The sequence below is a fragment of a genome, unplaced genomic scaffold, assembly GCF_019419815.1.
Source record: "Pyrus x bretschneideri cultivar Hongxiangsu unplaced genomic scaffold, Pyrus_bretschneideri_v1 Contig16, whole genome shotgun sequence".
Classification (NCBI taxonomy): domain Eukaryota; kingdom Viridiplantae; phylum Streptophyta; class Magnoliopsida; order Rosales; family Rosaceae; genus Pyrus; species Pyrus x bretschneideri.
This window is the reverse complement of record NW_025999457.1, coordinates 7,690,626-7,762,714: the sequence shown is the minus strand read 5'-3', so window position 1 is coordinate 7,762,714 and position 72,089 is coordinate 7,690,626. Positions and strand designations below refer to the sequence as shown.

The window sequence follows — 72,089 nt, the reverse complement described above, 5'->3', positions numbered from 1 at the left end:
ATGATACATGTGATCAAGATGCATCTCCTAAGAAGAAATTAACTGAACTAATGAGGATGATGCATTGAAATGAAATTAGCGTTTCGAGTTAAGGATTTTGAAAAGGAATTAGGGTTTTGATTTGGGGATTCTGAAATGGAATTAGGGTTTTGCTTTGTAGATTTTGAATTGTAATTAGTGTTTCGATTTGGGAATTTTGAAATTAGTTTTCAATTTGGGGATTTTGAAATTAAATTCTGGTCTGATATAGTTTTACTAATTCTAAAACTTTAATCATCTAGGCTAATTATTTTTAAAGGAGAAGCTTTCTTGGAGCAGTTGAGGCGAACCTTATCCATTGAGTCCTCCTCGCACAATAGAGGTATTTTCGCCCATTTTAGAATGCTAGTATGAGATGAATTATGGTTTTAATTTGTAATTGTGAATTATTGGGGTTGGTGATGTGTTTCATAATTTTAGAATTTGTGATTGTGAATTAATAGGGTTTTAACTTGCTTATAATTTGAATCTCTAATTGAAATTGTGTGAGATATATAAATGGGAATGGTTGCTGCTATTTATTTTGGGTTTTAACGTCCAATTTATTTTAGGGTTTTTTTTGCTACTATTTATTTTGGGTGTGATAAATTATTTTAACATCTTATATATTGAAAGTTGAAATCTTTGATATTGATATGTTGAATTGATCGTTGTGATATATTATTGTGCATTGTTAGGATGGAAGGGCCTAGCAGTAAACTAGTACGCCTACTGTTTTCGGTATTTGAAAACATAAAAGCCAAATTCCACGTACAATCTCTCAAATAGAAACTCCCTCAAACAGCTTTTCCCAATCAAGTGAACAATATTTCCATGATGATTTTGGTGAAGATGGCTATCACGATGATCCTGGTGTGGATGGCGATAAGGGGCTAAGTTTAGTGTGACAAAATGCAACTAAGCTAGAAGTAACTGATGCTAATAGGGTGAAAGTATGGTTAGCGGAATGCACTATTTGAAAAGCGAGAGGACCAACGGATTTCGCAACATGGGACAACAAGAATTATGAATCACTGGAAGAAATGCCTAGGTTCTATTATCTAGGAGGCTCCCAAATCGAAGTAACCACTGTTCACATAAGCGAAGATGAGGAGTTCAATTGACCCCCAGACTTTCAATAACAAAGACTTTATTTGAAGTGTGTGAATTATAATATAAAGGTGGATCTACCTTCCAAGGTAATTGATCAAGCGGACTTTATAGATTGGACTTATGACTTGAATCCAGAGTACAAATTTTCTAATAGGCACAAGGTGGCGGCGGCGATTCAGACTTGTTTTTTATTTTTATTTCTATTTTTTAAGGAGAATGAAAAATCATGAGTCTGATTGGTGGATTGAGAGTGAGAATCATTACCGATACTTGCACATCAATCTAAAATATTAATTATGACTGGCTTTTTTTGGACAATCATTGATAATTCCACAAGGCAATCTCCAAATGAGGTGGGAAAAAAAAAAACAAAAAAGAAAAAAAAAGAAACCCAAAGTTTGGGCCCATAACCTCTCCAATAGGTGTATTTTAGGGGTGGGAATTTTGGGATTTTCGGTTGAAGAGGGAATTTAGGGTTGTTCTGACACACGCCGACCTGAAATGTCTACTAGGACTCCGAATCGAGCTGTGCTGGCCGACACTCGGAAGGTGACGAAGCCATAAAGTGTAGTGATGTGGAAAATGCGAATAAATTTAAACTAAAAGTGCTTAAAGACAAAAGTGCGCTGTGAGTGGGGATGAACCCATTTCACATGCGACGTCAGAGCATAAGTAAAGTACAGTAGTGTGGGTAAGGATCATACCCTCGGAGATAGCCATATATACTGAGATTTGCCAAGAATCCTAGTCGATACGGACTTTTAGCAGCTAAAACTTGGACGGGTGCAAAAACAAGGGTGAGTGGGCCTGAAAATAAAGTTTTTAATAAAAACCTTTTGAAAACATTATAACCCATTGTCGTAAAATCCGTATAATTTTCCAGAAAATAATAATACATATGTATATAGAAATCATGCTCGAGAATGGTGAAAACCAAGTATATGCCATGTCAAGTATCTCAGCAATAAAATAAGTAAGCCAGGTGAAATAAATCAATGTAAAATGATATGCCAGCCGGAGTCACCTAACGTGACCTGTACGGCTGAACCTATAGCTCATTAACCAATTCATGCACACGAGTCGGAACCACCTAATGTGGTCTGTATGACAGGCTGGGTGTAAATAAATACGCTCAAGTGATACAATCACGTAAAGGCTATGCGAAGTATCGTAAGTCACCTGCGAGTCGGAACCACCTAATGTGGTCTGTACGACAGGCTGGCACCTGCCTTGGATCCAAGGTGAGCATACGATGCACGAGGTGAACGATCACGTGAAGGCTGGCTTTGGCCTCAGGCAGAGCACTAACACCGGGGTGTAGGATAACGAGCACTAAATGCATCTAAACATAACCATACACACTGCAATCACTAACATCAATATGTATTCACCTGAAGCTTATCTGGACGTTTGCAACATCATGTAGTAAAATGCATATACTAAAATGTAATGCAATTAACATGGCATTTAAAAATGTAAATCCATTTAAAACAATTTATGGGAAACATATATATATGTATCTATAGAAAACCAAAAGCCTACTCACCTGGAGTCTGTATACAACTCTCTAGTACAAACATCAAGGCATCACGAATGATCAGCACCTAGAACAATTATCAAATCATGTCTTAGAATTCTTATTAATAGAACATGTAACTTACATATCCTATTTGAGAAGATCCGAACGTCGGATTCTTGATTCGTAAATTTCTAATATCCTCAAATATTACGTATTATAATGTATCAAAGTTTGGTGACGATCCAACATTTGGATCGTTTGGATCGTCGATTGTTATAATAATCAAGCGGTGGACCTTAATGGAACTACGTTCAAATGATGAAAATTCGTTAATCGGACTTCACCAATGGAACCAGGGTATTCAAATTTAGCCTAGGAAGGTTAGAGGACGTCTCGGCCCACACGCCGCCACATGTGCCGCCGCAGGTGGCTGTCGACCGCCCTGACTCGTCGGAAAATTTAACTATTTCTAAAAATTCTCAAACTTCACAGAAATGAAGATCTCAGTGAATAGAGCAACTTTCATACCTGTAACTAAGGCCAATTTGGCTGGAAAACACTTGAAATCCACCTCGATCCGTCGAAAACCCTTGAAATGGGTGTTCTTGATGATTTAACTCTAAACAAGCTCCGACGCCTCCAAGGTTGATTGGGCTTTGTTTCTGAGTTCAAGGAGAGTTTAATGGTGGTAGAGATCGAAGGACTTTGCTTAAAAATTTGGCAAATTGCAACTAAGAACACCACGGTGCCGTTGGTGCCATTCTCACAAAACCAAGACCAAATCTTGTGTAATTTATGTGGAAAATCAAAGAAGGTGATAACTCGGCGTAAATCGTCGGAAATTGGTCGGAAAACCATCAAAACCCATCGGGTTTCACAGTTTCGGCGGGTCGGGTCGTAGAAAACCGGTAAGGGATCTATGATCCCGTGCTTCTCACCCTTCTCCTTTCCCCTCCTTTCTTCTTTCTCCATTGGTCACTCATCATCTCTCTCTTCTCCCAGTTGGCTTCACATCCCCCTCCTTTCTCTCCTTTATAGCCTATCTCCACCGCCCATCTTTTCTTCTTTAAACCTGGGCCACACACGTGGCTCCACCAGATTTTACTCCAAAAATCTGGAGCTTTCTAGAAAATAACCAATTTACTAAAATGCCCCCAACTTTAAACATTAATATCTCCTGCATTATAACTCCAAATCATGATCCGTTTGCGCCCACACGTTCGTAGCGACGAGTACTATGAGGATATGCCAAGAAAATGAACCTCACATGACATGACACGACAATCAACAAAAGTCAACACTTTACCTCGAAGGGCATTTTCGTAAATTCACTTTTTAAAATTATAAAAATCATAATAATTGGGGACGGGTTGTTACATGTTCCCACCCCAGGTGGATAAGGCATGTAAGTGGAACATGAGCCCACGCGAGGCTAGCAGCAGAGGCAAACCCACGCGAAGACCAGCCCACACAGGCCTCTCATCAGTCAACAACTTGGGGGAGAGATTGGTTGTGGACAAGCAGACCAATAACACGCTTTCTATGACCTAGATTGGCAGGCCATTGCATCCAATGGTTGTCACGCCTACTGAGTTTTAATCTAGTGTGGCGCGCTCATCTACATCCTTTTTAAATCCAATGACTCAAATTCAATTTAATCAATTTTATCGATAATAAAAAAAAAAATCCAATGGCCCAATTTTAAATCTAACGACCAAAATAATATTATTTATTAATAAAAATCAGATCCGACACCAAAACTCATTCAAAACTCTATCAGTGCACCTAATTTGTTCACTAATCCATAAAAAAACAATTTTCTCAACAGTTTTTTTTTTTTCTATGGAATTCGAATTCCTTTACATCAAAATGTCCGTAAAAATAAAATAAGGTAGATTATACAAAATTAATCTCAAATTATTAGCAAAAACTCAACAAAATACAAAAATTTAACAAATTATAAAGTTGGGGGGATTAGAAATATAGGTCCCTTCCCGTTGGAGAAAAAATTGGCTTACCTCATACGTATAGGTGAATGTTGAAAATATAGGGCTAAATTTTGGGATTTTAGCTCTTAGGTTGGAGATAGCCTAAGAGGATCCTGAACTTTGTCCAAATTACGTCTCATAAAGGTGATGACGCTGGGTGGTGTCTGGATATGTGTGTAAATGAATGGGACACATACAAGGTATTTAACATTATTGTTGACAATGCTAGTGCAAATAACACCCCCATTGCATATATAAAGAGAAGGCTATAGTCGAATGAAACTCTTTTACTTGATGGGGCTCACTTTCACATGAGGTGTGCTTGTCACATTCCTAATTTGATAGTTAAGTATGTAATGGCAGATCCTTGTCACGAGATTGAGGGGATAATAAATTGTGTCAAGTTCATTCACTCATCGTCCGCGAGGTTGGATGGTTTTAGGGAGTATTGTGTCTTGATGAGAGTTGATAAGATGTCAAATATCACTTTTGAGCCACCTATGAAATGCTTAATAATGCTTTGAAATTTAAGGAAGTGTTTTCTAGGATGGCTTTTGAGTATGACACATTTGTCTCTTACTTTGAAGAAGAAGTCTCTGGAGAGGTTAATGAGGAGATGACCAAAACCAAGTAGGTGGGTGCTCTGAGGGTGGATGATTGGATTGCAAGTCGAGATAGGAGAAAAGGTTTTATGATGCATTTGTCTCTTACTTTGAAGAAGAAGTCTCTGGAGAGGTTAATGAAGAGATGACCAAAACCAAGCAGGTGGGTGCTTTGAGGGCGGATGATTGGATTGCAAGTCGAGATAGAAGAAAAGGTTTTATGATGCCACCATGACACTTAGTACAGCCCTAACTACAACATCAAATTTAGTACTCGGCGCGGTGATAGCATTGCAAGTGGAGATAGAAGAAAAATTCTTAATTCTTCTAATAATACTTTTGGAAATGTGGTTGCTTCCATGAAGCTCAAATTTGAAACATATTGGGGTGACATTTACAAGGTTACTATAATCTTTATAGCTCGAGTACTCGACCCGAGTACAAATTTAAAAGGGTAAATTACACTTTACCACCTCAAATTTGGGGTTGATTTTAATTTCTTACAACATCTTTAAAACATTTCAATTTTATATCTCAAATACTATTTTATTTCAATATAATACATCCACTACGTTTTCCATCCATTAATCCGTTCAGAGCTGATGTGGCTGTCAAATGTGTGCCATGTTTTTTATTTTTTTTAAATCTTCTCAAAAAGTAAAAAAAAATAAAAAAAATGCAGAACCCACCCCGACCTACCCCGCAACCCCTCTCCTCCACCCTCTTCACCTCTCCCCCAATCCAAAAACCCACCCCATCCCCACCTTCCTGAGCCCTTTCTCCTCTTCACCCCCACCCCTTTTCTCCCCTTCTCTCACCTGCAACCCCACCCACACATGCCAACCCAGAAAACAAAAACCATCAAATCACCAAACCATACACAAAGAATAACAAAAAGCACCAAACTTTAATTCGAAAAGATAAAAAAAAATATGAAAAGAAAATTTAAGTACCTAGCCGCAAAAATTGCCCCCTCCCTCAGTCATCATCCACCACATTCTGTATCTTCTCCCTTTCAATACCTCCACGACCCACCGGAGTTCCGAATACGGCAGATCGATCGGGCTTCCAGAAACCCGATGGCAAAATCGGAACTTTTCCCAGATTTGTTTGCTTCCCCCGATCCTTTTATCGCTAATCAGGCAAGCTGAAGCTTCCATATCACGGGGAGAAGAGAATCAACAGAACAGAGATGCCTAAGAATTTCCAAAAATATGAGCTTTTTGTTGGGTATTGGAGGAAAAAAAAAAAAAAAAAAAAAAAAAAAAGAAAGAAGGAAAAAGACGGTTGGGAAAGGAAAGCTAGTTTTCCATTTTTTTTTTTTTTTTTGCCATGTGGCATAAATTTTGTAGCCTAGTCAACTCTTAACGGATTAATAGATGGAAAATGTAACCGATGTATTATATTGAAATAAAATAGTACTTGAGGTATGAAATTAAAATATTTTAAAAATATTGTAAGAAATTGAAATCGACCTCAAACTTAAGGTGGTAAAGTGTAATTTACCCAATTTAAAATGTTGGAGACAAACTTAGAGGAACTCAAGTATTCATTATAAAATAGTTGACTTGAAGGCAAACATCAAAAAAAATTTGACCGATTTGTATAGGGCGTATAGGGAGGGAGAAGATTGTAGTACAAATATGGAGAAAAAATTAAAAAAAATTTGACCGATTTGTTTTAGTTGCATGTAATGTAAGTAGTTTGCTAGTGATACGTTGGTGGTAAATGATAACTGTGTCAATATTTTGAAGCAAAGTAGAAAAGTCCATAAAAATTGCCCAAAATTAAGGTTCTTGAATTTTGTATGTGAATCGGCCGAAAGAAATTGAAAAGATTAAAAAATGGGCTTTAAAAAAGGATCATAAATTCAGAAGCCCAACAAAGTTGGGTTAAAAAAAAATTGGGTCTTTACCTAACCGACCTGAAATCTTAAAAATATTTTGGTTTTATCAAATTCGATAAATTCAAATAATTGTTTTGTTTTCAGTTTTCTCCCTTTTTCGGTTTTGATTATCGATCCGAAACTACCTCTAGCTTAGAGAAGAAGGGAGAATGTACATATAAATCAAAAGAAAAAAATTAGTTTCCCAAAATAATTACTAGGGACTCTTTCTTCCAACTGCCATGTATTAGGGGGGACTGTTTCTGCTTTTAATAAAATTACTAGCGGCAAATGGCTGAGAGCCCTCACAGCCCAGGCACAACAACGCAATTATCAGAACTGCGATCATTATTCTGCCTCTAATATATATTATTAGAGACGTCTCTATTTTTCTGCCCCTAATTGTCATTATCTTGGTAGTGAAAGAACTCAGTTTTGGGGCTGTCCTTCACAAATTTCTTCCATGATCTCATACTTTTTCACTCCCACTAACTTTAGTCAGCTTCTGGAGGGAACGGGAAGATTTGCTTTGATCATAGAGACTACTTTTAGTACTTTGATGAAGTCCAAACGTGGGAAAATGCTTTCCACATATCACATGTTCAGACTTTAGTTCATAGATTGCTTTCCACAGTACTTCTGGAGGGAACTGGAAGATTTTCTTTGATCATATAGACTACTTTTAGTACTTTGATGAAGTCCAAACGTGGGAAAATGCTTTCCACATATCACATGTTCAGACTTTAGTTCATAGATTGCTTTCCACAGTACCATAACAAATCCACTCATTTGATCGATTGATTCCATCCACTTAATTAGTCCACTGAAAAATCGTTGCAAATTTGCTCTTTAGAAGGTAGATAGAGAAGGAACGATATTCTCCTATCATTCTTACGATCTCTACAGACAGACGCTTTGAAGCATATATGCTTTTAATAGATATTTGTATGAATGAAACTAAAAATGTTTTTCTCCAAGTGAAATACAAATGAGATAAAATAGGCAGTTGCTTGCTCATAACTACTATCTGACACAAAATAAACTTACTAAAATTATAGGATAATAAGGCTTTATGACTATTTTCATTTCGTTTTCTTTCATTTCTCTTGCGTTTTATGCGTGTGAATTTCTAGATAATCCCATTGATAATTTGGTCTAATGGTAGCTAGTCTTCACCTTGTTAGAATTCTAAAGTCAAGTTGCATTTGAGATTGTCGTTATTCAATTAAAAATACTTTGCTATATAAAATCTCAACAGTTACGTAATTTTTGCTTTAGAAAAAGAATATCTAGTTAAACCCTACATGTCCTAGTTCAATGTACGAACACTCAACAACTTCACCTATAATTAAATAGCTACTTTCTCTCAGTTTCGAACACCAACTATTTTCTAAATCTACTGTAGAGATGAGAACGTGAAATCACCAAAGTGCATGAAAGAATTAGGCGGTTCAGTTCACACTGAACTTTGACCAAAATAAAATTCACTCAACAAATCTTATACGCATTAATAAACAACAAAATATACGCCAATACGCATTGAAAGCTCGTTTGGAAGTATTTTTTTAAAATGATTAAAACTGTTTATGGTAAAAGTGCTTGTAGGTTCCAAAAAACACTTGAAGTGCTTCCTGCAACACTCCAAGTATGTTTTTCCAGTATTCACTTGTATTTTTACCGATAATTGATTTTAAAAACACTCTCATTAAAAGTGTTTTCAGTTATTTTAAAAAGCTTTAAAAGTCTCTCGCAACTGTACAAAGTCATTATCCACAGAGCCACAGTATTCACATCAAATTTGTCATCATAGCAAAAATGAACCTTTCAAATTCAATGGCTTAGAATTTTCCTGAGAAAGTGATAAACATTGGCATCGTATGGTCAGACCATTCCGGCGAATTGTAAGATTACATTCATATGTGGCTCTCTGACTAAATACGCCACCCTTTTACCAAAAGTTGAACGTGGAAAACAATATAGCCAATAGGCAATGACGTTCCAAAAGACCTATTTTACTTTATTGATCACATTACTAATTTATTTTTGTTTTTGCCTTATAACTTAATGTTATAATGCAAGTTGATATCATTGTTGTGATGTGTGCCACTTAATTAATTGTCTTATTAATTGATTGCTTTTTAGTCAAAATGGTCCATGAGATTTGCATAACTTCTCACTTTGGTCCCTGAGATTTCAAATCAATAAAAGTGGTCATTGAGATTGTCCACCATCTATCATTTTGGTCATTCCGTTAAAAACTCCGTTAAGTGTCCCGAAGCTTTTGGCCAGAAGTTTGGGTAATTTTCAGAGCTTCATAACTCAATCGTTTCTTAACCAAATTCGACCCATAATATATTAAAATGAAGATAGGAAAGTGTAGAATAAGATTATACCTATTTGGAAGCCTAATGGTTGCTGGAGATTGTTGGAAAATAGCCTCAAAGTTGGCTGGTCCGAGGGAAAACTAGAAAACTTGCCGGAAACTGGACAAACTTTAAACGTTCATAACTTCTTCAATACTCAACAAAATCAAGTGATTCAAAAACGAAAATCATACTTCTCGACGAGATGAAGAGAATGGAAATTTTCGTTTTTGAATCACTTGATTTCGTTGAGTATTGAAGAAGTTAGGAACGTTTAAAGTTTGCCCAGTTTCCGATGAGTTTTCCAGTTTTCCCTCGGACCAGTCAACTTTGAGGCTATTTTCCGACCATCTCTGGTGACCATTGGGCTTCCAAATAGGTATAATCTTATTCTACACTTTCCTATCTTCATTTTGATATATTATGGATCGAATTTGGTTAAGAAACGATTGAGTTACAAAGCTTTGAAAATTGCCCAAACTTCTGGCCAAGAGCTCCAAGACACTTAATGGAGTTTTTAACGGAAGGACCAAAATGATGGATGGTGGATAATCTCAGGGACCAAAGTGAGGGGTTATGCAAATCTCAGGGACTATTTTGGCTAAAAAGCCTTAATTGATTTCCCTTTCGAAATTGTCATTTTGTCTCATTTTTTTACCTTCTTAAATTAGTTTTATCTCACTTTGTCCCCATAAAGCTGACATTTTCCATCTCATTCAATCTCAATTCACCATATTTTCGTCCATCCGTTGGATAAGCGTTAATTAGAGGGTAGAATAGATAGTTTATTATTGACACAACTCTTTGCCACCAACTTGCTTGCTAAAGAAATCCCAATTCCATTTTGGATAACTCTAATTCAAACCCCAGTCTGTCTCTCTTACGGATTGATGCGTAGTTATAGTTGCAGCCGTTAGATTCAATCAGTGGCTTGAATTAAATTTTGAAATACAACCCATTACTTGCTTTTCCCAACAGCTGCAGCTACAACTCCACGCAATCCGCAAGATAGACAAATAGGGATTTGGATTAGAGGTGTTATCAAAAAAGAAATTGGGATTTTTTATCAGGCAAGTTGGAGGCAAAAAGGTGTTAAAATAAAATATCCACACTACTCTTTAATTTAACGTTTATTTGACAAAATTGGATGAACTGAGACAAAATGAGACAAAAGTGGCAATTTTAGCGGTAAAGCGAGACAAAATCAATTCTATGGAGTAAAAAGTGACAAAATGATAGTTTCAAAGGACAAATCATTTAATAAGTCTAATTAATCAGTTGTTGAAATTGAATTTCAACGATAATGTGTTCGTCTTTTTGCAATGTGTATTCAGCAAAATATAATGTGATATCTAATTTAATAAAGTAACCTATATTATATAGAAAGAAAACCACGAAGTACTACTACAAACTTCTTTATAAAACAAAACTAAAGTTGACTTTTGTATACTAACATTGTACATTACTACATTATTAACTCGGATTATTGATTATGAGATTTATTATTTGAATATGTAAAGAGTATTCACCAATTTTTGGTTTTATTAGTAGTCTCACATGTAAATATGGATGGTTGTTAGTTGTTAATATATGGATATTTTTACACAACGACAAGGGTTGGCCAAATTTTTACTTATCAAACTAAACTGCAGCTCACCCAAATGAAACTCAATAACTCTAAAACCACAGATATTCAGATTACTTAGAGAGATCAAGCTCGATTCTACTAACAAGACATACCATCCTTTATAAATTCTTGACCATGAACGCTGTTTATTTCTATGAAATGCATGCAAGTATATATATAAAGATCCATATCGATATAAATCAACAATGAACAATCGTCTATTTTCTTTTCAATTCACTTTTATATTGACGGTTTACCATAGTAGAACAATAATTGTAACTGAAATAGAATGGTATACTCCGGATGAATACAAAATGAAAGCCCACAGATATATATATTCTTCTTCTTTTTTATAAAGGAAACAAAGAAAAAGAAGAACTATGTGCTCCATTCCATGGACCAAAAGAAACAAAAAGTAATCGAGAGAACAGGTACAAATTTATATTGTGGTGCACATTACAAGTTGACTTTACAGAAAGAAGCCAGCCAACCTTGGATTTTGGTGGGCATGCACTCAAAATCTAATCGAACCGCCCTTGAGCTTGTCCCCTTCCTCTTCGGGGTGTCTTTTTCTTTCTCAATTTCCAATAGTCAGCTGATAATCAACATGGGAATCCTGCATGGAATACAACAATAGATCCAATCTGTGATGATTACGAATATTTGGCAGAACCTTGATCAGGACTGTGCTAAATATATCTAATAAACGAAATGGTGCGCGTAGATAAGTTGACATGTATTGTTAGTGGAGATATATGTATTTCGTTATTATGATACAAAAAATATTCAAAGAAACACATCATTTTTTAGATAATATCGGATTAAAGGTCAACTTCTTATTCGAAAGTTGAATGTTTGAGTCTCTTTGGTGGAGATGTCAGGATGACTCCATCTTTCATCACATGGCAGTAGGGTAGAGAAAGTCGAACTAGTTCCAACTAGTTACCAGTTACTCCATATTACGTAATACTTACCTGAAAAAAAAAATAAAAATAAAAATAAAAAAAAAATCCCCAACGTCAGATGGGTTAAAGAATAAATATAAACTAACTTATGAGAATATTGATAGTAATGTAATTTGTATTTCAAAAGAAGACTCAAATTCCTCATCCTGGATCAATTTTCAAATCCACCACTAATATTACATAACTTTTTTGTGATAAAATTCAACACTTGATAATAAGAATAATTTAAGATTATAATGGTGATGTTATTAATAGACCAAGCTGAACCTAAAATGTTTACTTTAAAACACATGAGAAATATTAAAAAAAAAAACAAATAAACATCGTAACAGAGCTTAATTTTGAAAACTCTTTTGGCATATGAATAAGCAAATTGAAATTTAAGACGGACATTAACCAATATGGCTGTAGACTACTAGTTAATTTCTTTAGTTAATCGCTTACATGGCATCTTCTTTCTAGTTAGCCAAATAGATTCTTGTTTGTTTTGACGCTCCTAGCTGCACCTGCATGATCAATTCATCACATAAAACACAAAGGAAGAGTGATAATAAGGGAAAAATGCATGTGACATATATACATATATATATATTTATATAGATAAAACCTATTATGTAACTCCTTAGTGTGTTCACATTTTAAATATTAATTTAAGGTCTCTGATATAGGAACGTTACCATATGGGTTTTCTTATTAAGTTACTCGGAATATTTTAGGTGTTATTGGCTTAGTTTTTGTTTTTGGGTTTAATTCTTCTAGAACATGTTTAACAAAATATATTATATGCACTATTGCAATGTAAACAAGTCACCTGGTTAGTATATTTTAACAAATTAATAACGGTGCTGATAATTTATCTTTAATCTTTGTTTATCATTTGTGCATGTGCAATTTTGCATCCAGAAGTTTTAATCTATTTTTCAAACAACTTTTAATTTCTAAAAGAAAAAAACGTGGAAATCGAATTTTAAACGTATTATATTTTTTTGTACATCAAATATTAGTATCATGTGCATGTGTCTAATATTGTAGTAAATAAGATGTTAGGTTCCCATCTTAATCATTGTTATAGTTTCGAAACTTCCCTCACTTAATAACCATAAATTCAAAAAATAAATATAAGTCTCTCAACTTTAGTCAATACCAATTACGAAAGAATTATAATTAATAAGCCTTCGAGTATTTGACCACAAAAACAAAAAAAAACAAAAAAAAACAAAAAGTTAAAAAAATAAAATAAAATAAAATGCCTTCAGAGTATCATTTGTGTAAAACACTTGTGTTGTATATTTATATATAGCAAAGCAAATTAGGATTCATGACCACATAGATTATAAGCTACCCGCGAGGGTGCCACTGGAGATAAACAAATGGGTGGTGCAAACCCTAGTTAATGGTGTTTTATTTCATATTTTATACAACATGTGAGGACATTTGACATAAGACTTTTAGCTACCAACACCCTGTCATTCAAAATCTAGAACCTGTTATGTCACCCAATTAACAACCCACAATTTTAAATAATATTTGCAGTAATCTTGGAAGGTATTTCGTGCTCTGATTTTGAATGGAACTTAATTTGACATAATGACTCAATAAGATAATCGAAATGAGTGCTTTCACTGTTAATTATTACGTACACCTCCAAGTATAACATATCAACCCACCTGGATTTTGTTTCCCACGTCATACGTGTCGGTAAGTCCTCAACCTATGCTAAGTTGCCTTTTTGTTCTTTAAAGACAAAATGATATCAGTTTTATTATAATTTTAACAAAAACGTAAAAGACCAATTTGGATAAATTGGTCGTCACCGTACTGGTTGATTTGAGGGTGAGTTAGGCTTGAGATTAAATAAGGGAACGCTTCCAAGTCTTTGAAATTAACCACACCTAATCTTAGAGTACTGATATCACACTCTAAAGCAAAATAACTTCATAATGAAAAGGTTAAAAAAACTTCCCGATTCGGCATCTGAGAACTTGTAGGCACAAAACCTAAAGTACATAACGAATAGGAGGACACTTTTTGACAACGAGAGAAGCGCAATCTGAAGAGGAATTGACAACGAAACAACTTATGTCCATATCAACATGAATATTAGATGCAACACTTTCAAAGAAGATACCGATTACAACAAAGTAGATCTGTAATAAGCTGATAACGCACCAACCCAAAATTAAAGTACTCAATAAGAGAGACTCACAAATAACCTCATCAAGAAGGCACTTACTGACGGAAAAATTAAGGCAAAAATTAGATATGCAACAATTCATTGAAAGATGAAGGAGGAAGGCTGGAAAAATGGGAAGAAGCTTCCACCTGCCCCAAACTGAAATAAGAGGCTGGTGAGTATGGGGTTTGTAGATTTAGGATTTGGTAAAAGTTGTCACTTTTATTGATCAAAAGTGTTTAATCTTTACTATTAAACAACGACAATATTCTATCACCAATTGTAAATAAACAATAATGTAGGTTAATAGAATTCCGTTTTCATTTGTGTCATGAAAAATAGACTAAAATGCATATCAAGCTTATATTCTGAACTTCACAAATTAATTGAGCTAACAAATGCATGTAACTTGGCTCCACATGGATATCGAAGATTTTAGGAGAAGATTATTTCAATTTGGTGAAACTGCTATTTCGTATGTCCCTAGAAACTATAATCAAGTGGTTGATTGCTAATAAATGCATGTAAATTCTTGTGTTGTATGGGTTTTTCTTTTTTTCTTTTTTAAACTGAAATAGCATTACTAAGAGGATCCTCAACGGATCCTAAAACCGTACAAATCACACAGTATGTAACAATATTACATGTGGAAAATTTTAAACCATATACAAGTGATCGTAGTTATGAACTAAAGAAGCAAACACATCTGTCGCCATATTAGCTTCTCGATAAGGGTATGTGATACGGAATATGCCGAATAAGTCGTCAAATATCTTGTAAAATAGTAGCTTCTCGATAAGGGTATGTGATACAGAACTTTTGAGTCTCCTTCAATATTAACGTTTGCAAAACACATTCCTACCGCCCAATTTAAACCCCTCATGGTTGATGTTTTACCTGTGTGTTGGTAACGATGTATCTCTTACTTCCTTGAATGAATTCTCTTTGTTCGCCAAAAAAAGAATGTATGTAGGTTCTTTTTAGTTGTTGATGTATGTAAAATACTGTATTTTATAAGGGGAATTGTTATTAACACTCTAATAATCTCATTTGACACTCCAAACTTTCTATAATTAGAAAGAAAAATACACTTGTGAGGAGTGTAGAATGAGATTTTTGAAGTGTTAATAATAGTTCCCTTTCATATATAATCTTAAGGTGAGAATTCAATTGAATTTTTGAAGGTTTTTAAAGGGTTGTATTCAATTAGGGGTTTAAATGGTTTTAAAAGAGTTTACAAATACAAATGTATTCAATCAAGATTTTAAATGAATGTATTCAATTAATAATTTTAAAAGAGTTTATAAATTCTATAGAAGTCCGAGTATATTCATTCTAGATTTCAAAGTATTTCATAAAACTCCATGTGTCTAATAGAGATGGGCCTTATATGTGTTGGTGAACCCTACTTTTATTAGAGAGATGGTACAAATGATGGTACAAATAAATGATACACTACTCTCCCTTGCCACTTAGTACTATGGTCTAGTGGTATTCCTCTTCACTTGTAAGTGAGAGGTATTAGGTCTGGTTCTCACCAAAGGAGAATTTGAACCACATTATTGCTGGCTCATTGTGAGGCTTAGCTCACTCCCCCACCTGGACTTAGCAATTTCTTACACGACCTGTTAACACGACACGTAAACGACATGAAAATAACGGATTTCGGGTCAACACGTTAACTAATCGAGTCATTATAAGATCACATGATAAAAACCCGTTAATAACAGATACTTAAAAGGTTTATACAAGGGTGACATGCGGATAAACTGTTACGACATAATAAGAAAAAAGTTATTTTGATGATTTTAATTATTTTAAACCACTAAAAAAAACTTACTATAAAATACAATAGCTATAGTGGATATGTATATTTGTTATAAACATTGTATTAAAGTGTGATTGTGTAAATCTTAGATTAGATTTGATACTAGATATTCTTCCTTATTAGAACTTATATTCCTTGGAGGAAAATGATTCTACCCTCCCTTATTACTATAAATAAAGGCACTGCGTAGGGGGAATAACACATCTTCTACACAACCCTACAAACACATCTCTCTCTACTGCCACGCCTCCCTCTCTCATTTGCAAATAATATAAGCCACAACACGTTATCAGCACGCTCCTACTGTTGCGCTTAGGAATCTGACGTAGAAGTTTTCTGCATCAAACCAATTCATCAATATCATCATACAATCAGGTTCTTCTAAAACAATAGTTTTTATCTCGATATTTTTGTAGCCTTGATAGCATGAACATTCACCATAATGCATGATCTAACTTTACGTTTTTCGAATTTTAGATTCCACATAAATTGTGTATGCATTATATTAATAATTGTTGAATTATGTCAATTGAGATTGCCATGAGCAGTATGTGCTGCTAAAGCCGAGCCTACATGCGAGCCTTTGAATCGCGATGCACTAGAGCCCAACCCCTGTGCTTTATCTGAGAATACGACGCCGTTTTTGGCATCGAACCTAAGAACCCAGCACCGTCTGCAGTTAGCCACAGCTTCACCGCCATCTTTCTTGGGAAACCACGACTTGCAACACCCAAACATCGTTGGTGACGATGGGTTTCTCAAAAAATCCGATAAATATAGTTGAATTTTTGAAGGATTCTTCAAATCCTTATGGTTTCTCAGACCCTCGAAGTCAAAATTTTGTTTTGCATCCAAAATTGGGGTTCCAGTTAAACCCTCGTGCATCGCCGTGCCATAACCGACCAAGGGAAACCGTATGCGGTGGCGCCGGAGATTTTCCTGGTTTTTACCCAACGCCGTTGGGGTGTTATGGTTTCTCGACCCAAGCCTTAGTAGGCCTCGGACCCTCTGGTCTGCAATGAACAACACCCTTTTTGGGCTTGCTAGTTGCCTTTGCTGCCTCGGTCCAATTCAGCAGCCTATTGTGTTAAACTGAACCCCCAACCCACGAATGACACCAGTCCAGGAGGGCTTTGGTGTCTCCATGCACTGCATTGCAGCGAATCCCAGCCCCTGTGGTTGTGGTGCTATCCCTGCCCTATGTCGCACCAGATTCTAGCCCTTGTGCTAGTGCATCCATGTCCGTGTAACACCAGATCAACGCCTTTTTTTAGGCCTCTATCCTTAGGCCTGCAGCCCCTGGCCTGCTACCCGTGCCTATCCTAGCCCATTTTGGGGCTTGGACCTCACGACACTAATTCACTAAGTCCACCCGTGGGCTTTGGCCCACTATTTTGGGCTCCGAATTTTAATCGCCTATATTTTTTAGGTACTTTGGGTTTATAATTTTTCTCCCAACCTTTAATTTTGGCCCAAAGATTAAATAATTAATTCAATTATAATCATATGCCCTGAAAACCTATTTGCTTATTTTTGTTACATATTTATGTATATATATTTGTGTTTGTCTACAAGAACATATGAACCTGAAGTTCATAATTCTTTTGAAGCCTGAAGTTGTTCGAAACATACCTTGTTTTAAAACCTGAAGTTTTTCTTAAAACATCACCTATGAAACCCCCGAAGTTTTTTCATGTACTTTAAACCAATAAATGTCCATTAGAACCTGAATGTTCTATTCCTATGTGAATAGATTGATTTGTCTCCATTACACTAACTGCATTCTTGTCCATTTATTTTGTGACAGGGATATGTCGAATTTGAATAAACTCGACTTCACCGGTTTAGAGGTCTCTAGAAGAAACTACCTCAAGTGGGTCCAATATTTGAAGCTCCACCTCACCGTAAAGAATTTACGTACAATTATTAAAGTTGAGATGGATAACCCGGTTGGCGAAGTTGAGAAAGCTCCTTCTATGATCTTCATCCAAAGACATATTCATGATGCACTGCAAGCCGAGTACTCTGCTGAGGAAGATCCACTAGCACTTTGGGTCTCTTTGGCTAATCGTTTTGATCACCAAAATGACATCTTCTTGCCTGAAGTAAGACATGACTGGTAGCATCTGCGCTTCCAAGACTTTAAGTCAGTGAATGAATATAATTCTGAAGTTTGTTGAATCTGATCACTTCTCAAGTTCTGTAACGAGGACTTGACCAAAGAGGATCTCCTGGAGAAGACTTATTCGACATTCTCTGCTACCAATATTGTCCTATAACAACAATATAGGGCTTAAAAGTTCACTAAGTTATCAGATTCGATTATCAAGCGAGAACTGATGACTAAAACGCCAACATAGGCATGGTAGGGGCGGCCATAGGTCACCCCGTCAAGGTCAATAAAGCCAAGGCCCACCTAAAGGAGGAAACCGAGCCCATAAGCGTTTTAACCTTGCTCCCAAAGCCTTGAACTTCAAGAATAAGGGCAACACACTTGATACCATAGATTCGGATACGTGCTACTGTTGTGGTTCAAAAGACCATTGGTCTCGTGTTTGTCGTGCTCCCCTGAAGGTTGTAGCTGAATATCATTCTCATTGCAAGAAGTTTGAATCAATATTTATGCAAGTGGATGAATTGGAGCGTATGAAGATGGAGGTTTTTGATTTTCAAGAGGTTGTTATACTATGGAAGATTAGAATCTTAGATATAGACCATTTTTTTAGTTAAATTTTATACCTCTGAGGCTGAATTCCACAAAGTGGGCGAACCCCCTTTGTTTTTTGGTTTAAGTTTGAACAATTTTCCTTTATGTTTGGATTAATTGTTGGTGATTTGTCTTAATTTTTGGATATAAAGTTTATTAATTACCATCCTTGAATACTTAAATAATTTTGAATGGATATTTGTTTTTAGAACTTTTATACATATGACCAATTCAAATTAATTTTATTTCTAGGTATGACTAGTGGGAAAGTTAGTTGTTTGGCAAATAGTGCAACCACGCACATTGTTTTGCGTGAACACATCTATTTCACTAACTTTGTACCTAAGAATGCACTTCTGACAACCTTCTTAGGCTCATCCAACCTGATCGAAGGATACGGTAAGACACGTATAATATTGTCTAATGGTACAATCTTGAGCATTGATGAGACACTTTATTTTCCACGATCCAGCTGAAACCTATGTAGAAAACGGAGTTGAATTTTTGTGCACTTCCTACGAATATGACCAGATACGTATTTTAGAGAAGATGGAATGTATCCCAAGTGGTCTGTATATAATAACCATACGCTCTATAGAAAGCCACTATGTGGCCGGCCCTACCTCAGGGACTGCGCACAAAATTACATTTTGACATGATCATTTAGGACACCCTGGACGAACAGCGATGCATCGTATCTTCAAATCTTCACACGAGCATCCATTAACTTGAAGTTTATGTTCGATTCAAGGAATCACATGTCAAACCTACTTTATGGGAAAACTTATCATTAAGCCTTCTTATGACAAGATTCGCTTGAATTCTTCTACTTTTTATAATTCAGGGGGACATTTGTGGACAGATTTACCCTCCCTGCGAACCCTTTTTGGTACTTTATGGTATTGGTTGACACATCCACAATTGGTCACACATGTACTTGTTGTCCACAAAGAATGCTGCCTTCTCCAAACTGTTGGCTCAGGTTATCAAGCTCAGAGCTCACTACCCTAATTATCCGATCAAATTTATTCGATTGGATAATGTTGGAGAATTCACATCTAAAACTTTTGATGATTATTGTATGTCAGACAGGGTTTAAGTTGAACATCTTGTACCCCATGTTCACACCAGAACGACAAGACATAGGCATTCATTAAGAGCTTACAAATGATTGCTCAATCGTTGGTCATACGTACCAAGCTCCTGATCGCTGCTTGAGGCCATGCAATATTGCACACAACCATGTTGGTCTGCCTGAGGCCTGTTGTGACCCAACCTTATAGTGCCTTTCAGTTGGTTACTGGATACAAACCCAAGATATCACATCTATATATTTTTTATTGTGCAGTCTATGTGTCGATTTCGCCGCCCTTACATACAAAAATGGGGCCTCAACGAATGATGGGAATTTATAGAGGATATAATTCTCTTTCAATTATTCATTACTTAGAACCTTCGACAAGCAATCATTTTACCACTCGTTTCGCGGATTGTCACTTCTATGAGACAGTCTTCCCATCGTTAAGGGGAGATAAGAACATCCTCATTCCTGCAGAACGATGCGAATTATCATGATCGACTCCCACTTTGTCTCATTTAGATCCCCGCCCCGCTCAGCCTAAAACTGAAGTGCAATGCATATTAGATCTTTAGAGCGTATCTTAGAGCATGCCAGATGCTTTCATAGACTTAGCAAGAGTGACAAGATCACATATTCCAGCTACAAATGTGCATGCAAAGATGGATTTACCAAATGTAAAATGGACTTCCCTTATGGAGGCCCAGGATGCCAATTCGACCGATCCACGTACATTAGTAGCTAACCAATCCTCTGCCCTTACACAAAAGCGTGGCAAACCTCTTGGTTCAAAAGATTCACACCCTCGGAAGAAGAAACCCACGGCACAAGCCACTAAGTCTACCGTGAATCCAACCATTGCCTACTCATACTATCCAACTCATAAGGAAATTCTAGATTACGAAAGTGTCGTTGAAGAGACGAATCCACCTCCTGAGAATTGCTAGATTTTAGTCCATTATGCTATCTTGGATGATATTTGGTGTAGAAATGAGATGATAATCGATGATGCATTAGAATATGCAGTAGCTACTAAGATCATGTTATATGATGACATTGAATCCCATTCCATTGATGAATTTCAACATAGAACTGATTAGTCAAACCAGAAACAAACAATCCAAGTCAAACTTGATTTGCTTGTGAAACGTAAGGTGTTTGGACTTATAGCTTCGACTCTTCCATATGTGAAGCTCGTTGGCTACAAGTGGGTTTTTCATTTGGAAGTGTAATAAGAAGAGCGAAATTGTGCGTTACAAAGCTTGTCTTGTTGCACAAGGCTTTTCACAATGCCTCGGGATTGATTATGATGAAACTTATTCACCTGTTATGGATGTGATTACTTTTTGCTACCTTATTAGTTTGGTAGTTTTCGAAAAACTGAGTATGGATCTTATGGACGTAGTAACTGCGTATCTATATGGGGATCTTGATACGGGAATTTATATGAAAGTTCCCAAAAGTTTAGGAATCACTCACGTTGACTGGATCAAATAGTTCCAAACCTCATAACACACTTTCAATTTGGCTGAAACGTTCACTCTATAATTTGAAGCAATTCGGAAGGATGTAGTATAACCGTTTGAGTGTGTATTTGACTAGTCAGGGATATATGAACAACAAACTATGCCCTTGCATGCTCATTAAGAAGTCACATTTTGATTTTGCGATTGTTGCAGTTTATGTCGACGACATAAACCTCATCGGAACTCCTGAAGAACTCAAGAGAATTGTTGCACACCTGAAGTCATAATTTGAAATGAAAGATCTAGGAAAGACTCGATACTGTCTTGGTCTGGAGATAGAGCATGGTCCAGATGGAATCTTAGTACATCAATCGAATTACACCCAAAAGGTGTTGCGTCGCTTTAACAAGGATAAAGCGAAGCCTTCGAATACTTCTATGGTCATTCGATCACTAAATGCAAAATGAGATCCCTTTTGTCCAAATGAGGATGAAGAAGAGATTTTGTAACCCAAAGTTCCTTATCTAAATGTCATAGGCGCTTTATTGTACTTAGCTCAATGCACTAGACCTGACATCTCCTTCAATGTTAATCTTTTGGCAATATACAATAATGCACCGACACGTAGACACTAGACTAGTGTTAAAGACATCTTCCGTTACCTTAAAGGTACTACGGATCTGGACCTTGTTATATTCCTACGAATCCTCGAGTGATGACGTAACCCCCTCGGTTCTCGTGTTGATTCTCGTCTTGTTGGTTACGTCAACCTCAGTTACTATCTGACCCACACAATGTGCACTCTTAAACGGGTTATGTCTTTACTGTTTGAGGCACTGCAATATTTTGGAGGTTAACCAAACTGACCTTATTTTCCATTTCGTCTAACCATGCTGAAATACTTGCCTTAAATGAAGCTACTCGAGAATGCTTTTGGCTGAGAGCAGTTGTGGGCCATATTCAAAGCTCCTGATATCTTTACCATATCGTTGACGTCCCCATGACAATCTTTGAAGATAATGCAGCTTGCATCCAACATCTCAAGAAGAGTTACATCAAAGAAGACAACACCAAGCACAATGTGCCGAAGTTCTTCTTCTCACACCAGCAACAAGAGCATCAGAAGATTGAAGGTCACGCAAATCCGTTCAAAAGACAACTTGGCGGACCTTTTCACCAAATCACTACTGAAGGCGACGTTTCATAAGCTTGTTCAAGGAATAGGTATGCGTAAACTTTCTAAGTTGTAACATTGTTAGTTCTCTTTGGAATTATGTCAAACTCTGAGGGAGTATCTTAAAGTATACTTGTTTAATCTTAACATACTTTGTTTTCCCATGATTATGAGAATTTTTTCCACTAGGTTTTTGTTACCTAACGAGGTTTTGACAAGGCACCTACCTTGGGTTGATCATATCCCTGATGACGTTCTGTAGACATTTCATTTGACTTTGCATTTTCTCACGCATTTTTCCTTAGACTATAGGTTTTGTCCCTACTCGGGTTTTACCATAGCCATTGGGTTTTTTCTGAGACTTAGTTCCATATGCAAGTTCCTTCTTTACTTGAGACTAGCGTGTTCCTATAATCAGTGCCGACGAGTTGACTTCCTCAACTCTTCCTTGTCAAAGAAAATAAGCTACAACAATATTGTTTATTAAATATGTATTATTGTATTATTATTCTATATAAATTTTTTAAATTTAAAATTTATTTATTTATTTATCTTTGTTGTGACATCCCGTCCCGGAATTATCGGAAACGTACTTGTGAAAAGACCGTTTTGCCCCTAGTTTGTTTTCGTTACGTAATTTGGTTGTTTTTGTGTTGTGTTGGCATGTCCTTGGGCCACACACACACTCCCATACCTGCACCACCTTCTGTCACTCTCTCTCTCTCTCTCCCGAGTCCTCTATCCTTCTTCTTCTTCTTCAAAAACGTACGGACACACACCAAACCCCTCAAACCATCACAGATCGAGGAAACTAAGGACACCTTCGAACTCGTGAAGCTCGTGCGAGTGCAACCATACCATTTTCAGGTGAGAAATCCTCCATTTTCACGTCGATTCGAGGTTTTCCGATTTGAGCACTATTCATGCAAACTCATTCTAGCATGTTTTTGGACATTTTAAGCTCGTAGATGTCTTTGTGAGGTCCCAATGAGCCTCGGAGTGCTTCATTGGACAAATTTGGACGTCGGGAAAGCTTGGTTCAAAGTTGGCCGGTTTTTGAGTTTGAAGACAGGTATGATCGCGTGGTTTTTAGCCTTTAAAAGTAGTCTATCGTGATTCTCCTAGGTCTAAGCTTCATTTTGGTTCAAGAATCATGAAAATTGGTTGAAAAACGAAGGAGAATAGTGAGTTTAAAGTTTTCCTAGTTTTCCGGTAACCGAAGTCCGGCGAGGGTAGGCCGGAGAAGAAACAGGAATATTCCGTTAATTTTAACGGAATATTCCTAACGGCAGTAACGGTATCCGGTTAAGTTTAACGGAATATTCCGGAGTTTTAACGGAATATTCCTGACGGCGTCAATTGACACCGTCAGTGTGCACGGCACGTGGCCGCGCGTGGGGGCGCGTAGGTCCGTGCCTATTTTGGCGCGTGGGGGCGCGTGAGAGGTCCAAAAATTATTTTAAAAATATGGTTGTGATCCTGAGGTTGTGTAGAGCACGTTGGTATATTCATTTGTCCATTTTGAGCAATGTATCAGAAGTTATTTTGAACGGAAGGTTATGTGCTTTAAAGTTAACGTTTTTATAGTTAATTCGCATATAGGTGATTCCTATCCCGAGGACGAGCGTGCACACTCGAGGCAGGGGGGCTACGACCCTTCCACATACCAGTGAGTGGGCTTTTGGTTTTCCGTATATACCTATATACATTTATATTCCCATAAATTGTTTAAAAAGGGTTATTTGTTTTATGCCATGCACCATATCCTTATTGTTTATGCATTATCATATGCTTTAGTAGTGGCATACATATACATATTTATATTTGGTGCTGTGGAGGCCTAGGTAAGTGCCAGGTAAGCGTTATTTAACCTTTGCATTAATAGTGATTAGAGGTGCTTAGAGAGCTCATAACCTGCACCCCCGGTGTTAGTGCTCCCGCCCAGAGTAGGGCACAGTCCTTCACGTGATGTTCACCTCCTGCACCACACGCTCAGCTTGGATTCAAGTTAGGTGCACAGTCTTGTCGTACAGACCATTTTAGGTGGTTCCGACTCGTAGGTGACCCGCGATTATTCGCACAGCCTTCACGTGATCGTAGCACTAGAGCGTTTATATGTATTACACCCACGCTTGTCGTACAGACCACTATAGGTGGTTCCGACTCGTGGGCAGGTTTAGTGATTAAGATAGAGATTTGAGCTCTAGATTCAGCCGTACAGGTCACTTAGGGGACTCCGGCTGCCAGATTATATGCTATTGATGTGATTTATACCTGAGCACTTGCATATCATTATGAGGCTTTGACATGGCATACCTTTGAGCATGATTGGCATATTTATACATACGTATATATGTTTATTTTCTGGGAAGTATACGGGTTTTACGGCGAGGGGTTAGAATATATTTTATGAAATGGTTTTCAAAGAGCTTTGTTTTTGCCCACTCACGCTTTTGTTTTGCGCCCCTCCAGGTTCTAGTAGCTTAGCGGTTTCGGTGGTTTTCCCAGGGGGTGTCTCGGCATTTCTGACAGATACTCACCGATGTAGGGTCACCTTCGGGTGCACTATTGTTGTATCATTTTCTTTGGACTGCTGTAGTCTTTATGCTCTGAATTCAGCGTCTCACTTACGCTAGCACTCATATTGTCACTTATTGTATGCTAGTTTTTAAATTATTAGTACTTTTACATTACTGTTTTTAGCTTCCGCACTGTGCACATGGCTACGTCACTTCCATGTGACGGCCAGCATGCCCTGATCTCGGTCGGGGTGTGTCATTTATAGTATACTATAGGCAAAGAGTGAGATAGAAAAATTATAAAACAAATTTAAAATAAAAATATCAAGTAATTTAAAAATACCAAACACATAAAAAAATTATAATACTAAATTTACAAATGCGAAAAATGTAAAAAAATATGCAAACACTCATGATCGCTTCCTCTACATTTTGAGGATGAGTACATCGTCATTTGAATTTTTAAAACCATACAAACCCTGATGAATAGTATTTTTAAGGGAGTTCAAAATAAATAAAATTCATAATCAGTAATGTATAAGTCCGAAAAATGTGAAATCATATATAAACACTCGTGATCCTTTAAGCTTAGACGATGTTTACCTTGTTGTTTAGATTTTTAAAACCATCAAAATCTCATGAATGGTGTTTTTTTTATAAGATTGCAAAATTAATAAAATTAATAATAATTATTGTAGAAGTGTGAAAAATGTAATATATATATACACACACATAGACAATTACTCGTAATGACAAGTTTTACAACTTTCGTAAAAGTGTCAAATCCGAAATCCGATACTAATCCATAAACCTTATATTTAAATTTAACCGTCGATTATTATTTACATTTTATTCTACTCCCCGAATTTCATTTTTTAGATTTTCTTTTTTGAAAAGTGATCATTTAACGGATGTAGAAAAATGAACAGTTCGAATCATTGATATGACATTCTGATATTTACGGTTAACTAAAATTTGAGTTGATATTATATAGTTTCTATGGACTTTATAAACTTCGAGCTATATCTTCACTATTGGTACACCTTTGCACATAATATCAACGATTTGAACCATTCATCTTCTTGCACCCCCTAAGAGATCATGTTTTCAAAATAGAAAATGTGAAAAAACAAAATTTGGTGAGAAGAATAGAGAATAAATGTAAACAACAATTACGGGTAAATCTCTATCTATAGTTTATGTGATTATAGTCCTAATCGAATACAACACTTTTTTGTTCTCAAGCTGTCTTTCCGCGTACCAAACGTAGTTACGTAGCTCATAATAGAAAAGCCCAAAAGCCATTTTACGAAAAAAAAAACATAAAAAAAAAAAAAACCAAAAGCCAGGGAAACAAGTACTTAAAGGGTTTTGTTTTTCATTGGAGGGTCACAAGTTCGGCCAAATTGCATTTGTCTCTCAAAATATTAACTATTAATGTAAGCTGCCTATAAAGGGTAACGGGTCAAGTAGCCAGAGAGTTCCAGAGTTGTAAGAGCCGAGGTTTTAAAATATAGCAAGTGTGTGTTCTCTTCAGTTGGCCAAGATGAAGTTCTCCATCTGTTGTTTTCTGCTAATTCTGTCCTCCATCCTCTTGGTAAGCAAGTTTCATATCGATCGAATTCGTTCATCAATTTTTAAACTTAATATAATACTTTGATTTAATTCTCAACTAATTAATCCTTTGTTAATGGAACTTATATAGATGTCCCAGAACAGCTATGCAAGAAAAGACTCGGGAGACTACTGGAAGAGTGTGATGAATGACCAGCCCATGCCAGAAGCCATTAAAGGCCTGTTTGTCCATCAAGAACATGAACATCAAGTGCCGTCAAAAGAAAAGAGCCATTTTGTTAAGGACTTTGACATGAGGCCTAATGCTATAATATACCATGGTGCTCATCATCATCAAGTGCCGTCGACAGAAAACAGACATTTTGTTAGGGACTTTGACATGAGGCCTAATGTTATTATATACCATGGCGCTCATCATCATCATCATCAGGATCGACCTGCAGAAAATAAGCCCTTTTTCAAGAAAGCATCATACATTCAAACAGTCAACCATGGCTAAATCAGATTTAGGATGATGATGGGGAACATGTTTTCCTGTGCTATGATCTATATATTAGACCAAGTTTGAAATAAAAATAGATCTCTCTCTCTCTCTCTCTCTCTCTCTCTCTCTCTCTCTCTCTCTCATTTGTACTATATATTCATAGTAGTGTTGAATTTCCATCACCTTTGATTTGTGCTGAATTTCTCAGGTTAGAATTATTGAAATTATTTTGTGTGCTTTTAGCCATCTTGCCAAAGGCATCTAGTAACTGTGTGAAAGATGCATAATTAACAGTAGAAACCATTGCTTGTTAGTAGCATGGGTTGAAGAAGTCACATCTAATGGAAATTTTGGCTTTTCCAAATATCAGATCAAGAGGGCTGAGATTTCAAGGATCTATTTATTATACACCTTTATTTATTTATTTATTTATTTTTTGACAAACGATATTATGTACACTAAGAAAAGAGGTGGGTTAAGTCTCACAATGAGCTAATAATAATATAATTCAAAATTATCTTTGATAAGATGAATATCACTATATCGTAGTACTAAATGATTACTTTAAATGATATTTTCTAATATCGACGCCAAAAAAAAGAGCCCAACCCATATTCCCATAGCCGTCAAGTTGAGATTCTTTTGCACAAACAATATCGCTGAATATTCTGCGTGTATCCTCTATCCGTGGTAAGAGTGAATCCCTTTCGGTATCCTCACTTGATCTAACCTAAGAACTTGATCAAAATAAGACTTCGATCACAAAAGAACGACATTTCTGCAATTAAATATCAAAGAGTAATCATTCCTACTTGCCCATTTTTTATCAAAAAGGCTAGCCGTTTGTGCTCCCCTGTTGAAATATTGTTCATTCATGTATGTTTAAATAGCAAGTACGGTAGAAAGAATCATGAACAAAAGAGGCATGTCTTCTCTACATTTTTTAATTATTATCACAAATTCCAATCACTCATATAGAACCTATGAATGACAGATAATAGACTATATAAGTATCTCCGACACCATGTTAGATAATCACTGTACTCCAAAATTATAAACTTTCGAAAAATGATTCAACAATATATATTCAGCTCATAGTACCCTTTGGAGATATGGCGAAGAATAAAAAAATTTGAAAAAGCACCTCAAGATTGTAATTTTTATACAAAACACTTCAAGAGCTCAACTGGAGAAGAAAGAAAGAACATTTTATATGATCAATTTGTCAATGTTTTAATTTGATTATTAGTATCGTAAAATCTTTTCGCCGTTATCAAATTATTTGGTTTTCTTTCTTCTAAACTATAAACTATTTGATACTAAGTTTTTTGTTCTAAATTTTACATGTGATATGCCCTAAAAATTTGATGATAAGTTTCACTTCAAAAGGGAGACGTGATTAGCAAATATCTCTAATTTAAAATGGAAAGTAAAGACGAATTGAAACATATTATTGCTAGTTCATTGTGAGTTTAACCTCCCCTTTCTCGTTAATATAGATAATATCGTTTGTTAAAGGAAAAAAAAAATAGAAACTAATGTTCTCAAGAGAACTTTAATTTATATGTGAAACTAGTCAACTATTTGTAATATCTCTCTAATAAAAGTAGAGTCCATTAACACATGAAGAGATAATACAAATTATGGTATACATAGATAGTAAAAGTAACATTTTTAACATGAAAAATCCTTAAAAAGTGATTTAAGACAAAAACTAACTCTTAATTATGAGCCGTTCAAAAATAAAATCAAGGATGAGTTGAAGGGTTTGAGAGAAACTAGAGGTGGGATCAATTGGAACTTTGTAGTGTTGGGACGCTCGATAAAAAATTTGAGGCTCTTTGAGACTGAATGTTCTCCATTGTCAGTGCTCAATTATTCGTAATTAGACCAAAAAAATTAATTCAAATGCATGCTTCCAAAGGCACTGACTGACTGACTGAGTTCACTAGAAGGAGAAATTTTTATGGGAACTGGCTTCTCTGCTCTCTCAGTTTCCATAAACTTTCATCCCCTTTTATTTGTGTGGTCACGATTAAGTTATGTTTATATTTTATATTAGTATTTTTTTTTTATCTTATTATCTCTATAAAAAAAAAAATTAATATAAAATGTTGACGTGACTTAACCGTAATCGCGCAAAATAAGAAAGGATGAGAGTGTATGAGAACTGGGTAATATAATACTTAGTATAATATAAGTGGACGAAGGAAAATAATTACTTCTTGCATGTTTGCCATTTGCTAACGAGAACACAGCCTCAAATGCTGAAAAACTTATGCATGTTTTCCATTTGCTCACCATGCAACTGCCTCAAACATTGAAAATTTTCTGCATGGTTGCCATATTTCAGTTTTTTACTACATTTCATAGCGAATTGTTGTTGACTGAAACTGCAGGAGAAGCATTGTTGTTTGTGCCAAGAGTACTTATCTTTACGTGGAAGAGGAAATCAACAAGAGACCTAGAATTTTTTTTTATTTTTTTATTTTTTATTTTAATACAACGCTATATTTTACATTAAGAAAATGAGGGAGTTCGATTAAGCCACACAAAGGATAATCTAATTTCATATCAAATTCGCCATCTACGACATTTAAACCTAAGACCTCTTACTTACAAATAAAAAAAATATCATCAGACCATAATACTGAGTGAAAACAAGAGACCCAGAATTGAAGACCCCTAATTCGTTTCATTTTCCAGTTAGGAATTTTTCTATTTTCAGTAGTTTACTGTGTCCTTGATACATATGCATTTAAACCCAATTAGACAGCCAGCCTCTTGCATTTCTAACTTAATTCGTTTCATTTTCCAGTTAAGAATTTAAACCCCAATTAATTAGACAGCTAATTCTCAGCCTCTTGCATTTCTACCCTAATTCGTTTCATTTTTTCTGTCAGGAATTTCTCTATTTTCCTTATAAATGTATTTAAACTCTAATTAATTAGACAGCCAGCCTCTTGCATTTCTACCTTAGATCGTTTCATTTTCCTGTTAGGAATTTAAACTCTATTTAATTTGACAACTAATTTTCAGCCTCTTGCATATCTACCCTACTTCGTTTCATTTTTCAGTTAGGATTTTTTTCTATTGAAATTTCATTGTGTCACAAAATTGGACTGTTCACAAATAAGTCGTTCAAAATTCCCTTTTACAGTAAAAAAAAAAAAACTCTTAAAAAATTGCTTATTTACTGTAAATTAATGGTTTTTTTTCTTCTCTGTATATATTTTGACTGTTTCCACTAACATTGGTGAATTTTCAGGAAGAATGAAATCAACAAAGAGTAATGCATAGGAAACCAAAATTTTAATCCAAATTTACAAACTAAATGATGTGTTACCGATAAAAAATAAGCACCTTAATCAATGCTTATGTAATAATCCAATCATCAACAACATCATTAAATTTGTAAATTTAATTTAAAAAATTTGATCTCCCTAGCATTACCCATGAACAAATAATGTCACTTGGATGAAATTCAACAAACTCCAAAGAAGTTTAACCTTTTAACTTTATTCAAATTACATAACATTTTAGCATAAACTTAGTGAGAAAAAACCAACAGACTCCTGCATTAAAATTAAAATATTACATTGAAGTGGATGTTGGAACCCACACAAGATTATCAGCAGGAAAAAAATGGCACACAGGCGAAGACCCTGGATTAATCTTAAGCACATGAAATGAAGCATGATTAGGGCTCCACTGAGAGGTGTCCATGTGGCAAACAGCAACAGCATCTACTCGATCTCCATCCTCACCACCCAATAAAACTTTGTAAACCTTGTTCTTGCTTTCTTGGCTGTGACAGTAGAAAACTGCGTAAGGGTAAGGCAAGGTGTGACAAGCTACCATCTTTGTGGCGAAAATCTCTTTAGGCTCTTCCAAAATCGTGTAGTTTTGGAAGAGGGTAGTTGAATTGGTGAGATGGGTTGTGGCTACAACACTGAAACGGTTGTCGAATCCGAAGACGCCGCGTGCGAAATCAAGCATGGATTCTAAGGAAGTAGCACAGGACTTGATCTCTCCTTTGATGGGTGCAGTTTCACAATGTCTAAGAGTATCTTCCATGGCTTTGGCTTGGGGAGAGTCTTGAGAGAAGGAGAAGAATTGAAGAAGGTGGTGGAGCTGTTTTGATGAGAAGGGAATTGAATCGACTTCTTCTCTTGGCAATAAGGGGGGAGATTTTGAAAGGTTTCTTTTTGGAAAATAGATGGCCATTGTTTTCCCCAGCTTTAGGTCCTTCAAGGTGAAGAAAATCATATGTGAAGGGTCCATGTGATCCATGTGAGATGATGGATGAGCATGAACATGCTCCGTATGTGTTTTTTCCCACTGTTTTTCACTCATCTTCCTGCCCTCAATTCCCTGAGCACACTGCATAAATAAATGGAAGAGAAAATAAGACATGAAAATTTGAAAACTGCAACTAATTTCTAATAATTCTTTTGTAATTCAACAATACTAAATTAAAGAGAGAAAAAAAACTAAGGGAATGAAGTAAATATTACCATAACAAGCAGTAGCAGCAGAAGTAAGGAGGTCCAGAAAGCAAGTCCAGAACCCATGTTTCTTCCCTCACTAAAGCTCCTTTCCGTTCTTTTCATCTGCTAATTCTGAAGGATCACAAAGATTGACCATCAAGACTTGGAAAGTCTTTACTCATTTAATGGGTGAAAGGTGAGCATGTTTAATTTATTGTGGGAAATGCATCATTGACTTTAGGTGTTGGGCCCGTTGGCTATCCACTTGTTATTGTCTCTTTATATTCTCGTCATTATGAAAATATCGACAAAATCAGATAAAAATATGAAAAGGGAATGACGTTTAAACTGCACAAGATTCGAAGTCAAATTTTGACGAAAATCAACAAATTTCGTCGATACTCTTGACATATTGGTTAAATATATATCAACGAACTAACATGTGACATTCTCTTTAGTTTCATTTTAAATGTTCATGTTTTTTAGCAAATTTCATCATTAACTTCTATCGAATGCAACCGATATTAATATATCAAACAATATTTTTACACATTTACATATCAATATTTTCACTAATATTTGTAGACACATACCCTTCTATCTTTTACTCTGTATATCACCTTGAATATGGTGTCTAATTATCAAACATACCAAAGCCCTAAGCCCAAAGCCCAAATCTCCAGAAAGAGTTGATCTGTTTATGCTTTATTAAGTATACAGCTAAATTTATGATACATGTATACATGTATAGACTAAGAGCTCTTTTACATTCGTGTATTTCACCTAATCAAACCAATTTATCTTAAATATTGCAGATTCCGCTTGTAAAACAGAAAATATTCCTAAATGAAAAACATTTGCCAAAATTGTATGACCAGAAGAATTTCTGAATTAATAAAGAACTGTAAATTTCGTTGTTGTGGTCATGTTTCCAGAACCATCTGGAACGAAAGGATGAAGAATTTAGGAAGAAGACGAAGATGTATACACAATCCAACCATTCATCAGTAGAACCCAATGGTAAAACAAAGAACATATTTTATCTAATTTTTGGTTCCCATCTTTACTTAATATAGAAAGCATATCTAGTTTGGAAGCCTTCCAAAAATTTGGGGCCCTTACCTTGATTCTTCTCTATATTGTGATCTCTAGGAGTGGGTTCGGTTCCGCCCGGTTCAATTTTTTCTTCTTCTTTTTATTTTTATTTTTTATTTTTGTTTTGTTTGACTGCAGTCCGATTTTGTCGGCTCGATTCGAGTTCAGTTCATTTTTGTTTTCCTAAAACTCCTTTGCCCACTATCAATTCAGAAAATGGAGACCAAGTTAAATAAGTACTAACGTTGCAGGTTACACTATCACTAGAGAGTTTCCCGAGGTTTGTGTGTTGCTGAAGGTTGACCTACTTGAGGACGTCGATGCATGCGCCAAGTTTGTTGACAGTGTTGAGAAAGTTGTCATCCGCTCAAACTCTTTTGCGAAACGTCCTGCCTATTCAAGAAGGTCCTCCCTGATTGCTACCATGCATAAGACCTTGATCCTGGTAGTTGAGTTTATACGAGTTCATCAAGATGCTGTCAAGTGTGCTAAGGAGGCCAAAGTGGCATTGGTGGCTCAGCTTCACTCGGCTGCTGAAAATATTGAGAATCTCAAATCTGAACTTGCCGTTTTGAAAGGGTTTAATGTCTCTGCCCCTACTTCTTTGCAGCTGGAGATTGCTTATCAGGAGGTTGCCCATTTTAATGCTAGGCTTAGTATGACTCAAGCGATGTTGGAAGCTGCAGAGAAGGAAATCAGTCGTGTTTCTCTGGTGGTCGAGAACTTTGAGTGTGTCAATTCAGAGCTACAATTTGCTTGCTTTACCAAGGACGAAGAGTTTATCTTCATGCATGCTGAAGTGTCATCTCAAGGAGGTTGCCAGTAAGCTTGAGTCCAAGGAAGTGGATCTGCAAGGTGCGTTGTCTGCTAACGAGAACCTGAAAAAGAAACTAGTTGAGCTGCAGGGTGCTCACACTAGGCTTGTTAAAGAGAATGTGCAGCTGAAGAATAAGAAAGCTGGTCACGAAATGGCGCTTGCTTCTTGCCAGGCTGATTTCTACAAGCTTGGCTATGTAGGCCACCTTCAGGGAGGCCATCAGATTATGAGTTTTCCGAGAAGGACTTCGAGACTTTTTCCATTTCTCCAGTTGATCTGCTTGATTTCTCATTTGAGGCTGTCTTTGGTGGAGCAGCTGAGGGTCAGGCAGTCCAGGCAGGGACGGCTGATGATGAGCAGATGGAAGCTTTGGCTGCTGGGAATGGTGCGGCTGCTGAAGGCGTGGCAGTCGAGGAACAAGTGGTTGCGTAGGCTGCCAAGGAGTAGTCTTTTTGCTTAGACTTAGGAATTTTCTTCTTTTCCTTTTTGTTTTGCTTTATTTGAGCTTTGCTAGCCTTTGAGCCAGTTTATCAATTTGCTAGAAATTTAATAAATAGCTTTCCTTGTTTTGCTTCAATCCTTCTGTTTCGCTATGTTTTTGCAAAACTCTATCCTATAACGGTCAACGGGGTGAGTTGCCTCAATGAAGCAGCTGATCCCATGTCATCACTTAGGTTTTACCTTTGGCTTCGGGGCTTCTAGAGCTTTACCTGTAAGAAGAAAAAGTGTGAGATTTCTAACTTATAGAGCTGGCAGCCAAACTCGTTGCCTCTATAGGAAGCAAGTTATATCATGTAGCTACTATAGTTATGAGTTTCAGCTTTGGTTGGCTTCATGAGCATTAGCCCTCTCAGGGCGTATTGCGAAATTTTTAACCTATAGGGCCAACGGTCGAGCATGTACTTCGCGTAGAAAGCAGAGAAGTTCGTGGGGCCACTATGGTTGTATTCCAGCTTTCAAGTGGCTTCTTGAGCCTTAGCCTTCCAGGGGCATGTTGTGAGGTTTTTAACTTATAGAGTCATCGGCCGAACTCATGCTTCTCATAGGAAGCAGATAAGGTCCGTGTAGCTACTATAGTTGTACCTCAGCTTTATCTTAGCAAAACTTAACCGTAGACAGTCGGCCAGAAGCGCTGCTTTTAAGTAAGTAGGCGAGTCCGCATAGTTATAGCGGGCGTAAATCTTGGCTTATGGATTTCCTTGGGCTGCCAGTTGTTGGGTTGTCAGTTGGCATTTTACTTACAAAAGCAGACAACTCGCGTAACCACCTCAGGCATCGTCCCTGGCTCTTGGAGGCGTTTTAGGCGTGAGGTATAGGCGAAATCGCGCCTCAGAGGCCATATCTTTCCGAGTCGTAACTTTGATTACGCATGTTGCTTAACTAGTATTGCAACATTTTAAAACCAAGTCATTTCATGAAGATTTGCACATTGAGGACGGACCATCTTGTCACGCGAATTATTTCATGGGCAGGGTCCTACACTTAGCATCTTTTCTGGTTAGAGACCCGAGATCCCGCAGAATTGAATCCAAGGGAAGGATTATCGTGGCCACTTCTGGGAGTCGTCTGGCTTAAGTAGACGTTGTATTCAGGAGAAACTGAGCAGTCGTACCACCCATCCACGTCTGGATATTCCGGATTAGTTTACCCTCTCGTATTGGAGAGTACACGCCATGTCTGCACGGGCAAAGGGCGTTTTCTGCTTGTCACAGGGGTGGTTGAGGGATTAGTTTAACGTCTTGCGCTAGATCGCTTATGCCATGTTTGTAGGGCAGCATGCGTCTTCTGCTTGTCACAAGGTTGGTCAGTTTGTTTATGAATTTAACCCAGGCTTGTGAATAATTACTTCAATCTTCATTGAAAGTAAAGGATTTTATTAACTTTGCTCGTAGGCAGTAACGGCATAACAACTGATAATCCTTGGCATGTGAGGTCTTGTTCGTCAAGTTGCTTGAGTCTTCAAACTTTTTTTGTCCTAAACAGGGTCTAAGGAATGGTGGGAGGTCACATGTAGTACTTTGTTAGGTTGTAGGCATTCCATTGCTTGTCGATTTCTTTGTCGCTCATAGTGGTGAAGGTGTCGCTGCCCTTACCGCCTACTCGGCTGATTTTGTACGAACCTTCCTAAATAGGAGTCATCTTTTTGGAGCCTTCCCGTCGGACGATGATGAAGGCTTTTTTTAGGACTAAATCTCCTGGCTAGAACTGTCGAATTTTTGCCCTCTTGTTGTAGCTGGAAAAGAATAAGCCGCAATGCGGGTGATAACCTTCTCACTCTCTTCCTCTGCCAGGTCTAAGTTTATGGTCATCTCCTTTTCGTACTGCTCTAAATTTGGTAGTACAGTGTTGGTGCTTGGCATCATGATATTGGGAGGAATGATAGCCTCAGAGCCATAAGCTGGGGAGAATGGAGTTTCGCCGGTTGCTCGTCTCTTGGTGGTACAATATGTCCATAGAACACTGGGGAGCTCGTCTGGCCACTTGCCTTTCTTGTCTGAGAAAGTTTTCTTAAGGTAGTTGAGGATAGTCTTGTTGGACATCTCGGCCTGCCTACTGCCCTACAGATATCGAGGCGTGGACATGTGCTGCTTAATGCCATATTTTTCAAAGACCTTCGCCAAGTCTTTGCCTATAAATTGCGAACCATTGTCAGTGACAATGGAGTGTGGGACGTCGAAGTAGCAGATGATGTTCTTCCATATGAAGCACTCTATATCCGTCTGGGTGGTTATAATCATGGGTTCAGCTTCGACCCATTTTGTGAAGTAGTCAGTCGCCACAATCATCATGCATCTGCCCCATGTAGCAAGTGGCATTGGTCTTACCAGGTCAATCGCCGACTGCATGAATGGCCAAGCGTTCGTTTGCGGTGGAGTTCATTGACAAGTAGTGCAAGCACGGGCTTGAAGTGCTGGCAACTATCGCACCTTTGTACATATTCCTTAGCGTCTTGATGCATAGTTGGCCAGTAATAGCCAGCATTAAAAACTTTTTGTGTCAGAGAGCAGCCTCTAGAGTGGTTTCCATATACTCTTTCGTGGATTGGGCTAAGAATCTTTAGGTCGTCGAGAGGCGATAGGCAAGGAAGATGTGGTCCTAAAAAGAATATTCGAACGAGCATGCCATTCCACATATAGTAGCTTGTTGCCTTCATTTGGAGCTTTCTGGACTCCAATTGTTCTGCAGTGAGTGTTCCATTGATTATGTAGTTGATGATAGGATCTTGCCAATTCGGTGTCATGCAGATCTGCACCATCTCGACTGCTGGTTCCTCATCTATGCTTAGCTTTTCCAAGTACTTGACTGGGATTGAGCGCCTCAACTGATGGTCTAGTGCAGAGCCTAGGCTTGCTCGTGCGTTTGCGTTGGATTTTCTGCTTGCGAAACCTAAGTGAGTATGTACACCTGAAACGTCGCTCGCTGTTCTCGTACCTTCTCGAGGTATCGGGCCATCCTTGGATGCTTTGTTGCGTACTCCCCAGAAGTTTGGTTGGTGATCAGCTGGGAATCGGAATAGATTGCGAGCTTTTTCATCGCTAGGTCTTTTGCCAATCGAAGACATGCTAGTAGGGTTTCATACTCTACTTTGTTGTTTGACGCCTTGAAGCTTAGAATAATCGTCTACTTAAGCATTGAACCGTCCGGGGTAGTAAGAACTAGGCCTACCCTCGATCCTTGGTGGTTGAATAATCCATCGACTTGCAAACGCCAAAAATCTCCATCAGGTAGGGCTAGTACGGCTATGGCGTGCTCGGCTACCTCCGAGGCATTTTTAGGCTGTGTTGTTGCATCCTTTAAGCTTGGGTGAATTCTGCTATGAAGTCCGCCAACGTCTGGGCTTTTGTCGTTGTGCGAGGTTGGTATGCTAAGCCGTATTAGCCAAGTTCTAATGCCCACTTCATCACTCGTTGAAAAGTGTTTGGACTGTGCAAAATTGATTGCAGTGGGTGCTGGGTCATGACGATGGTTGGATGCCCTTGAAAGTAGGGTCTGAGCTTCCGAGCTGCAACAACTAGCGCCAAAATTAATTTTTCAATCTTCGGTTATCTAGTTTCCACATCGATGAGAGCTTTGGATGTATAGAATATAGGTAGCTAGGCCTCCAGCTTTTCTCGTACGAAGGCAGAGCTTACTGCTACTTCTGATATCGCTAGATAGATGTACAGGTTTTCTGCTATTTCTAGCTTGGATAGTAGTGGAGGTGATATCAGGTACTGCTTCAGGTCCTGAAATGCTTTCTCGCACTCATCGTCCCATTTGTCTTTCTGCGTCTTTTTGATTGCCTTGAAGAATGGCTTGCATCGGTTGATGGATCGCGAAAGGAAACAATTAAGTGTAGCTGCTCGTCCGGTCAGACTTTGGATCTACTTAAGAGCCATGGGCGATTTCATGTCCAGGATCGCTCTGATCTGCCTTGGATGAGCCTCGATTCCTCGTTGGGTTACAAAGTACCCTAAGTACCCTAAGAATCAGCCTGAGCAGCTGGTTTCCGGATGTTGAGTCAACGAGCAGGTCGATTCAGGGAACCGGGTAGTTGTCTTTTGGGCATGCCTTGTTGAGGTCGGTGTAATCCACACATACTCTCCATTTGCACTTCTTTTTTTTTCATTACTAGCATGACGTTGGCCAGCCATGTTGAGTGCGCCACTTCCTCAATCAATCCGGCCTTCAGTAACTTGTTGATCTCCGCTTCAATAATCACTACTTACTTAGGTACGAAATGTCACCTTTTTTGAATCACAGGTTTGGCAACGGGATCGACTTGCAGCTTGTAACAAGTTATCGTTTGATCAATACCGGGTATGTCAGAGGGTGACCATGCGAAGATGTCACGATTTTTCCTAAGGAAAGCCATGAGTTCTTCCTTCTCCACCGGGCTCAGACGTGAGCCGATTCTAACCATCTTTTTCGGCTAGTAGGGGTCAACAATGATGTCATCGGCATTCTCTTTGGGTTTTCATCTTGATTCATCTTCCAGGGCATTGTCGACCTTGACGCCATCTTCTTGACCTGTCTACTATAATTGCTATTTGGCAGATGTGGAGTCATCTTTCTCCACTTCAACTGTTACTGCTGAGGCGAAAGACTTCTTCTTTGATTCCTTCAGAATTTGTATAGTGCATCGCCTGAACATGGCCTGGTCGCCTTTGATCTCTTCGACGGCTTTTCCCGAGATACGAAATCGAATTTTCTGGACATAGCATGATAGCTGACGATCATGAAGGTCTGCGATGAGACCATCGGTGGGCTGGTTACATCGAGTGTGATAGTGTTAATGGCAGTTGAGGTGAGTCCGTTGAATTTGATCAAAACCTCTGCTTTGTGTTGGATCATGCTTTCCAGACCCATCCTTTGGATGACTGACAGTTATAGGATATTGATTGAGCCGCGGTTGTGCACCATAATTCTGTCAACGATGGCGTGGGCCAGTTATACAAAAATCACCAAGGCGTTGTCGTCGTGGGGAAAGTTTACTCCCTCAACGTCTTGCTCGGTGAAGCCGATAATTGGTCCAGGTGCAGCATATGTGGCTTGAACTTGATAAACTAATCTCGTTTGCTGGATCTTCCTCTTTTTGGAGTTGTTGGTGGCCCCTAGATTCTCATATTTAACAAATATTTCTTTGATTCAAATTATCTTGGTTGTGGGTTTGGCATCGGCGTCTGCTTCTCACCTTGGCCAAGCAGCTGGTCCGTTGATATACTGGTCACATTTGCCTTCCTTCACGAGATGCTTAAGGTACCTTTTGCATATGGTGCAGTAATTGGTTGTGTGCCTAAGGCCTCTGTGGAATGCACAGTACTTGGTCTGGTCCATTTTAGAGGTATCATCCCTTAAGGGTGGTGATGGCTATAACCATGGCTTGTCCTTGAGGTCGCGAAGGATCTGGTTGATTGGGACTAAGAACTTGGTGTACGTCTTGGGCATTGTGCCTCCCTTTGCTGGGGACTGGTCCATACGCTTGTCTCCTAGCTTGTTTTTGTTATTGAGCGGTTTATCGCTCGCCTTCTTCTGAGCCAATTCTGCGTCTTTGCACGGCTGCTTAAGCAACTTCTAGGAGGGTTTTTCCTCATCCTAGAGTGAGTGCTTTTCTGCCAAAGCATAAGAGTTTAACAGGGATAGGTTTTCGCCCATAATCAATTCTCCGAAAAGTGGGTGATCTACTAGGAGCCCTTTTCAGAAAGCTGAGTATGCAATGTTGTCGTTGCTTCCGACAATCTTCGCCTTCTCTGCCTTGAATCTCTTGATGTAAATGTGGAGTGACTCATTCAAGTCCTTCTTCATGTTGAAAAGGTGGTCAGACTTTTTTTTGATCGAGCGGTAGGACAACCTTTATGAAAACCAAGGAGAGTTCGTTGAACTTCTGGATTGAACTTGGTTGCAGAGTGTGGAACCAGTCTTTCCCTTGGAGCATAGTGGCAAAGATTTTGCACATAAGAGCGTCATTGTTAGCATAGAGGGTCATGGCGCTTCTATAGTGCATCAAGTGTCTGTCCGGATCTTCATCTCCTTTGAACAAAGTGAAATGTGACGGGTTGAACTTCCATGGCGACTCCATTTGCTTAATATCGTCTTTAAATGGTGACCTACTCAGGTTGGACACGTCTCTACGGAGGGCATCATCGACAGTGTCAATACGTTGGAATCCACACAGCTGTTCTGCTACCAGCCTTTGTACTTCCTTCTAGATTTGCACAGGCAACGAAGCCTCCTACTACCCTTGGTGTTGACCTGTTGGTCCAAGTTGCTTTTCGGCATGTTTTGCTCATTTGTGTCGCTGTCGCAATGCACGTGGTTCGCTTTATGTTGCCCACCGTCACTCTGGGCAGAGGCTGCCAGTGGAACTTGAGCTGGACTGCTCACATGCTCTTCTCTGGGCGTTAAACGGCTGCCCATTCCATTGCCTTGTAGGAAGATTTACTTGTGGGCCTAGCCTTGTATGGATGCTTCTCCTGGAATATCATGAGTGCTCGTCGGAGTAGGGAATGAACGCTTCTCTGCGCATCTAGGCAAGAGAAGAAGTTTGCCCGAGGGCCCAAATGAGAGTGCATACTACCTGAACGCACGGTTAGTGACGGGCTAAGCGGTTTTTTACCGAAATGTCGTTAGAATGAGTCACGTTCTTCTGCCATTGTCCTGCTTCGGGACACGTCGTTTGGGGTGTCCTTCATCTCGATGCACTCGAGGAGCTAGTTGACTAAAGTGGTCTGCTAGACAAGGGCATTTTTTAAATTGGCGACCTGCTGGGGCAGGTGGTGCTTGCTATTTGGATTAGAAGAGTCTAGATAATGAGCGCCTCCATGTGTGGTAGAAGTATAATGGACTACAAGTACAAAACTTAAGCCCAAAGCGAGCATTTTTGCAGAAAATGGGGTGAAAGTAACCTTGAATCGATCGCGGGACTTGTGGTTGGAATTTGGATCATTGGAAGTGGCCTCATAATGGATTGGGCCACCGGCCAGGTTGTTGGGTCGGCGCCTGTTTGCCTTAGACCTGTATGGTCGTGGGCCCTTCTGGCCGTTAGGCTGCCACATCATGGCCTACTGGCTGGGTAGCTTGGGCTTTGGCCCGTTGAGCTAGGCAACAATTAATGCATCATGGGCTCGGGTTTGAACCTACTGTCATAATGGACTGGGCCTCCTACCCTGGGCCTGTTGTGGCAACTACCAAGTTTTAGGCTTCCTGCCTATGGGCTTGGAAATAGACCTGGGCCTCTTGCCTAAGGCTTGGTTGGGTGCGGCGCTACAACGGCAGCGACGGTAGGAGTGGTGTCGTGGCTTAATGGCCTTACCGTGGCTACTAGGTCACGGTAGTGATGGTAGTAGCGCGACTCCACGGCGGTGGGGCTCTTTATGCCGTCGCGTTGAGCCTTGAGGACCTCCATCGTGGGGCTATGTCCTCATCTCCATTCTTTGGTCCAAATCCTTGCACATATAGGGTTCCATTCGTCATAGTTTCTGAATTTCTTACCATTGTATCCTTTCTCCAGGGATTGATCGAGAAAGTTTTCTAGGAAAAATTAATTTATAAGACGTGTGAGAAATTCAACATAATAGAAAATTCAAAAAACTAATGCGAGAGCTTTTTTCGAGTATTTTGAATCAGCTCTCAATGAAAGCACCAATTTGTCGATGCAAATTTCTGCCATCTTCAATCTTGACGAAAATGCACCTGCAAAACAATCAACACCTTTGATCAAAGACCTAAGCCTCACGCTTCCACGAGGTGGGAGGGTTAGGTCAACGGATCTCTGATGCCTAAGTTAGTTTCTCTGAGAGAGTAAAGTGTTTAAGGCTTTTTTAAGGTTGCAAAAGCTCTGAAAATTTGGTAGAATATGGGGTATTTATAGGGATAGGGCCGGCCATAGTGTTTAATGGAGAGATATTCTCTAAATATTCCCAAGATATTTAATAGGAAATTATATTTTGAGATAATGGTGTAATTATCCCTACTTTATTTAAATTAGGATTACTTACTTGATTGGAGTCAATCTTCAAATGGGAATGTATTAAAGATAGGATTTGGGCAATTAATCCTTATCTTTAATTCCTTGCCAAGGGCAGGTGAGTTGTGGGCTGTCGTATTTAGCTATTGAGACCTTCAGGAATGTGAGCTGCGCGTGGGAGCATCTAAGAAGCCTGCCCATTTATTGAGGGCAATCTTGTCTTTCTTGAATAAAAGCCCACATGTCGCCTCTAGAATTTTTTGAATTATTTTAGGCTCCACACCTTCCATGAGAAGAAATTTGGTTTCTATTAGCAAACTCATTAAGAATAAGTTTTTTTCCGAATTTTAATGAAAATGGTTTTGATATTAGTCATAAGTTGTATTCTATTGGAAGTGATTTGTTTAAGTTAAATTGCAAGGTTCCTTTTGTCTCCATGAACACTAAGAATTAAGAGAATGATTCAACCAATGAAACTTTATCCAAGTTATGACAAGCGTTTAGGACATATATCAAAGGAACAAATGCAACTTTAAAAAAACTAAAATTTTGCTACCACTTGATTATCAAGACATGGATGTTTGTGTTGAATGTATAATAGGAAAAATGGTTAACACCAAGAAAAAGGATGCAATTAGAAGCCAAAATCTGCTGGAACTTATTCACACTGACATATGTTATTTGTTCCTACACTAACACATGATGGTTTTAAGTATTTCATCACCTTCATAGATGACTATTCTAGGTATGGTCACATGTGTATTTTTTGGCTGAAAAATCTGCTGCGTTTGAAGCTTTTAAAATATAGGATGAACTGCCAATTTAGTCTTTAAATTATTACCTTAGTGAAAATTAGGTCGCTAAACTATTTTTTCAGAAAAATCAATCATCGCATTATAAAAATCTACCAATTACATCCCTAATATTATATTCGAAGCTACTATATTCAATTTTCCGTCAATTTAAGCCACGTTACTTGCATGTGATATACATTGAAGGGTAGATTGGTAATTTTTCATAAAGAAACAATGTATGGAGTTAACTTTGGAGGGTGAATTGGTAGTTTTTCATAAAGAAATAGTGTAAGTTAACTTCGGAGGGTAAATTAGACATTAGATTCGCAATCTATATGAAATGTTAAGGGTTTATAGGCGAGAAAATGATGGTATTATACTCTAAAGTGTGTCAATTGACTTAAGTTGATGAAAAATTGGATAAAATAGCTTTGAATATAATAGTAGGGATGAAATTAGCAATTTTTAATGAATTTAAGGACTTAACTTTCACTGAGGTGAGAGTTCAGGGATTAAATCAGTACTTCACCCTAAAATATATAAAGCTAAAGTGGAAAACAAATTGGATTTAAAGATCAAAGTTGATAGATCTGATAGAGGTAGGGAATACTATGGCAAGTATGATGAAGTTGGCCATCGTCCTGGACCTTTTGCACCATTTTTGGATAAGAATGGCACTGTAGCACAGTATACTAATCGTGAAACACCTGAACAGTATGGAGTTTCAGAAAGACAAAATAGATCTCATAAAGATATTTTGAGGAGTATGATATGTTGCACAAGGTTGCCAATGTTTTGTGGAGTGAGGCTACAAGGACAGTGAACTACATCTTAAATAGAGTTCTCAGCAAATCTATTCCAAGCACTCCATATGAATCATGGTACAAGAAGAAACCAAGTGTATTTCATCTAAAAGTTTGGGGTTTACAAGACAGAAGCAAGAGCTTATAATCCATTGGAGAAAAAGTTGGACCCAAGAACCATTAGTTGTTTCTTCATTGGATACCCGAAAAGAAGCAAAGGCTATCGGTTTTATTATCCAAATCACACCACAAGATTTATTGAATCTAGGAGAGCTAAGTTTACTGAAGAGTCTATTGGTGATTTAGAGGTTGAAAGCTTAAGCTTTGAAGAATAAAAGGAAGTTAATCAACAAAAGGTTGTTCTAGAAGAGGATATTGTTGTTGTCCCCACCATGATAGCAAGTGAGGAAGTCCCACTAATGCTCACGTAGAAAATGAGTAGTAAGAAATAACACGTGATGATCATGACATATCAATTCAAGCGAATGAGCCTATAGCCCCTGCTAACAATGTCGACAACCAAAACCAATTTAAGAAAATTCTAAAGAACTAGAAAGCCTGCAATACCGGATGATTTTCTTCTTATCTTCAAGAATCTGAATTTAAACTGGGAGGGCTTGTTCCAATTACATTCAAAGAAGTCATGACTAGTTTACAAAATGAAGAGTGGTTGAAAACCATGAAGTCGAATCAATGAGCAAAAATGGAGTTTAGGAGTTGGTCCAATTACCAAAAGGGTGCAAGCCTATAGTATGTAAATGGGTATTCTAAACCAAAAGAGATTCTAAGGGAGACATAGAGTGATCTTAGGCTAGAATAGTAGTCAAGGGTTTTATACAAAAGGAAGGAATTGACTACAATGAGATATTCTCTCCAACTTGTACCAAAGATTCATTTAGAGTCATAATGGCACTCGTAGCTCACTTTGACTTGTTTCTACACCAAATGGATGTAAAAACCGTATTCTTGAATGGACATTTAGATGAAGAAATTTTCATGAAGCAACCTAAAGGTTTCATTCAAGAAAGAAGAGAGAATTTGATATGTAAGCTCAAGAAATCCGTTTATGATTTGAAACAAGCCTCAAGATAATGGTATTTGAAATTTTATTGAGTTATCCAAGATTGTGGTTTCATTGAAAATCCTTTTGACAAGTGCATATATCTAAAACTCAATGTGAGGAATTTTGTAATTTTGGTCCTCTATGTAGATGACATATTGCTAGTTAGCACCAATCTTACCCTACTCCATGAGACAAAGCTTTTCTTGTCTAATAAATTTGAGATGAAAGACAAAGGGGAGGCATCTTATGTTTTGGGGATAGAAATCACTAGAGATAGGAAGAATAAAATACTTGGCTTATCTCAAAAAGCTTACCTGAACAAATTCTTAAAAGGTTTGACATGCAGGATTGCAATGGTTGTGACATTCTCATGGAAAAGGCAAACAAGCTAAGTAAATTCCAATGCCCCCAAACTAAAATTGAAATGGCAGAGATGGCTAGAAGACATTATGCTTCTCTTATAGGCAGACTCATGTACACACAAGTGTGCACTAGACCTGATATTGCTCAAGCAATTGATGTTTTGTCTAGATATTAATCTAAGGTTTCACTCATTGGATGGCTGCAAATAGAGTATGAGATATTTGAAAGGGCCTAAGACTTATAAGCTCAGTTATAAAAGGACCAACAATCTTGAGTTGATTGACTACTCGGATTCGGATTTTACGGGGTGTGCAGATTCTCTCAAGTTTACTTCCAGCTATGTTTTCGTGCTCGCCGGAGGAGTTATGTCAAAAGACAGGAAGTTGATACATCTACTATGCAGGCTGAGTATGTAGTTTGGTATGAAGCCACTTAACAAGCTGTGTGGTTGAAGAACTTCATATCTAGCGTGAATGTTATCGAAACGATTGTTAGGCCTATACACTTATGGTGCAATAACAAAGCCGTTTATTTTCCATGCTCGGAATAAGAAAAGGTCTAATAGAACTAGACATCTGAATCTTAAGTATAAGATGATTCGCAAGGAAGTCAAAAAGCAGCAAGTCAAAATAGATTACATTGATACTAAATCAATGTTGGCGGATCCACTCAATAAAACTATTCCTAATGTAGCGTTCCATATGCATGCGAAGAACGTTGGCTTAGTTTTCAATTTTGATTCATTGGATTAGTGGGAGATTCATGTTTTCTAATTTAGTTAGTTCTCTTTTGCATTCATTTTGGAGTTAAGTCACTAAGACTATTATATTGTTTTCGGCTGGTTCGTGAGTTTTGTATTATAAGTTTGAATCATTTTCAGTTATTTATTATGATCTTGTTGAATATATGTTATATATATGTGACTGCTTGAATGCAGAAGTGAAAAGTAAATTTATATCTTTAAAGTCATAAGTATTTACTGTTGAGGAAAAATTAAAGCACACAACTCTAACACAAGTGTTGGAGAGACAAAACAAGTAAACAAATTACTTGTATTACACACACAAAATATTATAACACACAATCTCAAGGACACACTTTAGAAGCTATGACACTATCTCACTTCTAGAAACACACTCAAAACCACTCACACTTAAAACAAGACTACTCACTTACAAGGCTTCTCACTCCCTTACTTAGCTCTCTCTTGGTTTGCTCTCTTACTTCTTCTTGATTACAAGCTTACAACACCACACCCATATTTATAGGTGGGCTTGCCGACTTTCCCTTTGCCTATCGACATGGGCTTTACATGGAAACTAATCTTCTAGTTCTTTCTACAACAGCTCACCGACATGGGTTTTTGCTTATGACACATTTGTTACAAGCTTCTAGATTTTTCTAGCAAACAAACCTATATGATATTATAGTTAGAATTCTCTAGCTTGCTAATATGCATGCATCCCACTGACATTGCTTGCTAGAATTCTTTAGCAAAATCCCATGCATGATTCTTCTAGAACATCAGGATTTTCATAATGGGTTGGACCTTAATCTTTGGGCTGGTGTTGTACTTTTAACACTCCCTCTCAACACCAGCTCATTTTTTTTCTCCACGTTGAGTTGACAACGAAACCTTTCGAACATGCCGGTACTCAAACCTTTTGTGAACAAGTCCACAATTTGATCATCTGTATTGATCTGTCTTATCTTAGCAAGATCTCTAATGAAATGATAGTGTACCTCCACATGCTTAGTTCTCACATGAATGACTGGAGTTTCTGCCAAGCTAATTGCCAATTGGTTATCACAGTACAATGGTACTGCATAATCTACTGGTTGATATAGATCACTCATCAACTATACCAACCATGCATTCTTTTGATGCTGCCATTGCTGCTGCTTTATAATCTGCTTCCGTGGTTGACAAAGACACTGTTGGTTGTCTCTTGCTACACCACGAATCTACTCCATACCCAATTCTAAAGACATACCCAATGGTCAATCTCCTAGTGTCATGATCCCCTGCAAAATCTATGTCACAATAGCCAACCAACTTATGGTCTTCACCTTTATTGTACAACAAACCATAGTCAATTGTACTCTTTACATATCTCAATATCCGTCGAACCGCTTTTAGATGAGGATCCTTTGCCATGTGGCCTTCTTTCCACAATTGTAACATTTACCCTCAAACCTTTTATTATTCTGGGACTGACCACGGTTGTCGTGATACGTTGGAGCTCCCTCTAGCCGAGAACTCCCACCTCTTTGATGACCTTTCACCTTGTCACCATTCTTTTAGATTCATTACCAGCATGCTGCTTGAAGCTACCTTTACTTTTGTTGGTGTAGAGTGCTTCCTCCTTACCTCTTAACGAGACCTCTCCCATTTGCTTTTCCAAAGCTTCTTGATTGGCAAGCAAATTCTCAAACTCAATAAATGATGGTTGGGTCAGCCATCCTTGTACAATGGCAACGAAGCCTCAATATTTGGGTCTCAACCTATGGATAATTATTCTTTTTATCCTGCATTCTACAATGTCAGCACTAGGATCTAATTTAGAAATTTCACAGCTAATACTTTACCTTGTGGAAATATTGGGCAATCGTCATGTCCCTTTGGGCCACTAATAATAGCTTATTATCGAGAAACTGTAGTCTTGTATCGTTCCTCTTTGAAAAGAGTGTGGCAAAGGTGCCCCACGCTTCTTTCGGTGCTTTGGCTTTCCTTATGTACTCTAACATGTCCTCTTCAATTGTGGTTTTTAGGGCGTACATGGCCTTCCCTGCCTTGATCTTCCGCTTCCACAGAGCATCACTAGCGTCTTCTTCCGGCTGCGTAACTTCATTACTGTCGACAATCTCCCAAAAATCTTAGCCTTGTAGGTAAGACTCCATACACATCGCCCACGTGTTGTAATTTTTGTTGTTCAACTTCTTAATTCCTCCAACGACTTGAAAGTCACTCATCGTGTTGGCAGAACGTCGATACGCCGAACAAGATTAACTAACAATCTTGCAAAGTACTACTCACGATTCTTGGAAGCTTCACTAGAGACGGTCTCTGATCGTAGCTCTGATACCAATTGTTAAGGAAAACTTAGAGCACACAACTCTAACTAGAGAGACAAAATAAGTAAACAATTAAACACACAAAATATTACAACACACACTCTCAAGGACACACTTTAGAAGTTATGACACTCTATCACTTCTAGAGACACACTCTAAACCACTCACACTCTTCACAAGACTACTCATTTACAAGGCTTCTTAGTCTCTTACTTAACTCTCTCTTGGTTTGCTCTCTTATTTCTTCTTGATTACAAGTTTACAACACCACCCCCATATTTATAGGTGGGCTTGCTGACTTTCCCCTTGCCCACCAACATGGGCTTTACATGGAACCTAATCTTCTAATTCTTTCTACAACTGCCCACTGCTTCTATATTTTTCTAGCAAACAAACCTATATGATATTATAGCTAGAATTTTCTAGCCTACTAATGTGCATGCATCCCACCTACATTGCTTGCTAGAATTCTCTAGCAAAATCTCATGCATGATTCTTCCAGAACACCAAGACTTTCATAATGGGCTGGACCTTAATCTTTGGGCTGGTGTTGTACTTTTAACATTTACAAGAAAATATGAAGAATGTTTTCAAATATTGTTTTCATTAAAGTTAGAAAACTAAGTTGTTCTAGTACAGTTACAGCAGTCGTCATGCTAGCTCCAACTGGGTTTTGGACATAAGGTTTCAGTCATCATTCTTCATTCCTTTAAAGCATTAGGCAGACTTACATGGTCTGATCAAAGAAGACCTTAGAAATTAAAATATCAATATATTACATCAAGTTTAAATTTATATTTAAATTTTCTCAATTATTGGTGTTTCATGTGATTAACCATGCTTACATATGTGATTATGAAAACTGTGGACAGTAGACGTATCTTCCCATGTGAAAGGTCTCATAGATCATTTTATTCCTTCAGGAACTGCTGGAATTTTAGTGCCCTGCCCATCTTCAGTGTTCAGTTTAAAAAAAAAAAAATGCATACTTCCATAGGCACTGAACCATTTGACTAGCTTCAAAGAGAGGATAAGAGAAGCAATTGTTTTTTCGCATGCTTATCTTGCAATTGTAATTGCAAGATTTATCTTGCGGTTTTTCTTGACGTGAATTAATCAACTCGTTGAACTATCCATACGGATGAGAGTCTTCACTGCCCAGACACAGACGAGCGGAATAAAACGTAAGAGAATATGTTCGAACGTAGTTTAGGGAGCTAGAAAAATCAACAAGTTCCGAAGAACATTGACCTTTATTTTTATAGTCAAACACTGTGCTGCATTAAGTGTTACACAGAAGTGGAGGTTGGAACCCATACAAGATTATCAGCAGGAAAGAAATGGCACACAGGGGAAGACCCTGGCTTAATCCTAAGGACTTGAAATGAAGCATGATTAGGGCTCCACTGAGAGGTGTCCAAGTGGCAAACAGCAACAGCATCCACTCTATCTCCATCCTCACCACCTAATGAAACCTTGTAAACCTTGTTCATGCTTTCTTGGCTGTGACAGTAGAAAACCGCATAAGGGTAAGGCATGGTGTGACATGCCACCATCTTGGGAACTAAAACCTCTTTAGGCTCTTCCAAAATAGTGTAGTTCTGGAAATGGGTGGATGAGTTTGTGAGATGGGTAGTGGACACAACACTGAAAGTATTATCCAATCCGAAGATGCTGCGTGCAAAGTCAAGCATGGATTCTAAAGAAGTAGCACATGACTTGATCTCTCCCTTGATGGGTTCAGTCTCACATTGTCTAAGAGTATCTTCCATGGCTTTGGCTTGGGGAGAGTCTTGAGAGAAGGAAAAAACTTGAAGAAGGTGGTGGAGTTGTTTTGAGGAGAAGGGAAATAATTCAGCTTCTACTCTTGGCAACAAGTGGGGAGATTTTGAAGGGTTTCTTTTGGGAAAATAGATGGCCATTGTTTTCCCCAGCTTTAGGTCCTTCAAGGTGAAGAAAATCATGAGGGAATGGTCCATGTGATGCATGTGGGATGATGGATGAGCATGATGAGCATGGTCATGATGTGTAGTTTCATGGCCATTATCACCATCTGTCTTAGCACGAATTCTTCGATCCATAAAGTCTCTTCCTTCGATTCCCTGAGGACACTGCATAATATATAACAAATTGGTAAGATTGCCATTGTTGCAGTATCATGAGATTTTTCTAATTTAAAGTATAAGAATTAGTAGAGAGAGAAATGAAGTGTTACCATGACAAGCAGTAGGAGATGAAGTATGGGGATCAAGAGCACAAGTCCTGTCTCCATGTTCCTTCCCTTGAACTTACTAGTGCTTACCATTAATTTCTTCCACTAATTTTGATAGAGCACAACACAAGTGCTGAAAGAGAACAAAATCTATAGGTTTTCTGCAGCAGCTCGCACACTGTGTAGATCAACTTTTTAGATCACATTTGTAAATCATGTTATGTATCACTAATAGAAAATAAGTACGTTACTCTATACTTATACTTAAGTAATAATTAAATTATTAATCGTCACATTATATAGTTCACAAAATATAACTTAAATAGATAACTTTCATACCATTATATCATAGTCTAAATACTCAATAATTAGCGAAAAAAAAGTTGTACAGTTTTAAGTTTCACCTTTTAATTGTGGCAAATGCATTATTGACTTGCAAGTGCTGGCCGGTTGGCCATCCACTTATTGTCTCTTTAATTTGTCTTGTTATAATTATTGTTGTTCTTATCCACTAAACAATCGACACATGCGTTTTTGTTTTCTTGTTTTTTTTATATCCATGCATTCCATGTGATTGTGAGCCCTTTTGCTTCTTGGAGCCTCTTCTTTCACTTACATGACGCATCGCAATAATTGCGTTTCATGTAAATAATAAAAAAATATATGTGAATTTTTATTTACATAATATAACAACATAAAACATTAAAAGTTGCAGTTTACTTGTATTATAGTAGTTGTTCTCCCAAAAAATCGAACGAAGAAAAGTCCCAAAATAAAATGTTATACGAGTGATTGGACTAGTGGGGGGAATAGAATTCACAAGACTTGGGGTTGCAATATAAACATTTTTGTAATAAGTTTAGCATATAGATTTTTTTTTTGGCCCATATGGTGAGACACCACACCTTTGTTTTAATATGGCTCCTATGGTAGAAAAAGCTGTTATTCATGACCTTGTAATCAAGTCTGTTAGCAATACCGATCCAATATGTAATTTTCTTCGTTCTTTATTAAATCTCTGTTAAAGATTTAAGAGCACATATGTCCTTCGTTCCTATTGGTTGTCTCAATCAATCATAAACTACCACATAAGCGTGTATGTTTTTTGTAATCAAAGAAAAATATACTCAAAAATCCATCACACTAATCTAGTTTTCAAGAAATAAAAATGGCAGCCATGGAAGGTGTTCTTCAATGAAGAGACTGAACGATGTCGTGCAGCAACAGCTGAACCTCGACTCCGTCAAAACTCGAGCCATAAACCTCTTCAAAACTCAAGCAGGCTCTTCAACATCGTTGATGACATTTAGATCTCTAAGGCCTTCGTTGTTCATTCCAAGAATGTAAATGCTGAAAACTATACAATTGTTGCCCGTGATGCGATTGATGCATTGAAGCTATTGCCTGAGATGGCGGTGGAAGAAAATTTCAAGAGAGAACTTTCTTTATGTAATGTTGGAGATGGGGATATTTGAGGAGGTAGATGAAGGTGAAGTTTCTTCCTCAACATTTCAGAGTTTTTCCTGTATTTGGCAACCAGGTTCATGTAATATGGTGCTCAAGGGCTTTGCTAGTTATGTTCGCCGTAAAGGTCTCTGCTGATAGCAGCAGTAATGAATAATAGATTGTCACATATAAGAATAAATAAATATATATATATATATATATATGCATTAGACCAACTCTAATGGTGGGCTAAAAGCCAAATTACCCCCAAAATTTCCCCCCAAACCCACTCCAACCCAAGGGGAAATTTTGGGCTAAATGCTAAATGTTAAACCAATGCCAAATTCCCCCCAAAATTTAGCCCAGAAATCGGAGTGGACTCCACCCAATATTTATCGGAATTTAAATTTTTTTAGATTAAAATGTTCATAAAATTAATTTACGATAGTCTAAATATTTATTTTTTTTAAAAAAAATTAATTTAACAAAAAAAAAAGCCTAAGTTCATTCTTTAATAATCCCGGGCTAAAATTTTAGGCTAGAACGGTTGGAGCAGTAAAACTGTTTCTGGGCTAAAAGCTAAATTTTTCGGGCTAAAAAATTTGGCTTTTAGCCCAACCATTGGAGATGGTCTTAGTGGATGTTAAAAAAACCATTTCTATTTCAAATAGAGAACCATGTTTAAATATTTTTCTAAATGATAAACATGGACATTGAAGAGGATGTTTGGGATTGTTGCCAACTAATCCAGAATTTGTCTCTCTATAAGGGGGAATAAAAATGAAGTTTTCAATTTTGATTAAAGAGCTAAAATTAGGAAGGTGTGTAAAAATTAAAATGTCAAAAAAGTTTTGCATAAATCACTCTTATTTATCAAACATTTTAAACCCCCCATCTCTAAAAGAAAAAAAAAATCAAGAAGTTCATAATAACCTCTGACGTTAAGTAGAAAATTGTTTCCAACATAAAGCTCATTTGGATTAGGATATTCACCCCTAACATTTGACATCATTTGTTTGATAATTTTCCAACTTGAATATTGCTTTTTTCAAGCTAAATGAAGAAAGATTAGACGAAATTAACTCTTTGTTAATGATTACGAAACACATCTACTCTCATCTAAAGAGGTGAGGACCATTATTTCTAAATAGCAATAGATTCAGAATTTGAACTTAAGATATCTCAATGTTAAAAGTCCAAGTGTTTTTTTAAATAAGAAACAGGAAGCTCGCAAACATATCAAATCATGATTAGATATCATGTCGGAGTCATATCACATGAGGAAACCTGTCACATTCATTCACAAAATAAATGACTGTCGCAGACTCTACTTGATTGAGAAACATATCTATTGGAAGCCTTCAAAATCTTAGGGCCCCTAGTTACGCCCACCGTTCATTTCTTGTAAGTGTGAAAATCATTTATCTGGTGGGAATTACCATGATATTTTATTCAGAATCGTTGTCATCACCAACCCCAACTGAAAAATTGCCATGTTCTGCGTCGAGACATTACTCTCCTCCCATATTATCTGTAAGTAGTCTGAGTTTTCGTAACATTAATATTAAACGTACGACTACAAGCATTTCCTTTGAATACAATTCAAACATGAAGTCCCTTTGTGCCACCTTAGCTCCCTTCTCTCTTCTTTTGTTAAGCATATGTACTATCCTTAATGTTGTTGCTTAAACTATGTTACGTACCAAATTTTTTAAGCCAAGAACTTGATGAATGGGAATGACAGACTGAGCCCTCCTATCATATTTACGTTGAAAATGCTCTTTTACTACAAAATAGTGTAATATTTTCTTGCCAACTTATATTGTTTAACTGTGAATCCATACGACAGATTCTAACAAGAATCTAACTAATCAATTATCACAATTTGAGAACATAAGCATTTTATATACGTTATAATTTCCAAACAAAAGTTCCAAATATTTCTCCGTTAAATTTCTATTTATCTGAAGATTTGAATCAACTTTATAACGCTAATAACATCTTTCCTACCCTAATTGTGTTGTATGTGGTGTCATGTGACAGAAAGAACAAGCCTTATTATTATTTTGGTTCGTGTTTCTCTCTCTCTTTTGGATCAGTTTGCTAAAACTATTGAATCAAGAGGAGGTGTAGGAGAATACTGGAAAACTGTCATGAATGAGCAATCTATGCCCCAAGCAATTGGAGGCCTACTTGGTGTTGTTCCTGATTCAACACAAAAAAAGAAAGCCGATGACTGCCATGAAAACATGAAAAAACCATTCGTTGGGACTGAGAAATTTGAGCCAAGGCCCAATGTTTCATCGTACCATGATGGTGAAAGCAAAGCAGAGTACTCCACCAAAGACACTGACTCTCTCCCTAAGTCTCAGGCTTACCCTGACAAGAAGTCATTTGTAGCAAAAGAAGAGAAGCAGTCATCATTTGATGAAGATTTTGAGCCAAGGCCAGACGTTACTCTTTACAATGAGTAAGAGAAACATGAAGTGAATTCGTGCAAAAGCTGGTCCATTTTTAAAACATAATAAGATTGTGATTAGTGATAGCGAGCACTGTGATGTATGTTCAGTTAAGTTTCTGTTGGAAATCTTTCCCACATCTTCTATGTATCAGAAAATAAGAAGGCCATTGGTCCTGAGAGAAGTGGTTTTATGACTGTAAGATATGTGTGGTTTGCTGTTTATGTGTCAAGCTAGCTAACTCATGAATGTAATTTGCCCCAAAATTAAGAAATTAATAGCTTTGGGCGCAATTCACTGTGGTATAGTGTCTCCTCCTAATGAATAATCAAAATAAATTATGGACGAGGTGAGAGGATTCAACGGAAAACTAAATGGTAATGACTATCCAGATGAAAACTCTTAGTATATACAGCGGTGGAGACTGCTAATTAGAGCTTATCTTTGGGGCTTAATTTTCTGATATCATTCTTCTCACCAAGGAGGAAAATATATAATGTACAAGAGTGATTTACAAGGAAAGAAATAAACATCAAATAACCTAATTACAATCTGATTATAAGGACTCAAAAAAAGTAACTAAACTAATTACAAAAAGTCAACTCTCCAACACTCCTCCTCAAGTTGATGCATAAATGTCATTCATGCCCAACTTGACAAGAGAGTTGTAGAACGCTTGACTTGCAATAGCTTTAGTTAAGATATCCGCTAATTGATCCTTTGACTTTACGAACGGGAATTGAATAATATTCCCATCCAACTTCTCCTTAATGAAGTGTCTGTCAACTTCCACGTGTTTTGTGCGATCATGTTGAATTGGGTTGTGTGAGATATCGATAGCTGCTTTATTATCACAAAATAAATCTGAGGCTGAATTCGAAGGATACCCAAGTTCACCAAGTAACCTCTAAAGCCATAATAGTTCACATACTCCTTTTGCCATACCTCTGTATTCCGCCTCTGCACTTGATAAAGCAACCACTTTCCGTTTCTTACTCCGCCAAGTCACTAAGTTTCCTCCCACAAATGTAAAGTAACCAAATGTGGACCAACGATCAATAACGTTGCCTGCCCAATCTGCATCGGAGTAACCCTCTATTCGGCAATGATCATTCTTGGAAAACATGATACCTCTACCTGGTGAGGACTTTAGGTATCGTAGGATGCGTTCAACTGCACCCATATGTTCCTCACTCGGAGAATGCATAAATTGACTAACAACACTTACTGCGTATGCAATATCAGGCCTGGTGTGAGATAAATAAATTAACCTCCCAACTAACCTTTGATAACGATCTCTGTTAATGGGAACTTGATCAGGGTGCATGACAAGATGGTGATTTTGGACTATAGGGGTGTTAGCCGGTTTACAATCAAGCATTCTGGTTTCAGCTAACAAGTCAAGAACATATTTTCTTTGAGATAGAAATATACCCTATTTAGATCGAACTACTTCTATACCCAAGAAATATTTCAATCCACCAAGATCTTTCATCAAGAACTCAGTTGCTAAGTGATCTTTCAGCCTTGAGATTTCCTCTTTATCATCACCTGTAACAATTATATCATCCACATAAATAATAAGTGTCGTCAATTCACCCATTCGATGTTTCAAGAAAAGTGTATGATCGGAATTGCTCTGTCTAAACCTATACTTCCTCATAGCCATACGGAACCTATCAAACCATGTACGAGGTGATTGTTTCAATACATACAATGCCTTATTCAACTTACACACCAGTCCGGTATGAAACCGATGCATAACCAGGTGGAATATCCATATACACTTCTTCTTTAAGATTACCATGTAAGAAAGCATATTTCACATCAAATTGCTGTAATGGCCAATCCAAGTTAGCAGCCAACGAAAGTAACACTCTTACCGTATTAATCTTTACTACCGGAGTAAATATTTATGTATAATCAACACCATACGTCTGAGTATATCCTTTGGCCACCAATCGTGCTTTGTATCGTTCAATTGACCCATCAGTTTTGTACTTGATGGTGTACACCCATCGACATCCCACTCTCTTCTTTCCTCGGGGTAGCAGACCTAAATCCCATGTTTGATTTTTCTGAAGTGCATCCATTTCTTCCTCCATTGCCTTGGTAAATCGATCATCAGATAATGCCTCCTTCAATGAACTTGGTGTGCTATCATTGGATATTTGTTGTACAAAAGTTTTGCTAGGTTCTGATAATTTATGTAATGACACATAGTTGGCAATGGGATATTTAGAGCCTTTCGTTGTTTCCGGTGAATATCGATTAGGTGGCTTTCCCAGGTTGTGCCTGAAAGGTAACTGATAATTTGGAACATCGGATACATCAATAGGGATAATAAATCTTACCTCAGGAATATTCTCTGGAGTATGGTCATCTGGTGGTATTATATTTTGAGACGAAGGGGGAGTAGTATCAGTAGAAGTCTCAAGATCAGCAAGTGGTAACATTGTTGTCATGGGTAAGCATGGCACTGCAGTGCCTGCCGCTAGTTCTGTGGGCAGCGATGCTGCTTCTGTTGGCTGGGCTGGCAGTGCAGTCATTAGGGCTCGACTAATAGTGGCAATGGAAGATCAGTGGTAGCAGCAGCCATGGTCAAACCTACTCATCATGCAGTGTCTCCCCCCTGAAGAGGAGGGTTGGAAAAAACAGAAGAGTAATACATCTCAGACTCGGAAAAAGTAACATCCATAGTAGTATACATTCGACATGAAGGAGGGTGGTAGCAACAGTACCCTTTTTGATGTAATTCATACCCCATGAAAACACACCGGAGAGCACATGGGTCAAGTTTTGTCCGTTGATTTTTATGTAAATGAATAAAGGCAACACATCCAAAAACTTGCGATAGGAGCACCAAAACGGACAGTAGAGGCACGAATGTAGCAAGAACTTGCAAAGGTGTAAGAAAATTCAATACTTTGGATGGCATACGGTTGATTAGATAAGTGGCAGTCTGAAGAGCAACATCCCAAAAGGAGCAGGGAACATTCGCCCCAATCAATAGCGATCGAGCTATTTCTAATAGATGGAGATTTTTGCGCTCAGCCACCCCATTCTGTTGAGGAGTCTGAGGACAAGTAGTATCGTGGAGGATTCCGTGATTAGTTAAATAATGTGTAAAATCATTATTAACATATTCACCACCATTATCATAACGCAAAATCCGGATTTTAGTAGAAAACTGTGTCTGAAACATGGTGTGGAATGTCTTAAATGCCAGCAACACATCACTTTTATGCTTAAGAAGGTATAACCATGTCATCCATGTGCAATCATCTATGAACGTTACAAACAACCTAATACCAGATGAAGTAGTAATCGGAGATGGTCCACAAACATCCGAATGAACAAGACCAAAAGGAATATCACTTTTATTAGAATTCAACGGATAAGAGACACGGTGACTCTTAGCAAGTGTGCAAGTGTCACATTTAAAGTTTGAAACCGAAAACCAACAAATAAATCCGGAAACATATGTTGTAAATAATTGAAAGACGGATGACCCAAACGCTGATGCCATAACCATATTTGACGCCGTTTGTGATCAATGGCTCTTTCGGCGAAATTGACCCGTCCTATACTGACATCGTCCACAAAATAGAGATCCCCCTCTTAGTACCACTACCAATTATCTCCTTCGTGAGAATATCCTGAATAAGACAAAACTTCGGATACAATAGTACACAACAATTCAATTGCTCAGTAGCTTGGCCAGGAGACATTAATTTATGCTTTAGTGAAGGTATAAGTAGTGTATGCGGCAAAGAGAGGGTAGGCGTGAGGTGTACAGTGCCAGCACCAGTTACCAGTGAGGTGACACCATTAGCATTAGTAATATTTCGTTGAAGTGGAACAGTATTACAAGATAAATCAGTGGGGTCATATGTCATATGATCTGTGGCACCGATGTCAATAATCCAATCGGACTGAGTATCACAATTATTCATATTAAAAGCATAACCATAGTTACTTGAGGACTCCGGAGGCATGTCAGAAGAACTCGAAACATGAGGGTTCATGGTAGGGTCAGTTAAGGTAGTAGTGTTTAAGGTTGTAGTGTTTAGTATAGGGGTAGAATCAGTTGGGATGAAATTGTTTCCACCGTGGAGTGGTGGTAGGTTCTTCATGGGAGGGCCGAGTTTGCTTGAGGGAATGAGCAGAGCAGAAATCCTAGGATCTCTGCTTTGATACCATGCTAATTAGAGCTTATCTTTGGGGCTTAATTTTCTAATATCATTCTTCTCACCAAGGAGGAAAATATATAATGTACAAGAGTGATTTACAAGGAAAGAAATAAACATCAAATAACCTAATTACAATCTGATTATAAGGACTCAAAAAAAGGTAACTAAACTAATTACAAAAAGTCAACTCTCCAACAGAGACAACATAGGGTTATTGTTTGCCCTTGACCCAACTTAAAAAAACCCATGTATATTTGTTGTGTTTTGTATTTGACTCCTATAAAAGACTTACCACTTCATCCTCCTACTTATTCTTTTCTTCTATCATATTTGTTTTCTTTTTCCTTCTTCTTGTGTGCGACTCTATTGTGCGCATCATGTGCTTGATGAAATACGTTACTTGACAAGCCTTGACAGTCCTTAACTTTACTCCACAGTATTGTGCATCCACCCTCAATAAGCCACTATAAATAACAATGGTTGTCAACATATGTTTGCAAGAATTGGTAGGTGCCTACTAGAATCAAGCTCTTTTGGTTAATATTATGATCCTATTATTTGAAAATCCTGACTCCGCCACTGAATATATATCCAGGACTTCCATTTCTCGTTGTGGGAGACATGATACTTTCAAGATGATTACAAATGCTTTACTAAGAATCTTGAGCTGACGTAATCATATAATTATTTGCTAGATTGTTGATGTTCATGTGAAGAAAATTGATGAGCAGCCCAATTTCTTATAAGCGCATGTAAGATCTCATTTTTCTTCGATGTAAGATTTATAATCTTAATATGCCTCCTCACATGTGGCGAATTTTCCAGTCTAATGCGTGGACAAGACAAATCAGGTGACGTGTTGCACGTATAGCTGTTAAGCTTCACACATAGGATAATATGCTCTGATACCATGAAGAAAGTAAAGGTTCCACCATAAAACCAATTAGCAAAATAGGAAGTAGCCCTAATTACTTATAAGCACACGCAAGATCCCTTATTTCTTCAATATAATGGGATTCATAATCTCAACCAGTGTTCTAAAAATCCGCCTAAGAGGCGCCTAGGCGCTGGGCAGAGACCAACTGCCGCGATTAACTCTTAATCGGTTGCAAAATCGGAGAAAGTATTAGATAGACATTGGGCGATATTAGACGGGTCTAGACGAAGCTATGTAGGTCTGCGCGAGGCTGGACAGGGTTGGGCGAAGTCTAGTCGGCCGTATTTAAAGACACCGGAACCAAGAAAAATTTTGAATCTGGAAAAGTTATGTTGCAGAGTCGCGAGGAAGAAGATGACTGGTGGGTACCACCAATTTTTTTTTCAATTTAAAGGGACGAATTAGGTCTTTATGGTCCCATCATCTCTATTTGGTTCCACGTTTCCTGATCTCACTATTTTATGTTCTTTTATTTCTTTTTATTTTTTTGGGTCAAATTCTTTTGGTTCTTTTCTCATCCAAATCAATCATCATTTTTTATTTTTACATATTTTTGTATTGTTTTATAATTCCTTTTCCTTTTAAGACCATTTATATTAAAAACCCTAACATTACATATATATTATTTAAAAAAAAACATATTATTTATATAATAAATTTAAATTTTATATTAAATTAACTTAAATCCGCCTAGGCGCTAGGCCTCTTTTCACCGCCCGACTAACTCTTAACATCTTTTAGAATCTTGATCTCAATATCAAGGCTTATCATTTTCCCTCTTTATGATGGCAAATTTTATGGCACGTGTATAATGTTTGTTCAATGTGACGTCTAATGATTTAGTGATACAATATTCTGGCAATTTAATTGTTATACTGTAGCTAATAGTTTATAATACAACGTGATAGTGTCCATTTTTAAGCAAAGTTAATTCTCACCATATAGAATGGCCATTGGCTTATAGAAAAGTAAAAATGTATTTACAAAAGCAAATCCCTTGTTTTGGATAGTTGCTGTAAAGAACGATGTGGATGTTTTTGGATTATTGCCATTAAGAACATTATAAGGGGCTTAAATATATCATGCGTGAAAAATATGTGTGGGACTTGCTTGATAGAAAAGCAGATCTCTATCATAGAAACTTCCAAAATTTGATGATTTGATCAAGATATGCAAACCAATTTTTCTTCTTTCCTTTGGCCAAGATATGCACACAAGTTTGTCTTCAACCTTGAAGTTTGGATAAGAGATCTCAACTCGGGTAGACCATGATAAGACAGCCAACGTGAAAGGATTTCATTCGAACAATATGATTATTCAAAGAAGAATAATGTAGCAGAATGTGAAACTCATAATTTGAAATGTATTTTTATATTTTTATATACAAAAATATTCTTGTAACAAGTATTAGAATTCTTGTACCGAGTGGTGAGATTTGGAACCAATAGGAAATATTAGTAACCTTGTGTAATATAGTAAGTTAACCTAATCTAATTGAGATTTAGCTGAAATAAATATTTGGAGAACACTCTCCTAATATTGGGCGTGGCATGGAGTCATCAAACGAATTCATGGGAAATAATTGTCTGATTAATTTCCCAGTGAAATTGTGCCCGTCTCCAAAAGTACTTCAATTTTACAAACTTAAGTTAAAAACTGTCTTTGAAAATTTAAGAATATAGTCACACTCGCTGGCTGAGCCGATGATTCTGAACACTTGACTTTTTTGTAGCCTCTGAATGTTACGCTGATTGGTCTCATGCACCTGAGCCGAGCGGGGGTTCTTTACGCTGACTTGGCTTGCGGAAGTAAGGGATGGAAGGTATGGTCTTGGACAGGATCCTATCTAATCAAGGAGTAATTTCGGGCATCATGAATATTCACATTCAGCTCAGAATACTTGGTCTTTTTAGAATATTATATATTCAATCAATTGTGACACTTCCATTTATTAGAATAGCATTCGATAATGGATGTAGCCCATGATTGAGTGAACCACTCAATGCATGGTGTTTGTTACATTTCTGCGTTCCCTATAGCTCCTTAGAAATTCCCATTATCAGGTTCGGGCATTTGGATCTCGTCTCGTACCAACGACTTTGTACGTCAACAACTTTGATTCTATTAGTTGTTGACTCTATTTCTTGACATGGTTATAGAATCGCTATTTAGAGCTTATACTTTAGGTTTAGGATTATAGTCTCGAAATGTTTTTCTGCTTTTTCTTTTCTTAATTATGGACTCCATCCCTTGAATAATTAACTATGTCAATAAGTGAGATCAAAATTCTAAAATTGGTTAGAAGAGAAAATTTCTTGAACTCCAACAACGATGTGAGAGAATTCACTCTTCACTTGTAAGTGGGAAGTTTAAGGTTCGACTTCCGTGGTTGGAGAGTTTATAACCAATCTTTTATGGTTGTCTTATTGTGTGACTTAACGTAAATTCACCACCCTTTACACTACATTTGGAGAACGCAATTTAAGACTACTAAGAATTTTTTAAATGATGAAATTCAAACTGACGAATTTGATAAAATTTGTGAAATAGAAGTTAAATACGAAATTTAATGTGTTAGTCAATAATTGATAGGTAGTAGTTGGCAAATATGCTATTGGCAATGCCAGGATCGATGTTGATAGTGGGTGGAGTGGAAGTAGTGTTGGTGAAAGCAATGATGGTGGGTGGGAATGGGGGTGATGACAACATGGTGGTCGAAGTGGAGTTATCTAATGCAAAAAAGATAATACTTGGGTTGTAAATAAAGAGTCATTCCTTCATAATGATGGCGTGACATCATTTTGGTTCCTAAAAACCACCAAGCTTACGTGGCGCGCAGGCTGAGTAACTAATAAGCTAACTACGTCTTTCGGTTATGTGTGGGGCGTGCCAACTCATCGGCCGAGTTCGGCCGAGGAGTAAAATATGTCGATGTGGCGTTGGACACGCTACTAACTTCTCGATCTTGCAACTGCTGCCGAGGAAGGAACACGTCTCAGCCTTTGGGTTCTAGAGCCTGAAGACGAGGCTGCTAGTTCTGTGAAGTTCACAAATCGTCGACGCCGGGTTAGGTCTCGTAATTATATTGTGAGAGTATAAGTACGCCGAACTAGCACCAAGCTATATGGACACAAATACTCGAAAGAGATAAATGTCTTAATGGTGAATGTGGTTCGGCCGTCAAAATGCCGAACTCTAAAATGTACTTGTGAATATCATAAAACTCGACATTCAATGTGCCGAGTCTAATAACCTGTAACACTTCACTTCGCCGAGAAGGCTAACGAGATGACCTCTACCAACAAGGACTCAAAAATCCTTATCGACCGAGACTTGGATAATAACCAGTCGGCCTCGCAACAGTGTTGTCTATCCAAACTGAAGGTGCTCCTCGATCAGCTGATTTTATAGCTCCAATGCTATCTATCTAAACTGAAGATGTCGCCAATTGCCTTCATAGTGCTATTTATCCAAAATGAAGATGTGTTGACAAGAAGAAAAAGGGAAAAAGATAAAATCTCAAGGTTGTTGAGAAGCTTTGCGCAGGGCAATTTGTGTATTGATTTGAAGGGGCTTTAAATGATGCAGTCTCTTCTCTATTTATAGTGTACCCCTTCATGGTCGAACTAGAAATGTATTCGGATTAGAATTCCTCAACCCAATCTGATTAGGTTTCGGCCAATCCTAGCTCCAATAGGATTTTGAACCAACCTCCATAACGAACCAGATTCATCCCCTAATTCTAAGCATCTTCAGCTTTAAGACTCCTTATTGCACTAGGGTTCAACAGTCAATGGTTCGGTTTAGGGATGGAAATACTATTTCCATCCCCATAATCATGAAAATTAACCATATCCATAACTGCAAATTAACCATAGGGGATTATCCATAACAATATCCACCGGGTAACGGATTTTCAATCGGTTATCGGTTATATCCATCTTAAAAAAAAATAAATAAAAAAATAAAAAATTATCCAATTGACGCATTATAAATTTTAGTAGATACTAATTCCGTCATTAAAAAGCAACATCAAATTACAAAAAACTAACAATATATTTGAAGTTGTTCATGATAACATGCACCAATTTCTTGACAGTGAGACTCTTGAAGAGAGATGAATCTGATAAACTTGTAATATTTGATAATTGATATATAAAAGGATTCAATGAATTAATTTGGTTGAGTGTAACAATAAGAGTATTGAATTGATGAGGTTGTTGGTATGCCCCATGCATGATGTTTGGTGCATAATAAAGATAGTATAGGGTTTGATGCATCAATAATGAATTAGTATAGGGAGAGTTCGGTATAAAATTATATTATATATCAAATATATATATATGTATATTCGGGTTGGATTCGAGGACGAACATGGATTGGGGACCCCTATAACCATATCCAAAACCAGATATGTATATTCGGGTCGGATTCGGGGATGAACACGGATCGGGGACCCCTATAACCATATCCAAAACCATAACCGAATATAGTTCACGGTTTTTCCCCATATCCATACCATACTCGAATTTTCATATCCAAATCCAATCCATTCGGGCGGCTATCCACGGTTATCAAGTTTAACGGTTAGAATTGCCATCTCTCACCTTTATCTAAACCAATCCTTCTTACAACAGGATTCGCCTGACCTTGACTGGATGGTCCATAACAAGATTCTAGACGAATGCTACTGGGCCAAGCATGACTCTAAGCTCGGCCCAAAATAATATTTTGGGCCCAACAGGTTGTAAAGTCGAGTCGGGGTTGTAAAGTCGAGTCAAACCGAGTATCATTGTGCTTAAGCTTTGTTTGTTTTTATATTTTCAAACTCGAGCTAAGCTTGGCTTGCTTCTTCAATGAACCGAGCTTATGCAAGCTTAAATTTTGGAGCCAGATACAGAGCTCAGACTGTTTCGAGCTATTTCTTATAGCAAGTTGGTTCGATTGTAAAAAATTAAAATTAAAAAAAAATTAAAAAAAAAAAAAGAATTGCACTTAGCCATGCATGTGAAAAATAACATATAAGAGATAAACAATGCAACACAAAACTTTCAAACGCATTGCTTTAAGGGAAAAAAAAAAAAAAAAAGCCTTTTTGGTTTACCCTTTTGATAGCTGAAACTCAGTGGGAGGCTAAACTATCACATCTGTAGGGGTCTTTCGAAACCGAAAGAATACGTAACACATAATGTCTTGAAAACAATCTAACTAAATTTGTCAATCAAACTTAAGAAGTTTTGAAATAGATACAAGCATGAAGAGAAATCAATAATTTGGCAAATAAGACTTTGACAGTATGCGTTTTTATTTAGCAACTTGAACTCCTTTTTACACTATTTCTATCAATAGAAAAACCCTTCGAACTAATCTTTTTATATGGTTAAAGAAAGAATAAAAATATCCTTTTTAGTTTTTTTTTATATTGTTAATTAAATTAGTTGAACTTAAGCCTCCAAATATATATTGGACAAGAGTTGAGTACATGTATTGTTTTAATATATAAAATATTATTAAGTGTCGAGCTTGAATGATCGAGTCGAGTTGAAGCGATCAAGTTTATTATCTTGAATTGATTCGTAAAAGCATTTGAGGTGCTATCGAGTTTTACAAGCCGCACATGCTAAAGTTCAAGCTTGCTTTGTTTCTTGATCAAGCCAAATTAGGTTTGGCTTGATTGTTTCACAAGACAAATTTCGATGAGCCAAACACGGACCAAATCCGATGTGAGCTCGAATTATTTTGAGCCGATTTACATCCATAATTTTACAGTACAAAAGTCACAATCGAAATTGTTTTATTTAATTTGGAGATCGTTAAGTCATTTATATATGTTGATTGTTGAACAAATTGACAGTTATGCTAACAAGTAACATAGAATAAATTATCAATTGTCAAATTCATATAGATAATTGAAAGGAATGAATGGTTTCTATTGTAATGTTCGTATAGCAAAATAATGTTACTTTGATACAAAAGAAAAAATATAAAATTTAGAACCTATTAGCACGCTTGTGTGTGTACATTTTAAGGTATAACTATAATTCACCGTCTAGTATTATAATTTAATAATATTATACTTCACTTATAAATTTGAAATTTTTAGGATTCAATTCATATTATTAATAGCGAGTTCCATTCTCTTTCGTGGGCTGCCAAGACTCCTTACCCGAGGATGTCAGTATATCATTGTATAACAAACAAATAAAAAAAATAAACTCGAATCATGATTAGATATCATGTCGGAGTCATATCACATGAGAAAACCTATTAAATGCAACAAAATAAATAAATGACTGTGTCAGACTCTACTTGATTTTATAAAAATATAAACTCGAATCATGATTGGATATCATGTCGGAGTCATATCACATGAGAAAACCTATTAAATGCATCCCACAAAATAAATAAATGACTGTGTCAGACTCTACTTGATTTTATAAAAATATAAACTCGAATCATGATTGGATATCATGTCGGAGTCATATCACATGAGAAAACCTATCAAATGCATGCACAAAATAGTGCTAGGATGTTTTTTTTAAGGATTTCGTGATCGTAATGTAATAGTGTATCGTATATCGCACGATGATAAATTATTTAAATTTTAAAATTAAATATAAATAGTATTTAATACAAACTGACTGCACGATGTATAATGAACAGTCACAATCACAGGATTCCTAGGATCCTCGGAAAATAATCCGGTGAGGATTCTTTTCCCACAAAATAAATAGGGGTGTGATATCCACACATCTCATTTTACTTCTCACACACCTTTTTTCGGCCATCGGATCAGATGAATTGAAGAAAATCAATTGATAAAAATTATCAAATGTGTGTGAGAAGTAAAATAAGATGTGTGGATAACACATCCTAATTAATAAACCAATTAGATCCTCTGCGCATCCTTTTAAAGAAGATTTTAAGGATTCGTGAATCGTGTTTGTTTATCGTGCATCGAACAATCAATATTTATCAAATATTTTTTATATTTAATTTTAAATAAAAATAATTTATAACCTTTACAATATGCGATTAAATAATAGAATTGATGGATCTTCAAGATCTTTACATAAAAAAACCCAGCAAGAATCCGGATTCCAAAATAAATGACTCTGTCAGACTCTACTTGACTGAGAAACATATATATTGGAAGCCTTCAAAAATCTTAGGGCCCCTAGTCGTCCTCCACCGTTAGTTTCTTGTAAGTATGAAAATCATTTATCTGGTGGGAATTGCCATGATATATTAGAAAAGGGATCCTCTTCCTTCTAATTTATCAAATTAGTGGATTAATATTATTAAAATTTGATTCAATAGCAACAAACATGGATCTCACTTTAAAAGTTATAATAACTTTAGTTGTTAGATTAAATTTTAATGACACGAATTTACTGATTTAATGAATTAAAAGAAAAAGATTAGGAGATAATCCCTTTCTGATATTTTATTCAGAATCGTTGTCATCATCAACCCCAACTGAACCATGTTCTGCGTGGAGAGATTACTCTCCTCCCAAATTATCTATAAGTAGTCTGAGTTTTCATAACATTAAACATACGACTACAAGCATTTCTTTTGAATACAATTCAAACATGAAGTCCCTTTGTGCCACCTTAGCTCTCTTCTCTATTCTTTTGGTAAGCATTTGTATTATCCTTAATGTTGTTGCTTAAAATATGTTACGTACCAAATTTTTTAAGCCAAGAACTTGACAGGTTGGAATGACAAATTGAACTCTTCTATCATATTTACGTCGAAAATGTTCTTTTACTACAAAATTGTGTAATGTTTTCTTGCTAACTTATATTGTTTAACTATAAATCTATATATAAATTATAATAAGAATCAAAATAATCAACAATCACAATTTGAGAACATAAGCATTTTATTTATGTTATAATTTCTTAACAAAAGAATCAAATATTTCTCCATTAAATTTCTATATATCTAGAGATTTGAATCAACATTTTAGAGCGCTAATAACATCTTTCATACTCTAATTGTGTTGTATGTGGTGTCATGTGACAGATAGAACAAGCCTTATTATTATTTAAACAGGATACAATCATTCAAAAGCGTGGGAAATTAAAATAACTTTTGTTTCCTCTCTCTCTCTCTCTCTGAATCAGTTTGCTAAAACTATTGAATCAAGAGGAGGTGTAGGAGAATACTGGAAAACTGTTATGAATGAGCAATCTATGCCCCAAGCAATTGGAGGCCTACTTGGTGATGTTCCTGATTCAACACCAAAAAAGAAAGCCGACGACTGCCATGAAAACATGAAAAAACCATTCGTTGGGACTGAGGAATTTGAGCCAAGGCCCAATGTTTCATCTTACCATGATGGTGAAAGCAAAGCAGAGAACTCTACCAAAGACACTGACTCTCTCCCCAAGTCTCAGGCTTTCCATGACAAGAAGCCATTTGTAGCAAAAGAAGAGAAGCAGTCATCATTTGATGAAGATTTTGAGCCAAGGCCAAATATTTCTGTTTACAATGAGTAAGAGGAACATGAAGTGAATTCGTGCAAAATCTGGTCCTTTTTTTAAAATATAATAAGCTTGTGGTTAGTGATAGCGAGCACTGTAATGTATGTTAAGTTTATGCTGGAAATCTTTCCCACAGCTTCTTTGTATCAGAAAATAAAAAGGCCATTGGTCCTGAGGGAAGTGGCTTTATGACTGTAAGGTATGTGTGGTTTGGTGTTTATGTGTCAAGCTAGCTAAGTCATGAATGTAATTTGCCCCAAAATTAAGAAATAAATAGCTTTGGGCGCAATTCACTGTGATATAGTGTCCCCTCCAAAGGAATAATCAAAATAATTTATGGACGGGGTGAGAGGATTCAACGAAAAACTAAATGGTAATGGCTATCCAGCTGAAAACCTTTAGTATATACAGCGGTGAAGACAACATGGGGTCATTGTTTGCCCTTGACCCCAACAACTTAAAAAAACCATTTATATTTGTTATGTTTTGTATTTGACTCCTATAAACAGCTAAGACTTACCACCTCATCCTTCTGCTTATTCTATTTTCTTCTATCATATTTGTCTTCTTTTTTCCTTTTCTTGTGTGTGACTCTATTGTGTGCATCATGTGCTCGATGAAATACCTTAGTTGGCAAGCCTTAGCAGTCTTCGACATTACTCCACAGTATCGTGCATCCACCCTTGACAAGCCTCTACAAATAATAGTGGTTGTCGACATATGTTGGCATAAGCTTTCAGCATATGTTAGCAAGAATTGGTAGGTGCATACTAGGTGCTCGACGAAATGGCCCAATCAAGCTTTTTTAGTTGATATTATGACCCCATTATTTAAAAATCCTGACCCTGCCACTAAGTATATATCCAAGACTTCTGTTTCTCCTTGTGAGAGACAAGATACTTTCAAGACGATTACAAATGCTTTTTTAAGAATCGTTAGCTGACATAATCATATAATTATTTGCTAGATTGTTGATGTTCATATGAAGAAAGTTGATGATCAGTCCAATTACTTATAAGCACATGTAAGATCTCTTTTTTCTTCGATGTAAGATTCATAATCTTAGTACGCTTCCTCACATGTGGCGAATCTTCCAATCTAACACGTGAACAAGACAAATCAGGTCACTTGAAGCATGTATAGCCGTTAGGCTTCACACATGAGACAATCTGCTATGATACCATGAAGAAAGTTGAGGTTCCACTATAAAACCAATTAGCAAAATAGGAAGTAGCCCTAATTACTTATAAACACATGCATAATCCCTTCTTTCTTCAATATGGAATTCATAATCTCAACATCATGACTTATCATTTTACCTATGATAGCAAAGTTTATGGAACATGTATAATGTTCAATGTGACGTCTAATAATTTAGTGATACAATATTCAGGCAATTTAATTGTTCTACAATAGGTAGTAGTTTATAATACAACGTGAGAGTATCCCTTTTCATGCAAAGTTAATTCTCACCGTATAGAATGGCCATTGGCTTATTGGACAAAAAAAAGTATTCACAAACGGAATTCCCTTGTTTTGGATTGTTTGCTGTAAAGAACGATGTGGATGTTTTTGGATTATGGTCGTTACGAACATTGTAAGACCAACTTCAATGGTGGACTAAAAATCAAATTACCCCCCAAAATTTCCCCCCAAACCCACTCCAACCCAAGGGGAAATTTTGAGCTAAATGCTAAACCAATGCCAAATTCCCCCCGAAATTTAACCCAGAAATCGGGGTAGACTCTACCCAATATTTATCGGAATTTAAAATTTTTTTTAGATTAAAATGTTCATAAAATTAATTTACGATAGTCTACATATTTATTTTTTTAAAAAAAATTAATTTAACAAAAAAAATAGCCTAAGTTCATTCTTTAATAATCCCGGGCTAAAATTTTAGGGTAGAACTGTTGGAGTAAAAAAGCTATTTTTGGGCTAAAAACTAAATTTTTCGGGTTAAAAATTTTGACTTTTAGCCCAACCATTGGAGATGATCTAAGAGGCTTAATTATATTATGCGTGAAAAGTATGTGTGGGACTTGCTTGATAGAAAAGCAGATCTCTGTCGAAAAGGAGATCTGCTTGCAGACTACAATTTAAATTTTTAATTATAGAAATCGTTCAGTTTTTCGATTTCTTTTTAAGGATTATTTATATAAAAAAATGGACTAAATCCGCAATTGCTTGGTTTTTTTATTGTCAAAATTTATATATCAGTTTTATCTAATGAACTGCGTTTATTTGTCATTTTTGATGACCAACTATTTTGAATTTGAATGATTTTTTACAAGGTGACTCTTAAACGAGTACTAAAGATATAGAAGACTTTGGTCGTTGAAATCTATTAGAGGGTAGCCTTAAGAAGAATTTCCACAACTTAAGAAAGTTATGGACATTCTTGACGTAGAAAGTCTATTTTAATATACGTAATTATGATTTGTAGTTAAGAAAGAATCTCTCCTTTTGTGATGTCTTCGCTCTGTTCGATCTTTCTTTTTGGTAAGTATATGTATCCCCTTCCTGGTTGCTTACGAAGTCATCAATATTTGAATTAAAGAGGTTAAGAACTTGATCAAGTCACCAGTTTTCTTCTTTCCTTCGGCCAAATATGCACACCAAGTTTGTCGCCAACCTTGAAGATTGGATTAGAGATCCCACTCATGTAGACCATGATAACAGACAGCCCACGTGAAGGAATAAAATATAGTACTAATTCTTCATTCCAACAACTCCATTATTCGAAGAAGAATAATTTACAAAAATATTCTTGTAATTCCCACATGACGGAAGTAGAGGGGCTTTGAACAATGCACTCCCCCTATATTTATAGTAGTAATTCCTACATGACCGAAGTAGAGTTTCACTCTGACTATAATTCCTTGTTCAAATCTGAATGGGCTTCGGCCAGTCCTAGTTCATGTAGGACTGTGAATCCAACCCTATTATCCTTCAGATTCAACCCTTAATTCTCGGCATATTTCTTTATTCAAAGCATAATTGGCATCCGAGGACTCCTTGTTATATCAGGACTCAATCAGCCCTCATATCCAGATAAGATTGTTTTCTGATAGGATTTGGCCAAACCTCACTAGGTTGGGTTTTCTCTGGGAGTATTTTGGGATGCCCAACATCTTACATACTGGGTCAAGCCCATGATCATCCTCGGCCCAAAACTGTCATTTTGGGTCTAAACATAAGTAATAGAATTCTAAACATAAGTTAACCTAATCTAATTGAGATTTAGCTTAAATAAATATTTGGAGAACACTCTCCTATTATTAGGCGTGGCACGTAGTACCAGTTTGGTACCGCTTAAATTAAAAAAAAAAAAAAAGGTATTGAAAAAAGCGAGGAGCTTTTTGTGTTTTGTATACATTCAAATTCAGTTTTTTTTCCCCCTCACAATTTTGGATGAAAAAAAAAAAAAAAAAAAAAAAAAAAGAAGAAGCCAAAAACAAGAAGCTGCAAATCCCAGTTTTCAAAAAACCGGCTTTTAATCCCAAGAGGCGGGTGAACAGTAACATTAAATGAATTTTTCAAATGGCAATCTTGCCCTCTCTTCCTCTTTCTTCCAGCTTTGCTCTCCATCATTGAATTTATAAGCTTCTTTGGATTTTTGGGACAACAGAGATGGGAGGTTCTTCAGATTTCTAGGCTTTGTCGAATTTCGAGGCCTCTTTGTCAGATTTCTGGGCTTTGTCAAAATCTAGGTTGCATAAAGAATGCCAGATTTGCACCCTTCTGCTTGACACCCAAAATCTCAATAGGACGGCCTCAACGTCGTCTGTGTTAACTATCCTGAAATTGGAGTCCATCCTTCCTCCGTGAATCAGTTGATGCAACCAGTCTTCTTTTCCCCACGACCCAACCTTCCTTAGGATATGGCAGAGAGAGACAGAGAGAGAATGGGGGAGAGGGAGTGAGTGGTGCAAGATAAAATATTCAGAGGTTCTGCAAAAAAAAAAAAAAAAAAAAAAAAAAATAGGGATAAGGTAAAGAAGAAACGACCCTTTGGAGAAAAGAATAGAATAAAAAATTATAAATATCTTAAATATCATATAATAAAAAAAAGGGTAAGTATAGTTGTTTAGTAAATAGTTTATATAAATATTATAAATGTCATAATAATATTTAACGTTATATCTTTTTTGGTCATTTCACGCAATCATAGCTGTTTTACATAAAAAAAATTACCAAATACTATAACATTGTTTTTTTTGGTAAAAGCACTTTTACAAATATAGTTTACCATACACGTTACCTCCTTATTACACAACTGCTTATTCTCAAAATACAATAGAAATAGATTTTTTTTTC

General features: G+C 37.1%; 6 protein-coding genes across 6 annotated transcripts; 3 read left to right on the top strand and 3 right to left on the bottom strand.

Moving 5' to 3' along the window:
- The first annotated feature begins 26,405 nt into the window (after positions 1 to 26,405).
- LOC103964598 (organ-specific protein P4) lies at positions 26,406 to 27,194 on the top strand. The gene is made up of 2 exons (XM_009377536.3): positions 26,406 to 26,622; positions 26,731 to 27,194. The coding sequence occupies exons 1-2, from the start codon at positions 26,572 to 26,574 to the stop codon at positions 27,097 to 27,099; spliced, it is 420 nt and encodes a 139-aa protein (XP_009375811.2). The 5' UTR covers positions 26,406 to 26,571; the 3' UTR covers positions 27,100 to 27,194.
- A 3,389-nt stretch (positions 27,195 to 30,583) lies between these two features.
- Positions 30,584 to 31,763, bottom strand: LOC103963141 (BURP domain protein USPL1-like). Its single transcript, XM_048581129.1, has 2 exons — positions 31,602 to 31,763; positions 30,584 to 31,467 (listed from the first exon to the last, which is right to left on the bottom strand). The coding sequence occupies exons 1-2, from the start codon at positions 31,695 to 31,697 to the stop codon at positions 30,679 to 30,681; spliced, it is 885 nt and encodes a 294-aa protein (XP_048437086.1). The 5' UTR covers positions 31,698 to 31,763; the 3' UTR covers positions 30,584 to 30,678.
- Positions 31,764 to 46,804: 15,041 nt separating this feature from the next.
- On the bottom strand, positions 46,805 to 47,113 carry LOC125475786 (secreted RxLR effector protein 161-like). The gene has a single exon (XM_048581157.1). It carries the CDS (start codon positions 47,111 to 47,113, stop codon positions 46,805 to 46,807), a length of 309 nt encoding a protein of 102 aa, XP_048437114.1.
- Positions 47,114 to 49,248: 2,135 nt separating this feature from the next.
- On the bottom strand, positions 49,249 to 50,455 carry LOC103963142 (BURP domain protein USPL1). Its single transcript, XM_018651373.2, has 2 exons — positions 50,246 to 50,455; positions 49,249 to 50,141 (listed from the first exon to the last, which is right to left on the bottom strand). Exons 1-2 carry the CDS (start codon positions 50,333 to 50,335, stop codon positions 49,320 to 49,322), a joined length of 912 nt encoding a protein of 303 aa, XP_018506889.1. The 5' UTR covers positions 50,336 to 50,455; the 3' UTR covers positions 49,249 to 49,319.
- Positions 50,456 to 53,235: 2,780 nt separating this feature from the next.
- LOC108868492 (organ-specific protein P4-like) lies at positions 53,236 to 54,433 on the top strand. The gene is made up of 2 exons (XM_048580669.1): positions 53,236 to 53,341; positions 53,788 to 54,433. Exons 1-2 carry the CDS (start codon positions 53,297 to 53,299, stop codon positions 54,160 to 54,162), a joined length of 420 nt encoding a protein of 139 aa, XP_048436626.1. The 5' UTR covers positions 53,236 to 53,296; the 3' UTR covers positions 54,163 to 54,433.
- Positions 54,434 to 66,781: 12,348 nt separating this feature from the next.
- Positions 66,782 to 68,068, top strand: LOC103963122 (organ-specific protein P4). Its single transcript, XM_009375899.3, has 2 exons — positions 66,782 to 66,917; positions 67,410 to 68,068. Exons 1-2 carry the CDS (start codon positions 66,873 to 66,875, stop codon positions 67,782 to 67,784), a joined length of 420 nt encoding a protein of 139 aa, XP_009374174.1. The 5' UTR covers positions 66,782 to 66,872; the 3' UTR covers positions 67,785 to 68,068.
- Positions 68,069 to 72,089: the final 4,021 nt, after the last annotated feature.

Coding starts and splice junctions, on each gene's coding strand:
- LOC103963141 (XM_048581129.1), bottom strand. CDS start 31,697: ATGAAAAGAACGGAAAGGAGCTTTAGTGAGGGAAGAAACATGGGTTCT. Junction 31,468..31,601: donor TGCTGCTACTGCTTGTTATG/GTAATATTTACT, acceptor TTATTTATGCAG/TGTGCTCAGGGAATTGAGGG.
- LOC103963122 (XM_009375899.3), top strand. CDS start 66,873: ATGAAGTCCCTTTGTGCCACCTTAGCTCTCTTCTCTATTCTTTTG. Junction 66,918..67,409: donor CTCTCTTCTCTATTCTTTTG/GTAAGCATTTGT, acceptor TCTCTGAATCAG/TTTGCTAAAACTATTGAATC.
- LOC103964598 (XM_009377536.3), top strand. CDS start 26,572: ATGAAGTTCTCCATCTGTTGTTTTCTGCTAATTCTGTCCTCCATCCTC. Junction 26,623..26,730: donor TTCTGTCCTCCATCCTCTTG/GTAAGCAAGTTT, acceptor GAACTTATATAG/ATGTCCCAGAACAGCTATGC.
- LOC103963142 (XM_018651373.2), bottom strand. CDS start 50,335: ATGGTAAGCACTAGTAAGTTCAAGGGAAGGAACATGGAGACAGGACTT. Junction 50,142..50,245: donor ATCTCCTACTGCTTGTCATG/GTAACACTTCAT, acceptor TATATTATGCAG/TGTCCTCAGGGAATCGAAGG.
- LOC108868492 (XM_048580669.1), top strand. CDS start 53,297: ATGAAGTCCCTTTGTGCCACCTTAGCTCCCTTCTCTCTTCTTTTG. Junction 53,342..53,787: donor CTCCCTTCTCTCTTCTTTTG/TTAAGCATATGT, acceptor CTTTTGGATCAG/TTTGCTAAAACTATTGAATC.
- LOC125475786 (XM_048581157.1), bottom strand. CDS start 47,113: ATGGCAAAGGATCCTCATCTAAAAGCGGTTCGACGGATATTGAGATAT.